The sequence below is a fragment of the Typopeltis vanoorti genome, chromosome 6 (genome assembly GCF_054136105.1).
Source record: "Typopeltis vanoorti isolate ZY-2024b chromosome 6, IOZ_Tvanoo_1.0, whole genome shotgun sequence".
Classification (NCBI taxonomy): domain Eukaryota; kingdom Metazoa; phylum Arthropoda; class Arachnida; order Uropygi; family Thelyphonidae; genus Typopeltis; species Typopeltis vanoorti.
This window is the reverse complement of record NC_143554.1, coordinates 128,392,008-128,460,462: the sequence shown is the minus strand read 5'-3', so window position 1 is coordinate 128,460,462 and position 68,455 is coordinate 128,392,008. Positions and strand designations below refer to the sequence as shown.

The window sequence follows — 68,455 nt, the reverse complement described above, 5'->3', positions numbered from 1 at the left end:
GTCTTTGACTCCATGGAGGTTTTTATAATAATAATAATAATAATAATAATAATAATAATAATTATGACCAGAAGCTCATCCAGATTTTATCTTAGGCTCCTTATGTTAACATGTAGCATATAGAAGTTAGAGTCAGTTTCAGATATAAAGGTTACCAGGTCCTACATTCCTCTAGTATCCCATTGAGATGCCGTCTATCTCCTCCATCAAAAGCTAATGTTACACGGATATTCTTCGGTCCTTATTCGGTGTATATTGATTGAGTTGTGTTTTGTAGAAATACTTTACCGTCTTTAATCCAGGCAAATTGAAAACCGTTCGCTATCTTGAACTGTTTTACAACATAAGATAATTCTTTAGCAGCCTTAGTTGTATGCTCCTTAATGTATATGTTAATATCTTTAAATGTATTATTAATATCTGAAACTCCGAGTTTCAGACATTAATAATATTCCTTAGCTTTTTTATCCTTTTTTATCCACCTGTTTCCAGTCTTGAAATTAAGAATAATCAGCTTGATTTTTTTTTTTATTACGAGTTCCCTATGAGCAGTCAAAAGTTTGCTCTTATCTTCAGTTTGTAGAATGCTGGAGATTTTATTCAGAATACTTTGTCGAACCAATTTATAAACGGTTGCAGAGAAACCATTTATAAATTGGTTCAAAGCAACAGGAGCGACAACTTCACACTGTTACCAATTTGTGCCCTCGTGCAGCCCATTCTATCAGTTTACTGGAGTAATATCCACATGACAACATTTTGAAATAATTACTGAATTCCATTTGTAATTTTCAAATGTCGGTTGACGATAAAAATTCAGAAAGCGTTTTCGAGACATAACTGTATTGAAAAAAGGAGCTTCAAGGCTTCATGGGATTAAGTCATCCATTTTATTTGCCTTTATGTTTCAATAAATGGGAAAAAAAAGTACTGCGAAGCCTTCTCATGAAGGCTTCCTGATACTGTCGTACAGAAATACACTCGCAATTGCCCTCACACGGCATCTACTTACTATAGGCTCTTCTGCGTTTCCTGTGTGGGATAAATAAATAATAATAATAAAATAAAACTGAGTGCCTAATGGCTTCAATGTGGCTGCAAGGGATGAAAAGAAAAAAAAAAAGAAAAGGAAGCAAACTACACATCATGTAGGATGCAAAACAAAGCATGTTGCAGAGATCTCAGCATTGATAATTACTGAAACATTATTGGCCAAATAAAGCTGAAATCAAATAAAGAAAATGCTTGGACGTCTTTCATTCATCAAAGACAACCATTTAGCCATAACTTGTGAAGACTCCAGAATAACCGACCTTAAGCAATCATAGATGGCTGTTCTATTGCCATCAGTGATTTTAATAGGCATCATGTGAGGAGAATACAATAGACCACTGCACCCATTGCGTACACCATAACCCAAACACTGTATATTAATATCTGAAACAGTGCGAGTTCTACGGTCCATTTTCTTGAGTAGCATAGTGAAAACCTTGAGTTTGCGTGAGGGAAATCCTAGTCTCCCTTTTCAGATATAAACAAAGACAAACGTTCTATCTAGTGACTGGCGTCGAACATGTAACGATCGTTCTTCTTTGAATGCGTGACGTGATTTTGAATGGATTTGGTGTCCAGAGTATGGAAAAAGTGTTGTTTGAACGAAGTGAAAGTGGATATGCTAAACTTGAGAAGCTAGAATTTAGGTCAGGGAGCTGTCGAGAGAATACACAGATACAAGTGAGGCAGCTGAGTGTAACAATGTACACCATCTACTAATAATTGTCTGGACACTTTAGCAATTTAGAATTGATACCAGCATTAGAAACCTAATATAGGGTATGTCCACCTTTGGATTTCATCACTTTCTGTACCCCTATGAGTGTACTTATATGTGTACTGCTTCTGTTCCGTGGAAACCTTGTAAATGTAGTTCTTTTCGTACAGTATTAGTGCTCACCATGGTGCTACTGGTGCTAATGAACCCATCAAGATGGTCTGTGCCGATTGTAGCCGGTTTTTGCGTGCCACCTTTTAACACCTCCTTTTAACACCACAGTCATTTTCTGCTGCCTTCATAGGTGTTTTCCCTCATTACTAATGCCAGAAAATTTCCATTTGGTGATCACATTGTCAACCAGCGGGTTTGGATGCTCCAGATGAGTGGCAATAGCATGTATGGACATGCCACCAATGTGACAGCCCACAATGACACCTCTCTAGAAGTAATTGAGTTCACGTTGTGTGTCATACCACTCGTATTCAACTGCTACGATGAAATACTGCTTCGTACTATCTGTACACCAGTTTTTATGTTATTAACAAACCTAGAATGTTCCATAACTTCAAATAACAGGGGTGTCCAGACAATTATTGGTAGATAGTGTACAGAGAATGCCTAAGCAGAATAGGACAATTGTATAAAGCGAAAGGACAGCTGTAGGACTAAGGGACTGTTGCATTTCATTAACACTAATGCTAGGTGCTTTGGAAGCAAAGGTGAGGAGTATTTGGAATTGACATTGATTAGTTAATCCTGGCCAAAGGTTATTGCCATCATTGAGTCATGGCTGCCAGATGATGATATTGTTAGTGGGATAGAATGTGAAGGATATTGTGTGTTCAGGGAGGATAGAGAGAAAAGAATACAGGGAGAGAGTATTACTGATGATAGACAATGAACTGCAACCAAAGAGAATAGGGTCCAACTGCAGGCAAGCTAAAATAGCACATTGGAGGACATCTGGTGTGAGATAGCTGCCAGCACAACAAAATATACAATGGGTCTATAGAACCAGGAAATATAAAGGAGGATGGGGAATAGCATGCCTTGGCAAACAAGCTCAATAAGTGGAGGACGGGTAATTATTATGGGGTGCTTCAACCATGTGAACATATATTGGAAGGAGGAAAGGACACGTGGGAAGAAGAAAATGGAATTTATGCAACTACTAAGGAATAATTATCTCGGTCAGCAAGTGATGGAATGTACTATCGGTCTGAGAATGCTAGATCTAGTAAGTCTTCTTTCTTCTTCTTCTTTTAACTCTTTTTATAATCACTTCTGGCTATAGATGCCCCAATTCTCTCCATCTGTTTTTATCCTAAGCTTATTGGTGGCAGGGAACATCAATTATTTTCCTCATATCATCTGACCATCTTCTTTCAGGTCTTCATATCGCTGCCACAGTAAAACGTTTGTCCATCTATTTTCCTTGAGTCTCACAATGTGTGCATTTTTGATTTTATCTTTTAGTCTTATGTTTAGTAGACACCTTTCCATTCTTCCTGTTTTTTGCATTTTATCTATAATTTTCTTTTTGATTGGACAAATTTGTGCTCCTTATGTCATAACAGGCAATGCACATTGGTTAAACAGTCTTGCTCTGTTCACAGGTTTTATTATGCTGTTTAAAAATCTCTTCAATTTTTAAAAAGCCAACCATTCTATTCCTATTCTTGTTTTCACTTCTTCCATGATTTCTTGTTTCTTCATTCTTAACAATTAAGTATCAGAGAATTTGTCTATAACCAATATGACCACATTGCCACCATTGTTGAGAGTGATCATTATGGTCTTTACCTGGAAGGTGGCTAAATGATAAGTAGGCCCCTCTTCACCCGGTTCCCGAGTTAGTCACTCTTTGGCACGGGCAAGCGGATTTCTTCTCCGAAAACTCGGATTTTTCATCCCGTAAACTCAAGAAAATCGACCATAGAACCCACATTATTTCAGACAGTAACATATCCTGTTAGGGTTAGGTACAAAGAGATGGCAGCACCTGTTTGCTCGTCTCTTCATCAGTGCGCCAACAATTAGTGATAGACATGAGCCAACTATCTCTGATTGGCTACCGGTGGAGATTGAACTGCACATTCAGTCTCCCAAAGCTAGATAGGGTTTAAAGGCCTCGCCTACTCCATATCAGGGAATAAAAGGCATTATCTTATTATTATTTTCTAATAATAATAATAATAATAATAATAATAATAATAATAATAATAATAATAATAATAATAATTGTGTGGAATTTTATGTTAAGACAAGGTATATGTGGAATTACAGGGCTAGTAAATATGACAAATTTAGGACATTGCTTGGATCACTGTCATGTTATGTGAAACTGCAAAGGCCAGATGTTGATAGTGCATTGTAAATGCGAAAGGAGGGTTCGAGGAAAGTAATAGCAAACTGCATAGCTAGTCAGGAGAATAAATGAAGTGGGAGTTTAACATATGAATACTATCATTTAAGTTTGATCAACAAAAAGGAATTCAAGGAGAAAAGTCACCAGCTTATAGTAAGAAAGGTAAAAGCAAACTATGAAAGGAAATGGGCAGTACAGGCCAAATATAATCCCAAAGAGCTCTTTCTATATGTTGGAAGTAAAAGGAAGAATGTGCATGGCAGAATGATTTTAATGAATGCCAATGGATATTCATTTGCCTGAGTCAGTTACATCTGAAAAATAGTAAAATAGGCAAAATAGTAAAATTACTACTGAACACTTTGAGTATATCATCCAGGTGGAGATATTGCATTAACTCATTAATGCAATATCTCTGCCTGGTTATCTTTGCCTCTCTGGTTAATTGCATTAACCAGAGAGGCAAAGGTCTATATGGAAATTAAGGTAAATGAACTGGAGGTGCATAGCATGAACTAGAATTGAACTTAGATCGCCATTCCTTAGATAGCCTAGCACCATTGATGTACACATTACTTCCAGCAAGCTACATGGGCTTCTAATAATTTATGGAAACTGTAGCTCAGTGGATGTGGCGTTTGCACACCACCGCGCTAGGCCGCACGAAGGAAGTCTTGGTTTCGAGTCTAGTCGGCGACTAGAGGAAATTTTTCTAAGCTTTTTTCGACCGGTTCCCGAGTTAGTCGATCTCTGGCACGGGCAAGCAGGTTTTTCCTCACGGAAACTCGGGTTTTTCGTCCTGTAAACTCAAGAAAATCGACCGTAGAACCCACATTATTTCAGACATTAAATATATTGTGTTAGGGTTAGAAACCACGAGATGGCGGCACATTTGAGCCGTCTCTCTTCACTGCGTACCGCTTAATTAGTGATAGCCTTGGGCCATCTGTCTCTGATTGGGTACCAGTGGAGATTGAACTGCCCACTCAGTCTCCAAAAGTTAGATAGGGCTAAATGGCCTCGCCTACTCCCGTATATACGGGAATAAAAAGGCGTTAGCTGATTTTTTTTTTTTTTTTTTTTAAATCAGAAAAAAATGACAATTCACAGAAGCTTCATAAAACTACTTGAGACATACTATTTCTCTATTGAAAAGACATTATAAGGGCTCCTCAAATTATAGAGACGTTATTAAAAAAATGAGAATATCATGTCTCTCCAAAGGAAAAGCAAATGTTGGGTGGTCTTCGCCATTATATGGAAGCACCTTCTTAGGAGAAAATTCTTATTCATCTGTACCAAAATTCCAGTTATAATAATTATTACTACGTGTGACGCCTCCATAAGGGTGTAAGACTTATACTGCACACTGCATAATCCGAAATCGACATCACAATCATCATAAGTCTGCCATTGCACTATATTATCCTCCGTATATGCGAAAAGCTGTCGCTTACTTGCCGTCAAAGTATATTTTGCTTGTTAATTGCCTATAGGCTCCTGCCGTTTGTTTGTATTCATAAAAAAATAAAAAATAAAAAAAATCAGCACACGCCTTTTTGTTCACATATAAGGAGTAGGCTAGGCCGTTTTAGCCCTATCTAACTTTTGGAGACTAAGTGGACAGTTCAATCTTCACTAGTAGCCAATCAGAGATTGCTGGCCCAAGGCTATCACTAATTATTCGGTATGCAGTAAAGAAGGGAGCTAACAAGTGCCGCCGTCTCACGGTCGCTAACCCTAACACAATATTTTTAATGGATATTCATTTAATGTCTAAAAATAATGTGGGTTCAACGGCTGATTTTCTTGAGTTTATGGGTCGATAAACCCGAGTTTCCGGGTGAAAAAACCCACTTGCCATGCCAGAGATCAACTAATTCAGAAACCTGTCGAAAAAAGACTTAGAAAAATGTTCCTCTAGTCGGCGACTAGATTTGAACCTAAGTCTTTCTTTGTGTGGTCAAGTGCCATAGAGTGCAAACGCCACTTCTACGTATTCGTTATTCGAGAAAACAAGTACAAAAAAAGGCTTAGAAAAAGTTCGGGTTGTATAATCGAAATTGATTATTTTTTCCACATCTAACTTAAAGGAAGTTACCATGAGCAGGCCCAACGAGATGGAGTCCTAGAACCTGGTATGTTGTGCAGTGAAATTTTTTAAATCTTTCGAATCCTCATGTCGTCAGCCATGAGGAGTCATTTACTGAGAAATTTCCATGTGAATTATAGTACAAAAGTGTCTACATTTTTTGTTACTGGATTTCTGAATATTCCTCCCAGAAACTCGGATTTTTCGTCCCCGTAAACTCAAGAAAATCGACTATAGAATCCACATTATTTCAGACAGTAACCTATCCTGTTATGGTTTGGTATGAAGAGATGGCAGCACTTGTTTTCTCGTCTCTTCACCAGTGTCGTATTTAAATAGTGATGGACATGGGCCAGCTATCTCTGATTTGCTACCCGTGGAGATTGAACTGCCCACTCAGTCTCCAAAAGCTAGATAAGGTTAAAAGGCATCGCCTACTCCCCATAAGGGAATAAAAGGTTAACTGATTTATATATATATATATTTTTATTTCATAATTGCTTTGGATTCTTCATTCTGATCGCTTTCAATATAACTCCTCTCATATTCCCCTCCAGTTCAGGACTATAACCACTGCTTTGTACATAACAAGTTGAGTTAAATAGTTATTAAACGGATAATAAATTATCTGTTTGATAACTATTTATCTCAACTTGGCGATATAAGGCAAGATAGTATTCATAAATTTTATTAATTTAGAATATTTATAAATTATTCTAAACTTTAACTCAACTTGTCAAGATAAGGTAAGATAATATCCATATGAGATTTCTGTAGTGAAATCTTCTGCAGTGAAACGATCAGACTTCTGCACTGAAAATAAAAAGAGGAGTTAGACAAGGTTGTATCCTTTCACCAAATCTATTTAATATCTATAGTGAGACAGTGATGAAAAAGATTGAAAATCAAAATATTGGAATTAGTATGAATGATATAAAATACAACAATCCTTGATATGCTGATGATACCATTCTAATAGCAGAAAACAGAAACAATTTAATCAAATCACTGCAGCTACTAATTGAAGAAGGTAAAGAATTTGGATTAGATATAAATGCAAAAAAGACCAAATTTATGAAAATCTCAAAAGAATGCAGATCTGAGCCAGAAATATTCATAAACAATATGAAAATTGAACATACAACAGAATACAAATATTTAGGCACCTACTTGGCTGCAGATGGAAATTTATTTATTATTCATTTATTAATTTATCAATTAATTTAATATTATTAATAAATAAAAATAAGAACAGCCATAGCTAAAGATGCATTCTGGAAAAATAAAGATCTGCTCAGAAGTTCTGTGAGTATCGAGACAAAGAAAAGAATGATAAGAACATTCGTGTGGCCAATTTGCACATATGGAAGTGAGACCTGGATATTCAAGAAGAGAGTAAGGCAAAAGATAATGACCTTTGAAATGTGGTGCTATAGGAGAGCTCTGCACCCATGGACAGAACATGTGCAAATACAGATGTCCTATAGAGAATTAAAGCACAGAGATCTTTATTACAGCAAATGTCCAGAGAAAGATGAGATTGGCAGGATATGTACTGAGAGGTTCAGCAGGACAGAGGATACTAACAGTTTTAGAAGGAAAAATTATAGGAAAAGGATCAAGAGGCAAAAAAAAGGGCATGGCTTGAAGATATAAGATCACGGACAGGATTACATGGTAATGCAGAAACAAAAGGGAAAGCCACCAACAGAGAGAACTGGAAGGACATGGTGCTGCAATCTCTCACTGAGGAAGCTACATGAAGAAGAAGAAGAATATTCATAAATTTCATTAATTTAGAACACTTCTAAATTATTAATAATTGTATTTAAATTACTAAAAAAAAATCAGCTAACGCATTTTTATTCCCGTATATATGGAATAGGCTAGGCCGTTTAGCCCTATCTATCTAACTGTATTTAAATTATTAAATAATTATAATTTTTAAGAATTATTATTTAAGTATCAATATTATATGAGATAAAATGATTAGCTGAAGTTAAAATAATTGCTAATTTTCTTTTGACTTATTAGCAATAAAAAATATATATATATTGAGACGTCATCGCCCTATGGAAAGTCACGTGTTTTCTGCTTTATATCACCGATTATCATTACTTAAATTAAGGGGATATTAAATCCCGCATAGTTTTAAAACCGAAGAAAACCGCAGAGTACATAAGTTCTTTTCGCTATACACTTTGGTATTATGTCTAGCTACTCACTGATGAAGCCTCAAAAAAGGCTGAAACCGGTCTGGGTAGTGACCTCCCTCCATAATGTAATAACAGCATACATTTCCTAGGAAATGTGTTTTTACATTATGGAAAATACCTAAGAATAGCGATCTGAACTTCCTCCACCTTTGCAACGAGTTGCCCGGTATTGTACTACGTACTAGGATCACTTGCATTAGCTAACGCTAGTGTCGCCGATACTTCATAGTTTACTATATTCGGCAAGAAACTCTCTGATTCCGCTCTTTGAGTTTCCTGTTCGGTTTTAAAACTATGCGGGATTTAATATCCCCTTAATTTAAGTAATGTTTTCATTGCCGAAATGAAGCTTATTAGCTCTTTATACTTAAGTAACCGATTATCATGTTATCAAACCCCCCTTCCCCCTCAAAAAAAAAACGAGGTGCAACATAAACTTACACAACCTCTGTTTCAATATTTACTAGAGATTATAACATTTATTAAACACTCCAAGCTACCGCATATCAGCAATATGTGAATTATTATATATTTTTGTATATCTCATGGAGGAGTTGGCGATCAGTGGATTTCGCGGCAATTTTCAATTGGCGCCAGACTTAAATTATCACTTGGCTGTTTGTTAAAGTGTAAGGTAATAAATAATTAAGTTATGTGTGAAACTGAAGAAAATATTAGTTTGCTTCATGAAGCTCCTAATAATCAAAATGTCTGTAATGGAAATACGCCACATTCTGCTTCAGTTTATTCTTTTCTGAAAGAAAATGAATTATCACAGAGGTATAACTGAATCTCAAATGAATATTTTATGACTTGAAATTATTATAATGAAAGCATGTAATAATCAGCATTGTACTTTAGTGGTGAGGTGGGGGGGGATTTGATTATTTTACTGTTTTTTTAATGCATTGTTTTAAAGAAAGAAACTCCAGATAAAAATTAACAACTAACAGTTAAGTGACAATTGACATTTATGACTTTAGGGGTGAAGCAAGATGCTTTTCATATTCCCCGCTATCTGTTGTGGTTACAGTGAAGGTAAAATTTATGAGCAGATTGCTCGCCCTGAAAGGGCATGGAGATTATGCATCACTAAAGGAGGCTAATATAGCTTTTGGTCTTCTATATTTGAATATGTCCGTTGGATCGTATGCTGCAGCTTGCTGAACCAAATCGTTGGGATGTGTGGACGTCTTTAGGAAAAACTTGGATGCTAAGGATTGTAGAAAAGAGAAAATATAGGGAATATTTGTGTCTCTGTGGAGTTGATTGTTTCTAACATACCACGGGGCGTTCAGAATCATTCCCAAGCACTCGTTCTGCACTCGCTGTATTTTGATAATGTTAGCATTAGAGGTGTGGCTCCAGGCCGGAGAGGCATAGGTGATTATAGGACGAATTTTCATCAGGTATAGTTGCAATTTGATTCTATTGCTGAGCTTGCTATTTCTATTAATTAGCGGATAGATCTGAGCTATGGCTTTAGATGCCTTTGTGCACGCAGACTTAGTGTGCTGATTGAAAGATAGCTTTTTGTTGAGAATCACACCCAGGTAATTTGTTTCTGTCTGCCAGGGAATTTTAGTATTGAATAGTAACACATCTCCTACAGGAGACATTGACCTTTTTGAGAAAAGAACGGCTGAGCTTTTCCAGGGGTTGACCTCCAATCTCCACTTAGAGAACCAACCCTCCAGCTTTAGAATGTTTTCTTGAAGCTTTCTGGTAATGAAATGGGGTTTGAGAGAGAGATCTGGTTAGTATTGCTGTATCGTCTGCATGCAGGGCCAAAATGGAAGTCATCAGATTGTGTGGGATGTCTGACATGTATATAGAGAACAGCAATGGAGCCAGTAGAGATCCCTGCGGCACTCCAGCAAAGATGTGGTGCTGGGAGGATGTAGAACCATTGATTTTTACTTGCATTGATCTATTCTGAAGATATGAATGGATTAAGTGAACCATTTTTAGTGAGGTACCGGCTGAGATAAGTTTGTGCAGGAGTCCAAAATGCCAGATTTTGTCAAATGCTTTGGATAAGTCTAGGAAAACAGTGCCTGTGCACTGGTGACAGTTGTAGCTGGTGGTGATGTATTCAACAATTCTGTGGATTTGCTGGGTAGTACTATGGTGTTGCCTGAAACCAAACTGTTCTTTAGGGAGGATGTTTAGGTCATTTACTGAGGTTTGGAGTCGTGAGAGGATGACCTTTTCTGCAACCTTACCCAGATTTGAGATAAGACTGATTGGACGATCATTTTGTGGGTCTTTGCCTGGCTTACGTATAGGAATTACGTCAGCCAGTTTCCAGGTGGAAGGAAAATAGTGAAATCTTAAAATTGCATTTATTATACTGGTCAGGCACACTACTGCTTTTTGGGGCAGAAGTTTAATCACCCGATTAGTAATGCCGTCTGGCCCAGGAGCTTTTTTGTTCTTTAATGTTTTAATAATGTTATATAACTCAGCAGGTGATGTTGGTGCAATATGGTCAGTGCTGGAGATAGGAAGTTTGAGTGAGTGTCTGACCTTGCTGTGAATCTTATATATGTGGTCAAAGTCACGGTTTCCATACGAATGCCTGCATTGCTCCTCTAAGTTGTGTGCTATAACTTCTGCTTTGTCTACATCTGTGTGAGCAAGGCCCTGGTCAGAGAATATTGGGGGAAGGGATCTGTCTTTGTTTTTGATATTTTTCAGTAGTCCCCAGATGGAGTGATCAGGAGGTGAAATGGAGGATAACTTTTCATCCCATACTTGGTCTCTATGGGCTTTCAGTGCATCTCTTACTGCCCCATTTAATCTGTTTAGATGTATTTTATCTTGTGGTGCACACGTGTTATGGTATCTTTTCCTAGCTCTGTTTTTGTCTCTGATCAAGTTCATGATGTCTTCAGGCAAACGATCTGGCTTGCGGGCAGATTTGTAGGAGGAAGCTACCTTTATAGCAGAATTAATTTGTTGTGTGAGATTTGTAACTGCAGTTTCTACTTCTTCTTTTGTACGTATGTGAGGAACAGGTCCAATATAATCCTTCAGTGCTGCTGACAGTCTTTCCCATGCTATGTAGGAGTGAGAAGGAGGAGACAGGTATTCTTGTTTTCCCAGCTGTAGTAGAATTGGGTTGTGATCAGATGATAGTTCATCCATAGATATGATGCTGAATTGAAGTTTAATATCCTGAAGGATAGCTATATCCAGGATGTCAGCAGTGCCGCACGTACTGAGATGAGTTGGTTCGGTGGGGCCTGCCACAACAGCATTGCTTGATCCTAAGTAATTGTAAAGGATGCAACCATTCTTGTTTGTGGTTGTACAGTTCCACGCAGGATGCTTGGAATTCAGATCCCCGGCAATAATGGTGGGCTCTCTGGTGCATAAGATGGCATTTAGATCAGAGTGAAGTAGAGATTTTTGGGGAGGATTGTAACCTGAGTAGATTTTCAGTTTGCCAGTGGAGCTGGTGACTACTTCCACTCCTGTGATCTCAAGGTTAGTGGTTAAGTACTGTGTATCCCGGTATATTGTATTGTTTTTATATTAACAATTGAGAGGTGTAGTATGTTATGGTAAACTTTTTATGGTATTGATTGCCTACCACGCACTCAAGTTAGTCCCCCTTTTTTATTTTTATTTTATTTTTTTAAATCCTGTTTATAAATCTAATAATCCTATTAACTGGATCACTGTTTTTTGAGAGAGAAAGAGTGGATGTGTGTTAATCCCCACATAAACATTCTGCAGCAACATGAGTATAAATAAAATTATTTTAAATTATGACAGCATTCCCACCTGTTATTTTTTATTATTTTGTACTTTTCTGTATAATATTATATTTTTTCTGTATAATATAATATATTTTCTATATATTATATTATAGTATATATAATATAATATAATAATAATTTCTGTATAATATAATATTATATTATACAGAAAAGATGTAATAAATATGAGTAATTAGTTGAGAATGCTAATAGAACTGATATCAATTTTTGTGCCTTGACTGCAGGGTTTTCATAACCCACTAAGTAAATACCTATGAGTGGCATGTATGTCGGGTAGTAGAAACCAGCAAAATAATATCTTAAATTTAAAAAAAATATTTTTTAATTTTACATATTTTCTTGAATTTAGGGATGGCAAAATAGTTCTTGCCTAAGGATGACATACCCTAGCAGGTTCTGCTTAACTATAGTTCAAAGTATAAAAATGGACTGTAATTTTTAATACAGATAATGATTTGTGATTTACTGGAATGATCTCGCATTCTAAAATCGTTTAAGTTTTGAAATTCAAAGCAATTTTAGCTCTAGTAGTAGTAGTTGGAAATTTTTTTTGGCAACTCGTATAGGTAAATATGACTTCTCCATTGCTTCCACCTTGGTATCACCACCTCTGGGTTTGGCTCCCACTGACGAGACCTCAATAAAGGTCGAAACCGGTCTGGGTAGTGGCCCTTCCCTTAATGCATAGCATTATACATCTCCGCAAGGAGATGTGCTTTGCGTTATGAGGGATACTAAGACAAGTAGTGATGAGAGTTTGGTCCACCTTTACTACGAGTTTCCTCAGTCCTGAAGATACTTCAGGCGCAAACTTTGTTTGCTTACACTTGGATAAAGGATTAAACTAAATTTATTATAGTAGTAGTAGTGTTTTGTATTTTAATTTTTATTTGATTTAGGCATGAAGAATATCAGTATCTTCAACAAGTTCAACATATTTTAGAACATGGACATAAAAAAGATGATCGTACAGGCACAGGAACTCTGTCCATCTTTGGGACCCAGTCGAGATATAGTCTTCGTGATGGTAAATATATGTAGAGTGAAATTATTTGAATGCATTGATATCGTAATTGATTTTTTTTTTGATTGAAATAGAAAACTTATTTAGGATTTTCTTCCTTTCTTAATTTGGACACTTGGACTTATGTAAGTACATTGTTGTACAGATTAAAATGAAGTTATGATTTCAGGTTTTCTCGTTGTGCAGTTCAGAAAATGTTTGTTTTGCACCATTCCATTATCATCATTCATATTGCTTCCACAACCTATTATTAATACAGACAAATCGGCCTTCCGAACACATGCAATTTACAACCAAAAAATACTGTTGTTGGTGATGATGGGCGATAGATGCGTTGATGATAGTAGTGTCATAGTTGGAGAATTAAGTAGTAGTGGAGAGGATGAGATGTATTTAGCAAAGTAGAGTAGTGTTCCTTCCCACAGTGAGTCCTTTGGTTGGACTCCCTGGAGGTGTCACTTAACAGTAATAATAATTATTCATGGGAACAGCAATACTACTGTTCATTATACTTGACAAGAAGTTATATTCATGTATACAAATTATATTCTTAATGGTCTGGTTGGCTGAGTGGTTAGTATATCAGCTCTCCAGCCAACAGGCATTTGGTTCAAATCCCACTGCAGACATAAATGTTTGTTATTGTTTTTAAGCAACAGATGAATTTCATTATCTGTGAGACCACTTCCCAGCTTATTGGAGGCATGAAAGTTTGAAAAAGTTCCATGTTTAGTCTCTAAGGCATGGTTTCTGGATTGTGTAAAAAATAAATGAAAATATAGCAAAGAAATGAAATTAATAAAAATAGAAAAAAATGTCATCTTATCCATGGTACCTAATACTATAGGTTTACAATCTTTTATGGGTGGGGGGAAGTCTTGGTAATTTTTTTTCCCTCAGGTATAAGCAAACAGAAGTTTGCACGTGAAGTATCTTCATGATTAGGGACTACTTATCCTATAGCACTGAATTCACATCAAATTGCTCTGCTATCCCATTATATATACAGCTAATTCCTTTTCAAGGGCTTGGTTGGCCGAGTAGTTAGTGAACCAACAGGTCATAGGTCCAAATCCTGCTGTGGGCATGGATTTTTTTGATTGTCTTACCTTGTGTACTGCTATAAACTTTGATATGGCACAGCATGACCTTTGCTGTTCTTGCACCATTAAAATCATAAATGATCATCACCTTCTCAAGACATGTATGATGCCATACTGATAATCAGTCCTATCAGTAAATCAAAAATATTTTTAGGGGAGAGAGCATAGAGTAGACAACTGCTGCTATCCTGACATTTGTATTGTCTTCTAACAGTGTGAGTTCTACAGTTGATTTCTTGAGATGTGGGGTTAAAATCCCAAATTTCCAGGAGGGAGAAATCCTATTTGTCCATGCCAAAGATCAACTGTTTTTGAGAACTGGTCAAAGAAAGGCTTATAAATGCTCCTATAGTCAGAACTAGAATTGCTCTTTCTTTGAGCGGCCTGGCACTGTAGGTGGAAACACCATTTCCACAGGGATGCATAAATTATCAAAGATTATACATTTAGCAGCTAAGCTGTTTGTTCTGCTCTTGGATTGAAAAATATAAAATTCCCTTTGTCATTGCTGAAAGATATACATGGTGTTGAAATAAATATTGGGATACTCCTGTTTTAGAATGAAACAAACCAATAAGTCTATTCCTTTAGAATGTCACTTAGCACATTCACTGCCACTCATTTATGACAGAATGACTTTGCACATCCACACAATTCGACTGTCCTGGAAGGACTGAGTTATGCAGCATAGAAATATGCGAGTCTTACGATGTTTAGAAGCAGCAATGGCACATATTCAAATACTAATTTGACAGTTTAAAGTACCCTTAGCACAGAATGTGTTAAGGGGGAAAGCTAAATAATAGGGAGGAGACCAAAAGAATGTGCAAACCATCTTGGACTTCTGACCCAACATTTAATCTTCACCTTGTCATATGAATACTGAACAAGTGAGGATAATCTGGCAATTTGGGACTCGGCCAACAAAATTTTATTTTGTATTGGTTTTACCACAAGCAAAATGCAATGCTACAATATAATCAAATATCATGCATAATAATTTTTCAGCTAATTAGCCACTATTTTTGTCAGGGCAATCAGACAAACAGCTGAAATTCAGCTACTGGAACAAACTCAACAGAATTGAGGACTGAATACTATTAACAAAAGATGCATCAGTGAAAAACAGGTTGAGGTAATAGATGATTTACACTGAACTTTGTTGACATAATTAATGTTAGTGAGAGAAGAATAAAATGTGAGATACCTCTAAATAACTGTGAAATCATATGTTCTGCCAACAGTGATCAAGGACACTACTATCACTCTAATGGTAGACAATCTTGAAATTGTCTACCATTAAAGTGATGTAGATAAATTTAATAATGGAAAATTGGACAGTGAGATCTCCGAGACCCATTTGTGCTTTCAACCTCATAGGAAGTTCTAGTAAGGAAAAAGTAGAGGAATCTTTCAAGTCATTAGATAGGCAGTTGACATCGTGAAAATGGAAAACATCAGTTCTGGTTCTGAAAACTGAAACACAGAATTGGAAAGGAATACCAGACAAAGAAGTGTTTTGAGAAAAGAGCAAAGCTGATAATGGTAAATACTTGGTAGATATTTGTTTAGAATGTTAGGTCTAGTTCAGTGGCAGCTCGTGGCTAGAAATCATTGGGGGGGGGGGGTTGCTGCAACTTTCGAAATATACATACACACTGTAAGTACAGTGCACACGTGTTTAAATAAAATATCAAAATTATGGTAAAAATTTTAAAAAACATAAACATGGAAAAATATTGTTTATTATCGATAAAATTATACAATTTGGTATAATTCAAAATTACCTAAAAATAAAATCAATCTTTTTGTTTTGTTCGGGTAAAGGACGGCCTCTTATTTTATTAGAAACTTTCTCAGTGAGAGTCAACTGTGAAAATTTAAGTTTTTGTAGTTCACTTACTGTCACAGAACTTATTTCTTGAGGTTGCATTTCTGAGGTCATAATTGTCAATAACCCCAATAATGTTCTAAAATAAAAACTAACAAATGTCTTTAATTGTAATGTCCAAATATTTAAAGAGACGGAGTAAACACAATAAGCACTACGAACACTCTACTACTGGTGCAAACTGCATATAAACAACAATGGAACTGTGCAACGGACAGTGCCACTTTATGCTAATAGCTCTCATCTCGCTATGACGTGCATATGCTTGCTCACGTAGCAATATGACACTGTGATAAACACAGTGCTGCTAGCGTCCTTCACCCTTCTAAGTGCTACAAGATGGATTTTTATTATTTTTTTTATACAAAATAAGAGAATTGTATAGGATTGTTGATGATAAAATTAAATATTATTATTATATACACCTCCAGGGAGTTCAATGACTCATCGAGGGAGGGTACTCTCCATCTCCACCAATGTTGTGATTCTGGAAATTAGTATTTCCAGAATCACAACAAATATCCATGCCCACGGCGGGATTCGAACCCACAGCCTTTTGGCTGGAGAGCGGACACGCTAACCACTTGGCCAGCCAGGCCGGCCAAGTGGTTAACGTGTCCACACAATCAAATATAAATAAATTAATAAATATATTTATGTATCAAGAAAAATTGGGGGTGCTGCATTTCCACAGTGCCTGTGCATGAGCTGCCCCTGTTCTAGTTGAGCTGGCTGGTTGGCCGAGCAGTTAGCATATTTGCTCTCCAACTAGCAGGTTGTAGGTTCGAATCCTGCAATAGGCATGGATTTTTGTGATTGTCTTTAGGTGGAAGATTAATTTTTTCATTTGGTATGTGTGTGACTACCTACCCCACTTATTGGAATCCTTTAAAAAAAAAAAGTTCCATGTTTGGGCTCTATAGCAGGGTTTCCAGACTGTAAAAAATACAAATATATCATCATCATCAAATTCCTGACATGTACCCTCAAGGGGAGTACAGGATATGACATGAAAAATTTACATCATTATTACAATTTACATCCTATCTACAATTTTCCTCCAAATCAGTCTGTTACTTGTCAAGACTCCAACATTATCAGATCTTATATTTCTATCGTCTAAGGCACTTTGTACCGTATCAATCCACCTATATCTTGGTCTTCCTCTGGGTCGTTTTCCTGCCAACCTGGTAGAGAACACGTTTCGCTAATCTTTCCTCGCCCATTCTGTTTAAGTGACCATACCACCTGAGATTAACTCTGCTAATACATTCCTGGATGCTGACAATGTCAAGTTCTTTCCTAATATCCTCGTTTTTTAATATGATATTGCCATTGATGCCATCTGTTCACGCCTCTAATCTTTCTCAGGACTCATCTCAAATATATATATATATAATCAATAAAAATAAGGAAAAAATCGTTAGCCTGCCCATGTTACAAATGTACTATAGATTTGCAAATAACTGTGGTGGGACTAACTTAAAAAAAAAAAAAAAGTTACTACTAACACCATGTTCCAACATAAAGGTGTGCATGAATTCATGTGAAGAGAACATGCAAGAAATAAAAATGTTAAAAAAGTCATGTTATGCTATTTTTAATAATGATACTTTTTAGACTGGTTCAGAACAGAAACAGGATATGTGTTTCTTGAACTGCCAGTGGTTGTAGTTTTGAAAAGATGCCTTCAAGGAGATTGAGTTGGTTGAAACCCTTTCTTTAGGCTTCCACCAAAAGACAATCACAGAAATTTGAAAAAATAAATAAAAATAAGTTTATGAAAACATGAACCAGTGGCAAAATCTGAAGAGATCATTGATTGATTTGGTCAATGCAGCATGTGGTACAGTTGCCTGAAAGAGAGAAATCAAAACATTGGAGTCGACATCGATAGTCATGTGGGCTGCAACAAGATAATAAATTTTATATTTAAATGTGTGCTGATATTGTCTAAATTGTAGATTAAGTGTTACTGTGAGATATTTGAGTGTGGATACATTTTTGGATAAATTTCTTACACAATATTATCATAAATTCATTGTTTTTGTTAGCACACTGATACAAAATGGCAGTGAAAGACAAATCATTTCATCAGTCGGCACAGAAGATGAATAAAATAAATGCTGTGGATTTCTTAAAAACAGTATGGTGCTGAATAATATATTTTGAATGCATGGGTTGATGTTGTGGATATTTATGTAGAGAGGCTGAATAAGAGAAATGAACAAGTATTCTTATGTAGGAAATGTGATATTCTGATGGACCATGAGAAGGTGGTGATGATAATGTTCTGGTGACTACTGTTGAAATGGAGGAGAGAATATGACAAAAGGAATCGAAGATCATAAAGGTGATGTGGAGTAATTAGTTTGATCAAGCAGGCTATATATATATGATGGTATTCCAATAGGTTTTAATATATAGATCAGAGAGATGGATTTGAGATAATCCTTTACTGAAAGACTGTCAACTATAACCATGAGAATTATGAGTAAAATTAGGGATGAAATGATGGCATTTAACACAAAAAAAGCTTAACATTTTTAATATATGAATGTGACAACATGCAGAGTTGGGGAGCAGTGCAGGAAGAGGCAGATAGACCGACTGTGAATGAGCATGAGGTATATATGAAAATGAGTAAACGAAGGAGCAGAAGGAAGACAGGATTGGTACCACTTCATAAGTTAGGAGGTGACAGAACTTAAGCATCAAATTATAGGCCAATCTATATCTCAGGTGATATGGTTAAAGTGTTGGAGAAGTTAGTCAGGACCAGGATCCATAATTGGTTTGAATACAGTGATATTATCTTTGATGGATAGCATCGGCTTACTAAAGGGAGATCTACTTACTTATTACAATAAGGTGATAGCTGCATTGGACAAGGAGATGGATATTATTTTTGATGGAAGTAAGCAGTGATGGAGCTTGCTCCGAGTTGCTCTAGTGTTGTACTACTAGGTGTTGACTTACGCTTGGACTCGCTGATAGTTCTTCGGCATGAAACTCTTAGATTTCGATCTCCGAGTTTCATATCTGGCTTTAAAATAATGAGGGATTTATTATCCCCTTAACTTAGTAGCATACTTTGATTTTGCAAAGGCTTTTGATAGATTACCACATGATAAGTTGACAGTCAAACTAGAGTGGATTGGGTTGGATATTAGATTAGTGCATTGGATTGGAGATTGGCTATCTGATATGTGTATGTGGGAGTAACATCCTGGAAGAGGAATATCACTAGTGGTGTCCCTCAGGAGTCTGGTTTAGGACGATTGCTTTTTAATCTATATGTTAATGATATTGGGGATGATTTGAAGAAGTGGTATATGGAGGAACAGAATCTAGGAGAAAGCAGGCAACTAGGGATATGCCACAAGGTTCTATCCTGGGAGCACTGTTCAATTTGTACATAAATGATATAGGAAATAATCTGAAGGGGAAATATTCAGTTGTTTGCAGATGATGCAAAGTTGGGAACGACTATTATTATTATTACTGTATGAGCACTTCCATGGGTGCAAAGACTCATCACAAGACCCAAACTACTATCCACACAGTGTCATACCTCTCCTTGAACCCATTCATTCACTACTCTAAAAGTGAAAAATTTTATCCTCACATCCCTGCTAATGACACTCTTGCTCATCTTTCAGGGATGACTTCTTGTTCTGTCCTCTCTAGCCAGGTGCTGAAACATTTGAATTGATCCCATATTAATCCCATAAATACTTTAAGTAACCTAAATGTTTATATCATATCCCCTCTTTTTTTGCATATCAACCAACTTCTGCAACCCACAAATCCTCAATCTATTCACATAAGGACCACTTATCTTTGTCACTCATCCCTAAATCCTCTTCACTTCTTCATCCTTGAGAAACCCAGGACACCAGACCTGAGCACAGTAATTCAGGTGTAGACATATCAAGGCCTTATAAAGAGGAATAACAACTTCCCTGTCTCTACTTGTTAGTGTGTTCTTCAATAGCTTCTTCAATTCTTTATCTGTTTCCTGGAGTGCAGTTCAATCAGTGGGGAACACAGCTTTTAATTAATTTATCCCCAAATGCATAACTTTACATTTATCCAAATTCAACTGATACCTATTATCTTTTGCTGATACTGACAGACTATTGAAATCATCCTGCAAAGTCTCTACACCAGACCTGAGCACAGTAATTCAGGTGTAGACATATGAAGGCCTTATAAAGAGGAATAACAACTTCCCTCTCTCTACTTGTTAGTGCGTTCTTCAATAGTAATCTTGTGTGAGCTACCTTGGTAACGTTAGCTATGTGCTCTCTAACTTCAACTCTATCCACTACTACCCCCAAAATCCTAAGCTTAATCTGTTTCCTGGAGTGCAGTTCTGTCAGTGTGGAACATAGGCCTTAATTAATTTATCCCAAAATGCATAACTTTACATTTATCCAAATTAAACTGATTCCTATTATTTTTTGCCAATACTGACAGACTGTTGTTGAAATCATCCTGCAAAGTCTCTACATCACCTTGATTAATGATTACTTTATCCAGTTTTGCATCATTAGCAAACAACTGAATATTTCCCTTCAGATTATTTCCTATATTATATACAAATTGAACAGTAGTGGTCTTAGGATAGAAACTTTGCGGCACATCACTAGTCACCTGCTTTCTCCTAGATTCTGCTTCTCCATATACCAGGTTTTGGCATCTGTCCATCAGCCATCCTCATATCCATATAACCAGTGTCATATCCATCCCATTTGTTCTAATTTCCATAACAGAGTCGCATGTAGTATTCTGTCAAATGCCTTTGCAAAATCCAGCAGATTCATCACGTAGCCATTCCTTTTATCCAATTTAGCTCTCACTATTATATAAAGTTAGAGCTGAGATCTAAATTAAAGAGCCTTGTCAGAGGCATTGACATTTCCCATGTACATTCTCATAAAACACAAACTGATATCCCATTTAATCCCACAGCTGTATTTACATGGAGATTCTGCAATATCTTAAGATGTGAGAACAGAGGTTCCCACATCAGTCTTTCTTATGTGACGTGTCACAGCAGTAACTTCATTTGGATAATATATCCTTACAAAGTGGTTACTCAGTAACGCAACTATTTATCTGTTTTTGTCACATTGTTGTCATCGGCACTCATTAAGGTTACCCTTCCGTAGTCATACTTTCTCTTACTTACCATGTAATGAAAGAATTCTTTGAGATTTCCTTTGGCCTGCTTGACTAATTTATTCTCATTCTGATTATTCCTTTCTTCATACTGGTCACCTATCTTTTTGTATACCTTCCACAACATTTTCTTATTTTGCAGCTCATGCTTAATGATACTACTCATCCATCTGACTCCTACACAATTAACCCTCTTGACCTTCGATATACAATTTGATATTGCTTTCTCCAGATGCCCCTTTACTATTGCCCATGCACTACTAATATCCTTTCTTTGCAGGTTTTTATGCCAAGACACAGCCTTCAAGCTTCTTCCTAAGCTTGTGGCACATCATATCACCTTCCTTGTAGTTCCACGTAAACCCCCTTCTTGATAGAATATTCCTCATGTTTTACAATCTCCTAAGTCAAGACTGCATGGTCACTCTGCCCAGTTGGAGGCAATGTTGGCCACCTTGGTTACGGATAGCTTTTCTGATCCTGTAACCAGGTCCAATACTCTCGCACTCAAAGTTCCCTCTATCACATGCTGTCACAAGTAATTATCTTAGTACATGTATAAATTCCGTTTCGATCCTGCCATGTGATCTTTTTCCTTGCAATCCATATCTCCATAGTTGAAGGCGCCATATAATAATTACATGACCTGCACTCATCGTACTAATCTACTGATGCATGTCTTTCAGATCATCTCTGGAATCCACTGGCCTATAGTAACAACCAATTGTATATTTTGTCTTATTAGCCTCGATCTCACCAGACTGCTTCAAATGAACAGCCATCCTCTCATGGGTCTCCTATTCTTTCTTACTACAATTCATCTGCTATCATCAGCAGTATACCCCTTTCCCCATTGTAACTTCTCTATCTTCCCTGAAAATACTAAACTCTTCATCTCTGTAACTACATCTTCTGTTAGTCAAGTCTCACTAATGCCTATAACTTTTGGTAAGGTTGCACTAACCGATGTGAAGATTCCTTCCTCTTGTTCCTGTTACTTCTGGCATTAGTATATAGAAACTGTATCATCCCTTTAGGCTGCCAACCCTCTTTACTTCCATCTGATTCCAAGTTTAAGGCCTTGATTGGTCACAGATGGACTGCTATGCATATATTTGGCCACTTGATTTTCAAACAGATGAAGGGATATTGGAATGGTCCAGAAGCGATTCACTAAAGCAGCATCTGGTCTCTAGAATGTTGAGTATAAAAAAAGATTGAGATGTAATTTACAGGGTTTAATGGATAGGAAGAGTGATATATCTCTCTCATATTACTGTATTATTCACCACTCTCCATACACTCTGTCAGTGTATGGAGAGTGGTGAGTGATTGGAATGCATTGTCTGAGAGCGGGGTGTCTGCAGAAAATTTGAATGTATTTTAAGGCACGGTATGATGAGCAGTGTGTATGACATAGGGACATTGACAATAAGTCTTTGACTCCATGAGGATCTGGAGATGATAATATTTAAGAATGTGTAAGCAGTACTCTCTAAGATGGTATGGTCATTTAAACAGAATAAGAGATGAAAGATTAACAAAATAAGTGTTTGAAGAAAAGTGGGAGGGAAAATATCCGTAGAAAGACCAAAATATACATTGCTAGGAAAGAAGTTAACAAACACTCCCATGGACAAGGTGCATTGTGCCATGTGACAAGTCATGTTTGTAGCCGTCATAAATTGGAGGAATATAATGCTTCCAAGTCTGCACAACTCTGGGTGAAACAGCTGTGAGAAAGGAACTGACAGAGTTTGAAACAGGCATTGTGATAGGATGCCATGTTGCAGGCCTATCTGTTCAACAAATTGTTGACAAATTGGGCCATCCCATGTCAACAATCAATACCATACTGAGATGGAAGCACAGGGAGTCACCTGCAAGTGCTACCCACAGTGAATGACCCACCACATTCACTGAACATGACTGTAGGGTGCTGTGAAAGATAATATGTAAAATTCACCATTCATTGGCCAGCACACATTGAGTGTGGAGTTACAGGCATCAACTGGAACATGAATCTGCAAAAAGCTTTTAGAACCATGGTTCACAACATGGGTTTCCATGGTAGGAGGGCAAGCTTGCAAAAACCCCCACATTACCCATTGCAACATTGTCTTACAGTGGGACGTGGAAGTATAGAAAACTGTGTTATGGATCTACAAATTATATTACACCCTCTACTGAGCAGATGGGCTAGTGTGCCAGATGCCTGGTGAAGTCTCTTATCAGAGTACATAACGCCAACTGTGAAATTTAGAAATGGCAGTGTGATGGTGTGGTTCTGTTTTTCCTGGTTTGACTCAGACCTCTGTAGTGCCATGAACATTGAACTCCGAGAGGTATCTGAACATTCTGGACAATGCAGTGCTTCCTACTTTTGTAGGATTTCTATGGAATGGACCATTGTCTGTTTCAGCAAGACAGTGCACCGTGTTATAATGCTACTACTGTAACTGTGTGGTTTGTGGACATGAATGTCACCACACTTGACTGGCCTCCACAGAACCCTGATCCCTATTGAACATCTCTGTGGTGAACTGGAGCATCAGGTGAGGTCAAGGGATGTCCATCCCACAACAGTCCAGGATCTCATTACATGCATACAGGAAGAATGGTCCAAAATTTTCAATGTTCGATATCGTACACTTGTGGAAAGTATGCCCATAGGATTGCACAGTCATCGCAATGAAAGGAGGTCCTACATCTTATTAAGGTGGGTGCTGTGACAATTTGTTCCTCACATTATGGTGTCCGTTGACTTCTTTCCAAGCAAGTGTAGATTGATTGATTCCATTACGAATGCTTTATACCAGTGTTTCCCAAACTTCCAGTACTCACATACCCCCTTTTAAAATTTTAATAAGGCAGTTTGGGAGAAGTTATAATAATATTTTTAACATGAATAATTGTAAAGGGATTTATTTTTATCATTAGAATAAATTAGAAACATGTGAAACAAGTTGTTTTAATTATTAAATGTATTTTTACTTATACGAATCTGATATATGGCAGAAATAAAAGTTATGGAATTTAAATTTTCTGTAATAAAAAAAAAGTTGAATGAAATATAGATTAAGCTCCACTTCTCCATCTGTATATTTGTCAGAAGGTGGTAAAACAATGAATGAGGACCATTACAATTTTAATATACGAATAAGTCCAAAATTTAGCTCAGTTTAGATGTGCTTTGAATCATGTGTTTGGAACATTCATGCTGTCAACTAGATGTAATCCTAATGGAGGTCAGTCAATACATGCCAAAGAGACACATTTTGTTTAAAACTTCCTTAAGATTTTTTAGTTATTGAAAAAAATTATAGAATAGGTGTGCATTTATCTATAGCAACAGAAATATAAAAGTAAAATAAAAAGTTGATCAAAATTTAAAAAAAATTCCTCATATCCCCATAATGACATTTTGCATAACCCTGTGGGTACACATACCACACTTTGGGAAACATTGCTTTAGATGATTGAAACCTAAGAACTGATCAGATCCAGAATGATAAATAATATCATGTTCTGATAACACAGTTTGAAGATGATATCGTGAAATACTGTATTTGACTATTCTAATATCTGATACATTCCTTGAGGTTGTGTATACACTCAAAGACAATTTTAACTGCTGAGATGATCCTTAACATGTGAATGGAAGTTCATTGTAATATGTTGCAGTTTGAATTTCATGGAGATGCTATAGTTTAATTCAGAAACAAAGTTTTTTTTTTTTCATGTTGACAATTACTGAAATAAAAACTATCTGGAAGTGAAATGAAAATAAATCTTTAATTTGGTCATATTATTAAATTAATTTTAATAATTAAATTATTTATAAATTATAAATCAAGTGGATATTAAATCCACTTGATTTTATTAAATTATTTATTTTCATTCCAGTTACATGTAGTTTTTTATTTCAGTAACTTCAACAGTAATTATTATATAGGCATACCCTGATCATAGCTACCACCAGCATATATCAATTTTTTTTTTGTAATGCAAGTCATTGCTTTTTCTTTCCCACTTGTACACACACACACAAAGAGAGAGAGAGAGAACAGAAGTAGACTCGGATGTAAACGAATGTGCTTGAAATCGCTCCTGGTTTTACCTTCATTTTGTGCGGTATTGAATAGAAAAACTGGATGTATCTAGTATCAAATGATAGCTCATACAGTGATCTATCTAACAGTGAATAATTTACTCTATAGTTTCATATTTCTAAGTGCGTATGAGTGAAATTTTATTCTATCTTTATGGACTGAATACTGCTGGTCAGACTATATATTGTTCATTAACCTCAAAGACAACGTGCCGGTCATAATAGGATTAGCTGCTACAGCAAGGGTAAACACCTGCCCCTCTCCCAATTGCTGCCTCTGGGAGGTACAAAGGTCACAAGAAACTGCCCTCTGAAGCCTAACTCAATGGAAACGTCACTTCTAGAAACAAGCAGAAAACTGTAAGTACATTATCTTAAACATTGTACCTTAGAAAACGTAGCAGTTCAATAGGAAAGCTATAACACCACAACTTTAAATAACTAAGATGCAGCATGGGACGAATTAGAGTTCGAAAAAGTGATTTGCTGCGTAACGTAGCCAAAGTAAGCTGCAATTTAAGGAACAATTTAGAAAAGGACATACTAACCACAGTGAGTGAATTAACGAAGGTTTTCAATAAAATGAAAAACAAAACTAAAGTATCAATAGAACTACAGACTGCTACAAGCAACCAGGAACAGGCTAACTTAGCTCAGCCTACTCAGCTATACTCGCATGTCGCTAAAAACAATGCTATAAACAAAGACTAATCTGTAAACAACCCATGCTATAAACTAATAGTGAAACCGATAGCTCAATTAAACAGCGAGGCAACTAAAAATATCATCAAAGAAAAAATCGACCCAAGGAAAATCAAAATCGGAATCACAAAAATGAAAGGAATTAATAACGGAGGAGTCTTAATTGAATCCAAAGAAAAAACCGACATAGATTTGCTACATAACGAAATCACGAAGGAATGCAGAGACATGTTAGTAGCAAATCCCAGTAGGAAATATCTTCCAAGACTAATTATATATGACATTCCCAGTGAAATTGATACGAACAATGCAATTGACTCAATCTGCATGCAGAATAAAAAAACTCTTCAGTACCAATATAAAGCTGACACAAAAATTCATCATGACAAATAAAAAAACGAACAAGAGAAACTTAATTGTTCAAGTCAATCCAATGGCAAGAACCAAATTGCTAAAAACTGGTGTCAAAATGCTGTGGAGAATTTGCCATTGTGCAGACTACATAAGCATTGTGAGATGCTTTAACTGCAATAAATTCCACCACGACACACGAGACTGCAGGGGCTGTCCATTCTGCTCAAAATCAGAGATGAACTGCATAAACTGCCAAAACCAAAAATGACTGCAAACACATGGCACTAAGCAAAGACTGCCCGACATACAACTACTATAGACAGCTCAAAATTCAAAACACAGATTATCGAAAGCAATAATAGAGCTAGCAAAAATAGCACTACTTCCCTGGCATGCCTTCAAATTAATCTTCAATGCTCCAAAAAGGCTGTAAATAACTTAACAGAACTCATAAATAGAAAAAACATAGGACTAGCATTAATACAAGAACCCTACAACACCAACAACAAAATATGCAGCTTTCCAAGTAATTATAAAATATTTTCCAAAGGATCAGAAAGAAAGAGAGCTGCAATGCTCATGGTAAACCCTGAAGTCGAGGCATCATTAATTACCCAGCACAGCAACGAGGACTCGGTACTTATTGAAATTACATACAGAGGAATTAAAACTTTGGCTGCGAGTATGTATCTTGACTGTCACACAGACATAAAACACGACTTAGAAAAAATGAGCAACATCGCGGATTTCACCACCATATGGTTTAACGAAAACACAAACAATAGAGGGAAAAATTTTGAAGCGTTCATTGCATCAAATTCCCTACACATACTAAACGATGAGTGTAACACTCCATCATTCAAAAATACCAGAGGAAGCAACTTCATTGATCTAACAGTGGCAAACAACGCTATTTTACCCCGGATTTCTGAATGGAAATACGAAGAAGAGGAAAGCTGTTCTGACCATCGCATGATAAGTTTCATTATCAGTAACAAAAAATTAAATGGAATAGACAACACAAACCATCACATTAACATCAGTTACTTCACCAATAAAACCAACCCAGAGAAATTTATAAAAGCATTAAAAAGAGAATTTTCACGCTTAATCTCAGAACATCACTTCAATGCGAACAGCGAAAAACAGCTCAGCTTAGACAAAAACCTAGCCATCTGGACATCAGCACAAACCGATATAAACTTCCTTGCTTCTGCACTTTCATCAGGTCTGATAAAATCCAGCGATGACCAAACACTCAGAACAACCAAGAAGCAAACATCAATGGAAGAAAATCAGTACCTTGGTGGAACGACAAACTAACAGGACTAGGAAAACGTGTCAATGCACTCAGACGACTACACCAAAGAACATACAATAACCAAGATTTAAGAGAGAACAGAAGACATAACTACTATAAAACCAAATACAGCTGTCAGTCCAAAATTACAAACTCTAAAACAGAATCATGGAAAAATTTTTGCACAGTTTCAACCATGTCGAATCCATGGAATTCCATATATAAATTAGCAGTAGGCAAGAACAAGAGAACACCTATACTATCAAGAAAACAGATGGCACCTACACTAAAATCTTAGCAGAAACTGCAGCTATTATGATAGAGAAGTTTATTTCCGATGACGATGAATCAACAGATGAAGAAATCCACAAAACTTACAGACAAAGAATGGAAACACATATAGACTTTCTACGACGACTCATTTGCAACTAATGAAATCGAGTCAGTATTAAGATCAATGTATCTAAGAGAAACTCCTGGAGAAGAAGGAATAAGCAGCAATATACTCCTAACAGCGTTTCTCGAATTCCACGAATTCATAACAACAGTTTACAACAAATGCCTAAAAAGAGAATGATTTCCTTCAGTATGGAAACACTCAAAAATTATACCTATAATCAAACCAGGAGAAGAAACATCTGACGAAATTAACAAATACAGAACAATCAGTCTCATAAACATTGCTGGTAAGGTACTAGAAAAACTTCTAATAAACCGAATAATGCACTATATCTACTCAAGAAACCTATTAAGCAGCAATCAATATGCATTCAGACCTCAGTCCAGCATAGTAGATGCAATTATGGAAGTTAAAGAGTTCGCAGAAGACAGTCTACAGCAAAAACAAGACATACTACCGATCTCACTCGATGTACAAGGAGCCTTCGATGCTGCGTGGTGGCCAGCCATAATCAATCAATTAATAGATTTAAAATGCCCTAAAAACATACTCTACCTTACAAAAAATTATTTTTCAGACAGAAGAGCAACTATGACATTAAAAACCACAACTGTAATGAAAAAAGTCAAACAAGGCTGTCCGCAAGGTTCCTGCTGTTGGCCAGATTTCTGGAACATCCAGTACGACTCGCTATTAAGATTTCCTTTCATTACTAAAACAAAAGTCATAGCCTTCGCCGATGATGCAATGATAATTATTCGGGGACGTGATGGCTTACAGTTAGAAGTAACGGTCAACAAAGAACTCTTTAAAATTGCAGGGTGGGCACGCAAGAAAAAAGTTACCTTCAATAGCACCAAGTCTAAAGTGCTTCATATCTCATGCAAAAAATCAAAACAACCTCTAACAGTCTTCCTAAACAGAGAAGTTGTCGAGGTAGCTAGTGAGTTAAAATACCTAGGATTGATAATAGATGAATAATTTACATTCAATAAGCACATCTCATATGTTGCCGAAAAAAGCTTACAAATAGTAAACCTCCTAGCTAAGTCGGCAAGGATTAAGTGGAGATTAGGCCAACGAGCGCTGAAAATAATATATACCGGTGCTATACTACCACTGATATCTTATGCTGCACCTGCCTGGAAACATACACTAAAATCAAAGATAAACCGACAAAAACTAAACATAGCCCAATACCTTATAGCCATACGTATAATTAAAGGATACAGGACAATATCTTTCAAGGCAGCTTGCGTTATTGCAGCTCTAACACCAATCTGCCTGAAAATACAAGAATTATCTCTTGTATATGATGTCACTTCCAGAAGATATAATGAAAGTTATAACCTCGATCCAAATTACTACGAATGCCCACTTCACTACAGTAGGTGGCATCACCCAGCAAAGAGAACATATATTAAGGAGAAGGAAATCTCCGAAAGCAACGATTTTCAAATATACACTGACAGAAGCAAAACCGAAGGGAACTTTGGTTGTTCTTTCATTGCATCCAACAGACAGTCCATTATACAAGAACGCTGCTCTAGACTGCATCCGCTTTCTCTGTTCCAACAACAACCAAGCAGAACAACTTGCTATAGTTCAGTCACTTACATATCTCCGGGAATTAGAACTCCACACCTCTCATCAAAAGACAGCAACAATTTACAGTGATAGTAAAAACACTATAGACGGTATAAACAACCATATAGCATTAATAGAACAGACAAGAAATCTGGTTTGGAATCTCACTCTAGAGGGATGGGAAATCAAGTTCTGCTGGGTGAACGTGCATACTGGGGTAGCAGGAAACGAGAGAGCGGATCAGCTGGCTAAAGAAGCAGCTAGAAACAAGTTACCAAAATTACTCAAAATCTGCTATGAAAACACTTCCAGAAGAGCCTAGACTTGTGGGAAGAAGAAGAATGAAAGACGTCAAAAAACGAATCAGCAACAAAAGAATTCTTGCCAAGCATCAGAAGCAGACTCTGGCTGAAAAGACACGCCATTTCTCCAGGTTTGATCACGTTGCTAACGGAACATGGAAAATTAAGACACAACCTACACAGATTCCATATCCTGGAATCGCCATCATGCACTTGTAGTTCACACCTTCAACAGACTGTTGACCACATACTCTACGACTGTCAGCTACTGGACTCCATCCAGATGCCCCTAATACAACGTCATCACTTCCGGAGACAAGTGGCCAGTATCAAAACAGAGACTTATCGAAAAGTATTACTTAGAATTAATTAATTTGCCAATAAGATCAACTTCCAATGCATGTAATCTAACATAAATTACTGATACTGTGTGAATTATATGGTGTTAATATATGGATATATCAAAATAGAAATGTTAATCAGTACTTGTAAGCTACATGTAATATAAGCATTGTATGCAATGGAGCATGTAGGAATAAATTACCTCCTGGTAGGGTTACTACTGGGAAGAAAATGCAAAACGAACACACACACACAGAGAGTATTTGTATAACTGACATAAAAAGCTTTTATTTATATCATTTATACAAATGAAAAAGTATTGAAAGAAAGGAACATGTTGATAGTTTGATCATCTATCCACACCATTAAAAGTTTTTGTTTCGGCAATAATGTTGTCACATATATGGATAACAAATATTTACCAGTGTAGCACTTTTCACTTCACTTACAACAGTAACAATAGTTTGAGGTAAGTTCAGTTTTCAACCTGTCTCAGTGTTTAATATACCATTATCACTAAATTTAGTCATTTTAATTTAAGTATCTAATGTAATAGGTTTACAGATCTTCTTTTCACTGGAATCAACAGAATCATTACTTTGAATTTTATATGCCATTTTTAACAAAAAAATCATTATAAAACAGTTTATAATTCACAGTAAAACACAGTGGATAATGAAAATTATCTGTTACCTAAAGCTTCTTACAAACATCCATGCAGTTTAGGTTGCAAAGCAATGATGATTAACCAGTCAGCCACCCAGGATGGTATATTTATTATGTAAGAAGCAAAAGAAACACATACCCAACACTAGATTAGAGAATGTTATTAGAAATTAGTTTTGGCTGGTGTAATCATTAAAACATCAGAATTATATCCTTTCACTTTCTTTGTTATGCTTGAAATAATGCACTTGTTTGCATATGCTGACAAGGACATAATTTCTGTTCTTTTAATTTTTAAAATAGTAAGTTTTATTTGTTAATAATCAAATAAAATTTATTGCATGTTATTTTACATAATTAAGGAACTTAAATGTTTAAAAGCCATTTATAACGAAGATATTGAGTGTTTATGTAATATATATAATATATTCGATCTACAGTTGTTGTTTTTTTAAGGTACTTTTCCCCTGTTAACTACTAAGCGTGTTTTCTGGAGAGCTGTTGTTGAGGAATTGCTTTGGTTTGTGCGTGGATCTACAAATGCCAAGGAATTACAGAACAAAGATATCCACATTTGGGATGCTAATGGTACTCGAGAATTTTTAGACAAACTTGGTCTGGCAGAAAGGGAAGAAGGTATGAACTTATTGGCTTGTTTTGGTAATAAGGATTTTAGTAATACACTGGCATTCAAAATTAATAAATATTTTGGGGATATAGCAAAAAAAAAAAAAAAAAAAAATTCAGTTACATTTTTCTGACTATAGGTTGGGTTCGAGCTTCCAGATAAAATTTTTGAAAACTTGTTCATTATCTTTCCAAATATTCATTTATTTTTAGAATATTATGTTATTTGCTGATTCTTTTTATAATTCTGGTTTTGTTATTTTTCCCCCCTCTTAGTGTTGATTTATTTTTTGTACCATTCTTCTTGGAAATAAAAAAAATTAACAGTTATCTTTATTATTTCCATAACTTTTAATTAAAGATGATATAAAAGCCATTAAAAAGCATTTGATTTCTATTAGGTGATTTGGGTCCTGTATATGGTTTTCAGTGGAGACATTTTGGTGCACACTATAAAGATATGTATACTGATTATAGTGGACAAGGTGTTGACCAACTTGCTGAGATAATTAAGACTATCAAGATCAATCCTGATGATAGAAGAATTATTCTGTGTGCTTGGAATCCAGCTGGTAGGTGTATTTTGTTTCATATACAGTAAAACCCCGAAGTTACAAAAAGTGTGTAAGTCGAATTCGTGTAACTCGGGTTATAATTTTGCATGTAATTTATATATACAAACATACAATTGGGACCAAAGGTTTACAAAAGCACCTATATTTTTTTAAGAAATATAATCATAATTGTATTAGGCGATTTGGGTCCCAAATCACCTAATACATAAAAAAAAAGTTATTTCGATGTTGATGGTTTCATAAAATCTAATAGATTCGCCTGACAGCATAATGTCTTTTTCTTGCCATGCAAAATTTCTTCATAGCAAGCTAATGATTTTTTTTATTCCTTGCCTTGTGAGAATTTTTTCTTGTTAGAATCTATGTCCTCCAAAATCTGTAAACCTTTCTTTTATGATTGTTCTTACTGTGGATTCCTGTAGATCGAACTTCTTTTGCTAGCTCACAGATTTTCATTCCGCCTTAAAAATCCTTAATAATGTTGAGTTTTGTTTCCAAAGTCAATGTTTTTTTTTTCTTGCTAGTAGTAGCAGAAGAATCGTACTTGCTTCTTTTGGATGACATTATTATTTTTTATGTGATAAAATTTTTATCAAGAACATAGCATTAAACAATCGCAAGGTTTGTAGACTATAAAAATCGTGTAGACCGTGCAAAACACGTCAGTGCTTATTCACAGCATGTGTGACACTGGCGAATGCGGCTGGCGCCTGAAAGATACAACTAGTGGTGAGGTGTGAAGCGGGACAGGAATACGTACATATAAGAAACCGTGTAAGTCGGGGTATGACTGTACTTCATATCTATATACAGCATAATTGCCCTGCCCTGCACAAAATGAATAAATCATTATCAATGATTATCAATCATACATAGCATAAGAAACATACAAGCACCACTTATTTTATATTTAATCTTAATAACTGCTATAATATATCTTTTTATACTATGGAATGGCAAGCAGGAATGTGTGTGTTCTTCCTTTGCTGTAATTATAGACTGCCATTCATTTGGTTCATGCTCTGTGTTCCACTTACTCTCTTTTACAACAAGAAATAAAACAAAATCTACCTTTTGAAAAGAATGGTGGAAGTAATAACTAGAGGAGCTGCTACACCAATCACTGAAGAAAGTATGGCCATTTCTTCTATCCAGGAATCTTGAGCATATAGCCAGAATACTTAAAACTTTTACCTTCATGCTGCATTGCATCGTGTCTTCAACCTTTTTCCTTTCTCCAGCTCAATAAAAAAAATAGGTTACCTCTACTAGCATTCCCAATCCTTTTCCTTGCACTTGTGAATTGTTTTAGGCTAATCAGTAGTTGCTGTGGTGTTTTGCCCATGAAGAGCATAAAAAGATATCCAGTATCAGGAGTCAGAATAATGCAGATTTGCAAACTGCAATCATTTGGATGCTCTGCAAATTAATTCATCATGCATTCTATTTCTTTAAGCTGAAATAATGTATATGATTTGCAGTGCCTAATGTGTATTTTAATCTTGTGAGCCTGAAATACAATTGGAATTGATGTTCAAGCACAGAAACTATATGATTCACTGTCTGCATTTCAAATCTACTGTGTGCATGATAATCTATGAACCACTATGTAGTGTTTCTGTCTGTTCACTGTTTGTGTTCTCTGGCTGATTTCTGTTTTGCAAGACATATAAAATCCAGTTTTCTGTGGGAGGGAAAAAAACATGACAAGAATTACACTTGGGTCTTTTCCAATTAAAGGGCTCATGTTTAGTTTTTCATTTACATTAGAGAGTCACCATATAAACTCCAGTTAATGTCAAGAAAGGATAATCTACATAATCAGTCGATCAAAACATCTATTCTTGGCTGGTTTTATCAGTTTTGCAGGAAGAAGAAACTGTATATTTCATCTCTCTCTCTCTCTCTCAATTTCAAGAAAACTTATGATAGTGCAGCCATGAAAAGTTATCAGTTTACTGATATGTATCCTTGAGGGGGGGGGGGGGGTGTACAGACTACTATGGTACTACATGATCAAGTTTACATTATAACAGTTTTCCTCCAAATTAGTTTATTACTTGTCAGCAGCCCAGTATTCTCGTATCTAATATTTTGGTCTTCTAAGGCACTTCTGAGCAACTCTACCCACCCAGGAGCAGTCTTCCAATAAGTCTCTTTGTTTTTTTTTTTCTGTCATCTTGGCATCAGAAAACCTGTTTTGCTAACCATTCCTCTCCCATTCTGTTTAAGTGACCATATACCACTTTAGATTATCCTACTCACATGTTCTTGAATGCTAACAATATCAAATTCCTTCCTAATATTTTCATTTTTAATGTGCCTCTGCCATTGATATTATCTGTTCACTCTCCTAATCTTTCTCAGGACTCATCTATGGTCTCTAGTCTCTTTGGTCAAGTGTTTTATTTCTAACCCAGCTCTCAGATCCATCAGTTAAACTTCGTTTGAACACTGTCTCGTATACAGCTAATTTCTCTCTTATTCCATATAAATTTATTCAATTGACTTCCTACTATAGCGGCTTTGTTGATTCTGTTGTCTATTTCCATATTTAATTTACCATCTTCATTTGCAAACCTGTAGTACATTTCATTGTATTTTTAATTTTTTTACATAGTCCAGAACCCTGCTCTAGAGACCAAACATTGAACTTTTTTAAGCCACTTCAGGCCTCTAATAAGTGGGGCAGTGGTTTCACTTTGCAAGATGAAATTCATCTCGTAACTAAAGACAATCGCAAACATCCATGGCAGAATGCAGATATGCGAACCACTCAGCCAACCAAGCTAGTTGCATTTTTTTTTTTTTTTTTTTTTTTTTTTCCCCAACCTGTCTTGACAGTTATTTGTCAGGCACTTAGGTTGGTGATAAGTGTAAATATACTTGTATATTTACACTTTCAAAAAAAAGGACATTGTTTAGAGAATCCATTGTTCCACTATCTTGATGAAGTAGGATTATACTAGAAGATGGCTCTTGGCAGTAAGGGATACATTCATTCTACAATGTCAGCGATATAAAACTTGATTTTAAAAGAAATGTATGTAATAATTGGTCCTTCTTAAATTGAATAATTTAAGGATGTAGCTGTCAGGGATTACAAGTTAGTGCTTTACAGCTAGATAAGAATGTGATAAATATTTTCAAAATATTTCTGTAAGCTGGGTGACTTACTGAAATCATGACACTATGTCCACAGATTTTTTTCAACTTAACTATCACATCCTAAACCCTAGGTGTTGGAATATAGTATACAGTATATATACCACAATCTTTGGAAGTTATGGTATATAAACTGTATCAGAGCAGAATATCAGTATGCTTTGCTTTTTTAATATCATTTGAGATATTTGATTTTCTGAACTAAATAACAATTTGTGACACAGAAACATTTCATCAATTTAAGATATAATTTTTTGTGTTTCTTGTCATATTAACATGATGACAAGAAAATCAAGAAAAGTTTAGTTTAATATTCTGCTTTATTGCTATCTGTACTTTATCCTAGCATAAACAAATTTTATGTTATACTTTAATATTAACCATGCTTAATCCTGCCATATACCAATCTTAAATATTTGCAATGATATATATGAAAAATCATTAATTTAAATCAGATTTATATATAAATGAATATTTTATGTATATAAAATATTCATAATAAGCTTTCTTTAGATTTTTTAAGATGTTGCTGTTATCTCTTTTTGATTTAGTCTTTTCATAAAAAAAAACTGCAGAAAATGAACTGTTTGTTTCTTGCTTCATAGGAATTTTCTTTAATTTCTTGTGTTTCAAACATTGTTTTAGTATATTAACTATATTTAAAAAAAAAAAAAAAGACATTTTTTTTAAAGTCCTCTAACAACTTATAATTCAGTTATACATGGATTCAGACCTGGTGTATTCTTATATCTCTAATTGTTCATATGATCCTTCTTATTAATTTGTAGGATGCTTGAATAATTAATCTGAGATCTTTTTCACTCTGAAGTTCTATACATGCTTTAAGTTATTTAATGTCTTTTTTTCAGATTTAAAACAAATGGCCCTACCACCTTGCCACTGTTTAGCTCAGTTCTATGTAAGCAAAAAGGAATTATCATGCCAGCTATACCAACGCTCTGCAGACATGGTAAGTTATTACTACAACGTAAAGTACAAGGAATTCTTGGTATTGCATTCAAAATCAGAGGGAATGAGAGAGAGTTATGTGAATGATAGAACCGGAGAGAATAGGATAAGTGTAAGAGAGGGAATGAGAGAGGTATGGGAATGATAGAAGAGGAGAGAATGGAAACAGGAGAGAGAGAATGGTAAGAGGTGTAATGTATGCGTGCAATGATCCGTGGTATGCAAGATAGGATGCATGAGGAGTGTTTGCCTGGAGGAACAAGTGTGGCTATGGCAATTAAGAGGGGTGAAAGGGTGGATGAGATGATTGTGATGGTAGGAACAAATGACTTGAGAGGTAATGTAAATTGGGCAGCGAGAGATATGAGATTCTTGCTCGAGGTAGTATGAAAAAAGATGCAGAGAGGAAAGATAGTGTGGGGGTTGCCTAGATATGATTGTGACGAGCTGAGCAGTAATATTGAATAACATAATAGCTAGAATGTGTCAGAAGAGAGGATTGGAATATGTGGCTGCTTGGAGAGCATTTGAGGAATTGTATGCGAGAGACCGCATGCATTTGAGGAAGGATGTAGGCATCTGGAGAGATTGCTGTTCTGAACGAGTCGGTGTATAAATGCAGGGAAACAGAATGCCCAGGGTGGATGGTAGAAAGGGATGGTCTCTTGTGGGAATTGGTACTTGGGAGAAGGGGGTAAAAGACCAGGCAGCGCTGAGCCCAGTGAAGTCTAGAGGTGGGATAATGCGGGGTATAGAAATAGTGGCATTTTTATGCTTTATACTAATGCCAGAAGTATCCGGAATAAAGGAGAGGAATTGGTGATGCTGATAACATCAGCCTAGCCAAAGATTATTGGGATCTTTAGATGTGGTTGACAGAAGAGCATATAATAACAGGAATAGAAGTAGCATGGTACAGTATTTTTCGGAAGGATAGAAAGGGAAAGCGTGGTGGTGGAGTACTGCTTATGATAAGTGACGACGTATGTCTTCTAAGAGTGGAGGCTTTGAAAGCATATGGTGAGGTAGAGTAGGCAAGACAGAATAGTTAGTGGGGTGTTGCTACAAACCGAGGAGCACAGAGGGTATGGACCAAGAGATGTTTAGACAGTTGAGCTTGGCAAGTGCAAGAAGAATGATTGTTATGGGAGATTTTAACTACAGCAGTATAAACTGGGGAGAGGAAGATGCATATAGCAATGAGGGGATGGAATTTCTAGAATTCTTGAGGAACAAATCTAAGGCAACATGTAATAGAGGGAACAAGAGTTTTGGATTTGGTCATAGCATCAGAAGAGCTGATAATAACTGAGATGACATCCCTCCCACCAGTTGGAGAGAGTGACCATGTGGTTGTGACTTGGAAGATGAATAGACATGCAGGAGTATCAAAGAGACAGGAACATATGTGGAATTATAAGGCAGGTGATTATAATAGTCTTAGACATCAACTTGGGGAAGTTTCATGGAGGAATTGGAAGGCCGGGATATCATTAGTGCTTGGGAAATTGTGAAGGAATATTTGTTAGCAGCAATAGTAAGCTGTATTCCATAACTGAAAAAGAGGACACAATTTGGTGTAAAGTGGATGACAAACAATATTAAACAAGAGTTGCATGTGAAAAAGAGGCTATGGAAGAGATATAAGGAGACAGGTGAAGAGCAGATACATGAAGAATATAAGACAAAGGCCAGGAGAGGCCCTAAGATCCAATGAAAATCCTAGGGAATTTTTTAGCTGTGTGGCCAGTAGGAGGAGAAATGATTGTGGAAGAATGACATTGTGGGATAAAAATGGGACTAGAGTGACTGATACAGAGGACATAGTGGAATTGTGAACGCTTTATTGGTGTATTTCATCCTGGAAGAGTAAATTTTAATACTAGAGGGATAGCGCAGTTTAGAGGTGCAGGAGGAGAACGTGTTCCAAATACTGAGTACTCTGGATGTCAGTAAAGCTGTGGGACTGGATGGTATTTCACCACGAGTTTTGAGAGAATGTGCTAAGGAACTGACAGCTGCTTTGACATGGCTTTTCAATGAAAGTCTAGCTATGGGAAAGGTACCAAGGGAATGGAAGGAAGATAAGATAGTGCCATTACATAAGGGTGGTAGTAGACTGGAAGTGTCTAATTATAGGCCAGTTTGTGTGTCATCAGCAGTTGTTATCTTGGAGAAATTAGTGAGGGACTGTATAAAACATTGGGCAGATAAGGGTAATGTTATTCGTGAGAGTCAACATGGTTTTGTTAGGGGGCGCTCTTGTTTTAGTAATATGCTAGTCTTTTATAATAAAGTTACAAGAGCAGTAGATGAGGGAAAGGCATATACTGCTATTTTCTTGGATTTAGTGAAGGCATTTGACAGGGTATCACATGATAAGCTGATATTTAAGTTGCAGCACATGGGTTTTGATGTCAGGTTGGTCAACTGGATTCAGGATTGGCTGTCCGATAGATATCAGAGAGTTGTGTATGGTGGGGCAGTTTCAAGGAGACAAAAGGTTACAAGTGGGATCCCACAGGGCTCAGTACTGAAACCTATATTGTTTACCAAGGAACACTCGTTAGGGAAATACGTCTGTAATTCTCACATTCAGTTTTATTTCCCTTTTTATATATGGGTGCTGTTAGAGCTCTACACCAATCATCAGGAATTTGTCCCTCTGTCCAGGCCTTCTGAAATATGCAGTGTAGCCACTGCAAGACTTTTATACCACCATACTTCAGCATTTCTGGTCAGATATCATCTACTCCAGCTGCCTTTCCACATTTCAAGCCTTTGATGGCTCTTTCTACTTCAAGTGGGGATATATATTCCTGACTGCATGCTTTTTTGAGTGTTTTTTACCAGTGTGCTATCACTGCTTGTTTCATTTAGCAATTTTTCGAAGTAGTTACTCCATACTTCAAGGATATCTTTTTCTCCCTTTTTATGTCACCTTTATCATCTCTAACTCCTTTTACAGCACTCTTTCCTCCATTTCTAAGCTTCTTCAACAACCTCCAGAATATCTTACCACCTTCTTGATATTTATTTTCTATGTTCTTGCCAAAGTCCTCCCATGACTTTTGTTTAGCTAGTTTTACACAATATTTAGCTTTCTTACATTTGTCTCTGTATCTCTAAGAGCACAAACTGACTTATTTGCCAGGAGTTTTTGATATGCTTTCTTCTTTTCCTTCACTCCCTCTTTAACTTCCTGTGTCCACAATGGAGTTCTGATTTTTCTATCCTTGCACACAACCTCACCACATGCCTCTCTGGCTGAATCGATCAGGGTTTTCCTCAAGGTTTGCCACTGAATCTCCAAGGTTTGGTTCTTGTTCTCAAACTCTTTCATTTTTTCTTCAATAATCTTGGTGTATTTAATCTACAGTTCACATCTGAGAGCTGCTCAACTTTTATTCGCTTTAAAACTTTCTTCCATGTCATTTTTTTTTTTTTTCAAAATGAAATTCAGTTTTATCCTGCTCAAGACTAAATTGTGATCGCTTCCAATTTCAAATCCTCTGTACAGTCTGGTGTCCAACACCAAGGAGAAAACATCACTATCAACAATAATAGTCAATGAGACTTTTCTTATTCATCGCCTCTTCTCTCCATGTGAATTTGTGCATATTTTTATGTTGGAACATGGTGTTAGTAATAACCAATTCATGTCCTGAGCAGAAATCCAACAGATATTTGCCATTATTATTAGCTTTGCTCTTTTCTCCAAATTTTCTCAAAATATTTTTGTATGTCTGACAATCACTTCCTACTCTGCTGTTTAGATCCCCAACAAGGACCAACTTTTCCTTTTTCATTGTGTCAGTTGCTGTCTCTAAAGTATCAAAAAATTCCTCCACTTCTACTTTAGTAGAACCTTCTGTGGTACCATAGGCACAAATAAGTCTCATTGTCCAATTCTCCATTCTGATATTTGCCCGCATCACTCTACTTGAGACTGCCTGCCATTCAAGAAGATTAGCCTCATATTTTGTGTTGAATACTATGGCTACTGTTTCTTTTCCTTGATTGTCATTTCCTGAATATAACATTTTGTATTTATTGCTCAGAAAGATTCATTTTTGTCTTTTTTGTTTCAGTCACCCTTATTATGTCGATCTGGTAATAAGACTAATTTTACTATCACGAAACCACTCATCACAATATTAATTTCTTTGGAATAAAGAAATGTTGCTGTCTGTATTAACAAAAGAGGTTGATAGATGGCGTATACGGGCTGATGTGCCAAAGTGTCACGTGACTAAACGCAAGCTTGTTTTGGAGCGCCTACGAGCAATTAAATTTTGTGTGCATTTGCAAAAATCGGCATTGGACAAGCTTAAGAAGTTGTCGCCTTCTTGTTCCAGTCTTTCTTTCCATTCTGTGCACACATCCACTCGATGCTGCATTTGCTCCCATGTCAAGAGTTTGGGAATCCATCGGGCACAAACAAGTTTCAATCCCAAATGAGTGAACACTTCCCACAGAAATATTTAGGACAACATGCAGCTGGCATACTGAAATTCTGCGATCATCCTTGATTATAATCGCTGCTGTGTTGATCATTGTCTCTGTGATGGATGTTGAAGGTCTTCCCTCACGTTCAAGATCTTCCACATGTTGCCTTCCTTCCTTAAAAGTTTTATGCCAGCGAAAAACACTTGCCCTCGACATTGCTTTATCTTGGAAAGCTTCGCGTATCGTGTTAAAAGTGTCCGATGCTGATTTTTGCAAATGCACACAAAATTTAATCACATAACGCTGTTCCAAGGACGTTTCCATTTCGACGACTGGTCGAGGTTTGTAGTCATGCCGAAACAAGCTTGTGTTTCGTCATGTGACACTCTGGCACATCAGCCCATATATGCCATCTATCAACCTCTTTTGTTAATACAGACAGCAACATTTCTTTATTCCAAAGAAATTAATATTGTGATGAATGGTTTTGCGACAGTAAAATTAGTCTTATTACTTATTGAACAGCCCTCGTAATTCCTCAGCTAGCTTTATTTCTTTGTCATTCAGGCTTCTTATGTTGATAGTACCGATCTTTAACTATGGTTATGTTGAGTTGGGGTGTGTTTTCAGATTTCTTTCAGTAGCTGACTTTTCGCTGTTCGTCCTGGTTCCCTGGCAAAAACCCAGGTCCTTGTTTAACCTGGTGACGCCCCAGCTTGCATGAAATTTTGTCATGTTGTACCATCATTATGTATTTTGGTTTAACCAATAAGTATACAATTTGATCGGCTAAATCCCAAATTGCCAGCCCATCCTCGTTCGTTCAGTATCTAGGTAGATACCCAATAGGGGTGCACCACGAGAAGGTGAGGATTGGACATTAGGTCAGAAGCCCTGGTTGGTTGTTCGCATTCCTTTAAAGGCTATGTGGAGGTCTCCTCTCAGTTATATAGCTTTGACCCTTAAGCACCCTTATTATGTTGTACAATAATGTATAATGCTATGCATTATGTACCCATACCGGTTTCAACCTTTATTGATGTCTCATCAGTGGCTGCCAAACCCAGAAGTGATACAAACGTTGAAGGATGTGAAGTCATTAGCCTCTATGTATGAGTTGCTCAGTCCTGAAATTACTTCAGAAGCAAACTTTGTTTGCCTACACTTGGATAAAGGATTAAACTAAGAATATAATTTCTTGGCATCTTTAATTTATGGTCTGTCTGATTTTGTCTTCCTCGCTATGGTTGCCACTCTTCTAACCTTTCTTGTACTGCTCCTGTGCATTTAGTTCAACATTTACTTTTTATGCAGCTGTTGCTTCTTTCAATCACTTCCCATGTCCTAGTTAATACTGCTATGCAATTTTTCATGCTAATGCACCTTCAAGCTGTCTTCTCAGTTCTTCATAAACACTTGCTCTCACATGATTTTCCACCTCAAGTTAAAACTATGTGATCATACCTCGAAATGGAGGAAAACAGCTACCTTATTTATATACAGATTTTCAGATGATACCAATATTAACTGTTCTGACAAGTTGGATTGATTGGACTTGTGGTTTGTCTTTTATCAAATTTGCAACGAAATTTCTGGATTAAACAATGTTATTGAATACTTGGCTCGCCCATCATAAGCTATTGAATACCAGTGAGTTTCTCTGTCTCTCTCTCTCTCTCTCTGTTTAAAAATAAAACTTTGTTACTATGGTTTTTTGGGAATTTGTTTGTTTTATTTAACTGTTAAATGGTAGACTATAACAGAATTGGAATATTATTCCACTTCCTGTTCAGACTAAAAAAAAATTTTTAGTAGTGTTATTTTTAATAAACTTCACATTATTACATTTTATTTCACTGATATTTTGTTTAACAACTTATTGTGGTCCTTTCACTTTTGTCTTGCTCCCATCAAAAAACATATTCATTACTGATATTTGTGATTAAAAAAATAAATAAATAAAATGCACTTTTATCCTTCCAGATCAAGCATTACTCTGAAATGAAATGAAACATGCATCAAGTAATAGTAGCAAGTCTTTTATTTAAAACGTTACTATATAATTTATATGCTCTATTTAATAAGCTAATACCTCTATAACTTTAGCATAAACTTCTGTCCCCCTTCTTAAAAACTGATATTATTTTAGCCTTTTTCCATTCTTGGGGTATACTGCAGGTAATTTGCAGTATACCTGAGTGCATTTAATGTGCAGTTTATCAGCTGTTGTTCTGCTGTTCTTAGCATCAGAATGATGCAAAAGGGTAGCACAATGCATTATATAAAACAGCATTGTACAGTACGTCAGTATTGTGCAAAGAAAGTCCATGTGGAAGAGAAGTTAATATATGACAAGTAAGAATTTTGCTATGATGCATATCTTAGAAAAAATATTTCCTGGAAGTAAGTAAATAGTTAACATTCTTACAGTTGTTTCTATTGGATTCAGATATTGAGATGGAAGCCTAACTCAGTACTACGCAAACAGCCTAGTTTGAAATGCATCAGAATCCAATCCCCACACAACATATGCTGTCTGTTTAAGGCTGTTCTACAGAATGAAGAAGGTAAGGATCAGAGTATACTGTAAGTCAGTATATCTGATAACCTGTTTTCTTCCAGTCATAGTATTTTGGACAAAATATATGATTTAGGTTGGATAAAGCTATAATTTCTTTAATGCTACCCACAATATCAGTGATGTTTATGGGCTATATTTGGGGTACGAATCATAACTATTGTTCTCAAACTATCATAAGTTTTTTCAAGAAGTGTGTGTAGAAAAATGTGCACATACCTATTAGTCCTGATTAAGCAATTCATATTCTCCTGGCTGGTCAGTTTTTCATTGCAACTGTTTGTAATCCTATCAAAATGTGTTGGAACACCACAGCTGAATATTTTACGCAGGGTAAACACGTGTAGAAATAATATAATATTCTGTTGGAAACTGCTTTTAAGAAATAAATATTTTCTTTGTGTTGATAAATACAAATTTCTTCATTTCATTTAAGTTTATTTTATAATTTCAGGGGTTGGGTGTACCTTTTAACATCGCTAGTTATTCACTGCTGACATATATGATAGCTCACGTAACAGGACTAACACCTGGTGATTTTGTACATACTTTAGGAGATGCACACGTGTATATCACTCATGTTGATGCTTTAAAGGAACAGGTATATATTTCTTCCCTTAATGTCAGTGGATATTCATTTTAAAGTTTCACTTGACATATATTTAAATATATTTTGATTTTTTTTTTTTAATCATGAATATAAAAATAGTAATATTTAATATAAAAAGAGTTGTATGGGTAAATGAACAGTGAAACTTATTTGTGCCTGTGGTTCCAGAAAAGGTTCTCCTGTAGAAGAAAGTCATCCTTGTTACAATAGTTGGATACATCGGCCTTTGCATAACCCTTTTGCAAAGAGATTGTCATACATTCTCTCCACTCCTGTGGCATCATCCCTGTTCTGAGACAAACCCATTAGTCCCTATTGCTGAATGCTCATTTGAAATTCACAAGTTTGTGCAACAGCTCTAGTACCTCCATCTCATACACCTTGAGTTTCTTTCATCTAATGAAGCGGTAACATTGAGCTTAATGTTGCATACACCAGATTGATAGCTTTTAGCAAAATGGGCACTCATTAGTTGAACAATCTCTTTCTTCATCTGTCACCTGCATTCAGTAGTTATTCATTCTTTCTTTTACTTGCAGCATAACAAGAATTCTATTGGATTGTCTTTAGGTTGCAGAGCATGTCCTTTCTTACTCAGACTTAACTTTCCATACAACTGTTGTAACTCTTTTGGCCTGCTCCTTCTACATGTTGCAACTCTTCTGTCGTTAAAGATTATGGGATTTGTGTCTAGACTGCTAATAAGAAATGAGGCTAACCTAACCAAATGAGTGTTGAGATAGAGGAAAGTTAGCTGGCATCAGCTGTTGAGCCAATTTGTATGCATGCAAATCAGTACTGTGCATGGAAATATTCCTCAGGATTACCTGAGGAATATTTTCAGTCTGTGGATTTTCGGCAAGTTCAAGATAGCTGCATATGGTAAGGTCTTTTGAGGATCCCACATGTTGACTAATTTAGTTAGCTAATATGCTTGGCTGTTTGTTAGAAATCACTTTACTCATTCATTAACAGGATCTTTTGGTAGTGCTGCCATTTTCTAGTTTTAACCATCTCTATTGCTATCACTGTAACTGTAGCTTCTCTTCTAGTGACTATTAGATCTTTCCTGTTCTAATGGATGTTAGATCTACAAATGCTCATACAACGATACTTTCAACACATTTAAATGTTGGAATTTCAGTGAGCACTAAGTTTTTATATTGATCCCATGCATGACAGGTAAGAGACCTATAAGCACATCATTGCCACCTGTGAGGTGCAGTTGAGGGCTCGGTTGGAAGTCTATTTATTTATTTTATTTTTTGAAGAGTTGCAGGTTGTGGTTGCTCAGGAATGCTTCATGAAGAAGTCTATTCCAGATGACAGGCAGATGGAATAAAAGAGGAATAATAGAAGCAGGTTTGGTATGTTCTCAGTTGCACGGCAAGGGGATGATGGATAGCTGGTGCTCTTGTATTCTCAGGTGCAACAGTCAATGAAGGAATGACAGTTGCCAATTCACTGGAGCAGTGACCATGGAAATACCTGTAGAATAGACAGTGCTTAAACACTGTACCTATGTTGAAGCGAATCTGCAAGGGAAGGATCATCTGTGAACCTAATTGCTCACCTCTGAACAACGTTAAGGATTTTAAGGGAAGTTTTAGGTGCACCCACGAAAACATGTGAGCAGTATTCTAATCATTGGTGGATTTAGATTAGTTGACTGGGTGTAAAATAAGCTCTTGAACAAAAGAGAATGCTAAGTTTCTTGGATACAAAGAGGCTACAGTGATCTGATGTGTTTATGCCACAAAAAACTGGAGGTAAACATTAGTCCAAGCAAGATCTGATTGATCTTGTCTGGGTAGTAAGTCGATAGTAAGGGTAGGAGAGCTAGGATCTCTTTTGCACAAGAAAAGAGCAAGACTGTTTTGGTGGCATTGAACATGACAAGGTTTTCCTTGCCACATTGAAGGATAATTTGTAGATCAATGTTTAAGGCACTAGCTGTAGATGATCTTTGTAGCCTGGGATGTCAGAGTACTGTAAAGCTGCAGATAGGATTAGTCATTATTGTCAGTAGGTCATTTATGTACATGAGAAAGAGAACAGATGAAAGGACAGGGCCTTGATGCACTCCAGCATTGAAGAGAGGGAGTTATCTGCCATGACTTACAGAGAGAGAGAGAGAGAGCTGCCTGCCTAATTACAGAGGGCAGGCAGGGCTGTACCTGTGCACGAGGTTGTGGGGCCCAGAAATTAGCCCCCCCCCCACACACACACACATAATGAGTGAGGAACCGGGAGCACTCTAGTCCTCGCGGGTGTCTGAAAAGTTCTCTGCCTCGACAATAGATGACAGGCAACACTATCAGCAAAAAAAAAATTTTTTTTTCTAAGTTGGTACACCTGGCAAAAGCATCCATGTGAAATTGCAAGTCATTCTATCAAGTGGTTTGTTTTATACAGCTGATATAGAGTTAAATGGTTTTAATCTGTTGGTAACTTCTACAGGCCAAGAAGTGACTTTCTTAAGGAGCCTGTGAAGTTTTCTAATTTGTGAGTTGGTGAGATTGTAATTGATAGGGAGGTAAGTAGCCCGATCTAATAGAAGAGCATTCAGCTTACCTTTGTAGTCCTTCTGGTTAAGTAGTACAGTTGCATTTCCTTTATCCGCTTTGGTGATAACTGGCTCTGAAACACTCCTCTCCTTCCTTACACACTTAAACAACCAACACGCCAGAATCAAGTTCACCCTGGAAAAAGAGGAAAACAACTGCCTCCCTTTCCTAGACACACTAGTCACCCGCCAGCTTGATGGAACTTTAGTTTTCTCAGTTTACAGAAAACCCACCCATACAGGCAGATACATCTACCAACAACCCCCCCCCCCCCTCACAACAATATGGAGTGGTAAAAACACTATACAACAGGGCTAAACTAATCTGTTCTAATGACATAGTCCTTAACACTGAACTAAATCACATCCTCAACACTTTCTCAGCCAGTGGCTACCCTCCTCCCCCCCCAAAAAAAATCCAAAAAATATTAAAACCTACAAACCACAGCCCCCCCTCCACAAAAAAGATTACTCTAAATCCATCGCCATTCCCTACATCCGACACCTCAGAAAAAATTACCAAAATTCTAAAAAAACATGACCTCACCTCCTGTTACAGGCCTTACAGAAAATTGGCATCCCTTATCCACTCTACCAAAGACCAACCACTTCCCCTAGACCTACCTGGTGTATACCAGGTCCCTTGCAGTTGTAAACTGTCGTACTTTGGCCAAACAGGCAGGACAGCGAATATCAGAATTTCTGAGCACAAGGACTACATCCGGTTTTACAAGTATAGCCATTCTGGTCTTGCAGACCATGCTCTGGATACTCGCCACAGAATATGGTGGAAGAAAGCAACAATAATACACCGGAGCAAATAGAAATTCGAAAGATTATTTATGGAATCAGCCTCTGCCCTAAGAAACTCTCCAAACCTCAACAAATTTGGTTGTATGCGACTGCCCCAAATTTGGGAGGCATACATCAGCAGACCTTCAGCCCAACGGCCAAGAATGCCTACTTAGCCCAATAGAGGGCACCATCAGGACTTCTAGGAGAACGATAGCTTCATATCTTCATTCTCAGTTACTGTATTGTTAGTGCCTGTGTGCACCTGCCTTTTTGTAAGTTCCTTTAGAAGTGTTATAACAAGTTTTAAGAAACTAGCAATATGTTTACATGATTTCTATGAACTCTGGATGACCATTTCTCTGATACAGTAAATTTTCAGTATAGTGAACTTGCCCACTATAACAAATTATTGAAAAGTCCTTATAACTCCTAGTGGCACATTGTCATGCTAAAAGAAATTCACCAACAAAGCCAACTATAATAAACTATTTTTGTGGACCATGTAGTGAGAGTTGACTGTAAGGTGGTTGGACAGAAAAGATAAACTTTCTGGTCACTTCATGGTTATAACATTACAAACTTATATTTTCTATGAAGTTACACTAGAATGGAGTGTACACACCAAAAATGACTTCACTCTTGAGGGTGAAGACAGTTTTAGAGATGTTCAGACATTGTTACTCAAGAAATGTTAGAATGCTTATAGAAATAATTAGAAAAGCATTGTCACTCAAGAAATGTTGGAATGTTTAACTGCCATATCTTAATTTTTTTCAATAAACATTTTCATTTAAAATGTTGATATTCTTTGACTGGACTGTAGATTCTTTAAAAAAGTTTTTTTTAAAGATTTGAAACACTTTTTTCTAGAAAAGAGTACAGAGGCTCATTCTCTCTCTCTTTGTGACAGCATTTTTATTCAGAACCAGTGGTTTTCCACATTTGTTTACTCTGTCATGACAAACACCTGATCCTTTACATACAGTAAAGAAATCGGGCGTTGATGAAGGCTACCAAAAAGACCTGTGGTCTTCGTGAAAGACTGCAAAAAATTATTTTCAAATACAAGGTATGTTTCCTCTTATTTCTTCTTGAGCACAACATGAACGTCAATGATCATTTTTGTAATAATGCACATGCTTATGTTCCTTGGAAGTTTCAAGTCAGAAAACAAATGCTCAAAACTAAGTATTTTCTCCCAGAAGAGAAGGTACTTAGAATAAAAGCTAGATAACTGGAAAAAGATAAGATCTCTACATAAGGAAGGTGGATAATTAACCATTGCTTCTAATTCAGTGTCTAGTCCTAACCTATTGGTGCAACCTGTATTAGTATCCACCTGGATACAGAACCACAAAGACAAGTTGACAATTTGGGACTTTAGCCAACGAGATTGTACAGACAGTTCTCAACCTATGATGGGGTTCTGTTCTGACAATCCCATTGTGAGTTGGGAATCACTATATGAACCATAAGGATACATTAACAGTTAATGTCTGAATGCTAAAATGGATGTCTAGGTTTTTTTGTTGTTGTTTTTTTAAATCTAATTTTATGATTTTTGTAATGAAGTAAAACAGTGTACAATTTATAACAAAATTTCTGTATATAGTACATACCATAATAAATACTGAAACATTAATGTACATTTCTCTGTTCATCAGTAAAATATTCAGATTAAAACACAGGAAGCAAGGGTAATTCTTCAGAGCTACTGCCTTAAACAATTTGTCAGAAGAGGCAAAGCAGGCTAGATAATCAACAAAAAATTCTTCAGTAGAAACTGCAATAAAGCATTCTGAGGATTGCTTTGGCAGATGTATAATGTAAGGCTCACTAAGCAGGAATGGGTTTATTTAAAAATGTATACATCACATCCAACTTAGTCAAGTTTTCTTTTCTATATAAATTTCTCTGTAGCAAGCATCATAGCTTGCATCATTCTGTCTGCTTTGCTAAATCTCTCCATGTTGGGATCTATTTTCTCAAACAACTAAATGCCTCTGCCAATTTTTTTGGGATTTGGCTTCCTCTTCTTGTTCTTTTGCTTTTTCCTCTTTTTTTGTTCTTCTGCAACTTTCTGTGCATCTAGTTTATAGAGTTTATAGATCTTTGTTTGTGAGCTCTTCTTCCACAGCATCCAACAAGTGCTCTACATTGTCAACCTCCAGCTCTTTAGCTAGTAGCATTATCTTGTCACCAATCTCTTGTAAGGCTCTGTCTTTATCCAGTCCTGTGAATTATATATGCCCATATTTTCAGTAGCAGCTTCTAAATATGATTCATATGCTGTCATGTTCCATGTGCGAGATATTATATTCCTTCCAAAAGTCTTTGTGAATTTTCTCACCTCAGTAGTAGTAGTCTGAGCAAAAAGGATTTCTTATAATATGCTTTTAAGATGGCAATAACATCCTGGTCCCTGTATTGTAGGAGTGAGATGGTATTTGGTAAAAGTATTAATGGGATGTCTGTCACTCAAAACAAAAATGTTGGTATAACACAATATAATGTCATGCTAGCTTTTGCTTTACCCAGTTAAACAAGGTCCCTCGATGCCTTCAAGGAACAGTGGAAAACACTGAAAAATCAGATGCTGGAACAAACTGAAATTCGATGTCAGCAGAATTGTGGCAAACAAAGATGAAGAAAAACGGGTGAGATTACTACTAAATAACTATAGGGGACTATATTCAGGCAGCATCGACCATGAAAAGGAAAGAGTTCTAGTTTTCAACACTAAAACAAAGATGAATTTCTTGAATGGAAGACAGCTTCAATGAGAGTGATGTCTTCAGATTCAAAATGGGAAATTAACAGTGAGACTTATTAGTTGTATTTTTCATAGTTCAGTTCTGCTTCTTCCTTAACCAAACTGAAGGTTCTGCTAAGGAAGAAGTGGAGGAATTTTTCGAGTCATGCAAGAGGGCTGTTCCTTACTATATTATTCTCTTGTCTGAAGAATTTGATATGCTACTCCCTCATATAGTGGGTCTTACCATACTATTAATCTACAAACACCAGATTTAGAATATAGCTTTCTGTTATCATTCTTAAACATTATAATAGTTTCTTTGGGTCCTTTCCTAGCTTTTTTCTCATGTGGTGTCTGATTAATATAGTATAGCAGGTAATGCTCCTCTTCTTTCTTAAAGATAATGCAGTATTGGTGTAAGAAAAAAGAAGAAAAACAGTACTGAATAACTAAAATATATGTTATGGAGTTTATTAACAAAGAAATGTGTGTTTACACCTGATATGTACATCCACCACAATCAGTGGAATCTTGGTCGAATAAACTATTAATGATGGTAAATTACATTCTCAAAATGGGCACCTTGTCTTTCAACGCAGGTTTCATATTGCATGTGAAGGTTCTCTGTCATCTTCGAGAACAAGGATCGGGACATATGCTGGACATATCATCATGTAATTTTATTCTTAGTTCCTCAAGGTTTGAAGGCAGGTCATGGTGGAATATCCATTCCTTCATTATACTCCAAACGAAGGCATAAAGCGATGTGAGATCAGGAGAACGTGAACAGAGATTCTGTGAACCTTGAAATGAGCCTCTCAGGGTTCTGATAAATAGGCTCTAGAATCACGTGATGTGTGTGTCAAGTTGTTCCATCCTGTTGGAATACCTGTGCACGAAGTGGAATGTTTTTTGCATGACACATACTATGCAAGTCCTGATTATCAATGTGTCTTTCAATGTTCAAGGTCACAGTCACATCATCCTCTTCAATGAAGTAAGGCCCAGTTATGCCATGCCAGAAACTGCACACCATGCAGTGACCTTCTCACTGTGAAGAGGTTTCTCTTGGACAAATTCAGGTCTTGAGAAACCAAGAAACCTGTAGGCTCATCTGTTTGCATGATCGCTTAGATGGAAATGTGCTTTGTATGAGAACCAAACATTATTGATGAAGGATGAATCTTCATAGACATTGGCCAACATGTGTGCACAGTATTCCTGCCCTGCAGCATAATCCATTGCTGTTAACACTGACCCACCTGAATGACATACGAAAAGGCACCTAGCTCTTTAAGGATTCTCTCTAGTGACCACCTTGGTATCCCAAATTTTACCACTGTTTGGCATTGACTGCGTTTTGGAGATTTTAACACTTGCTCCAGCACATGCCAGTGATTCTCATTTGTGTTAACGGTTCATGGTCTCCCCCAAATGCATTGCAGCATAACCCTTCTGAACCTCTCAATTAAGGCAATTGATGATTCTATTGCTTGTGGCACACTTACGGAAACGATGATCAGACTGCTCACAAACGTGCCATAGTCTTGGACCATTTGCTCTACCAGCTCTGTTATGAATGAAAATAATGCTGTCTTTTCTTTCAACATCAGTACCATTGCTACATTTAAATGTAAAGGCATAGACTCTACATGTGCTCTTCTATTAATGTGCATGCAGTTGAATGGTATATCCCATACTGCGTGTACTGAAGGGGAATGTCAAAGTTCAGTTTCTTTTACACTATACCATATTAAAAATGGTTTAAGCAGATTCTGACAACCATAATCTGCAGTGACTGTTTTCTTGACATGCAGAAAAGTGACTGTCAGTCTTGGTTTGCAGATGATGATGCTGTAAGGTTTTTATGGTTATGTAGGTTCTAACAACTATAAACCATAGCAACCAAAGTTTCAAGTTTATTTTTATCATTATGGTTTATATAAAGCTACAGATATCATACTGATGTACTTCCACTTCTAAATCAAGCATGCCTTCATTTTGGAAATCTTGCTTGTTTCAATAGTTGAAGTACCTCAGTATAGCATCTATCCCTTTATTTAAATCACATGATAAAAGTAAACCTAAAACTTTCTGTTATTAAAAGTACTACAGAATCACTTTTTGTGCATGAAAAATAAAGCAATTGCTGTGGATTATAATTGTCAGAATGCACTTAACCATAAAAAAAAAGACCTGAAAAAAAATCTTGTAGCATCATCATCATCACAGAAGAACTGTAAAACCAAAATTTTATTGCTTTCATGGTCATGCATAATAAAAAATAGTGACTATCATTCTTGGAATTTCTAGCAGAATGTCTAGCAGTCACATTGCAAGCTTTCATGTTTAATTTTTTTTTCTTTATTCATTTACCTGAAGGATCAAATTCTGCATTGCTAGGGTATTTTGGTGAAAAACAGTGTTTTATTTTTTTTTTATTCTTAGCAGCTGATAACTGATCCATGATTTCGATTGTTTTCAGTCACATATATCTGTTGATACATGGGACCTGAAAAGTCACTTCTATCACCTTTTATAATTCCTTTGTGACAGATTACATTCATTCTTGAAATTCACACACACACACCTGCTGCTGAAAATGGCATGGCCTATTGTTTTAATTGTTTAAATTTAATTGTTTTAATAAGATAAATATTATATGTTTGAAGATTATATGTTAATAAACATATTATTATATATATATTTTAAGTTATGATTTGTTCACATGAGCTCAGTACAATTAAGAATTTTTTTTGTGGTATCTATCCTGTACATCATGCCAATGCAAATAGATCTTACTTTTTAAATTTTTCAGTAATTCTAACTTTTCTTTTAACTTAAACATTATAAAAAGTTCTAGTGATTTGAAATAGTTAACCATTTTACTATTTTTTTTTGTGATCTGTTGATTAGTTGAAGAGAACTCCACGCCCATTTCCAAAATTAAAAATTTTGAGAGAAATTCAGAACATAGAAGAATTTCATATATCAGATTTTGAACTCACCGGATATAATCCTTATTCTAAAATTAAAATGACAATGGCTGTGTGATATGTTCGTGCTCTTTTGTTTTAGCAAAGCTTACTATCATTAATTTTTAGCATGAAATTCAAGTGGTCATCACATGACACAATATGGATAGGATTTATGGCTTATTTAATGAGTGTATATATATAAAGAATGCTATTTAAATAAAGAAGCACTTTGATTATGGATTGCATTGTTTCTTTCTTATTACTGGGATATTATCAAGAAAGAGGTGCATAATTTCAAAAGAACATATCTGCAACATAAAGGCTATTTTATGCATACTGTGAGAAGACATTATGCTGATGTTTCCATCCAGAAGTGAATTTCTTATTGCAAGAGTGCCATCTAAATTTCTGCAATACAAATATACTCATTCTCATCTGATGTTTGGCACTTATGTGCTGCTTTAATAATTCTTTATATATTCTTTCAAATCTTATACTGGTTTCTTTCCAAAGAACTTCGTGGTTATTCTTGATTACATAGTCTGTTCAAATAATCATAATATTCAGGCTTGAATATTCATACCATTCAGATAATGTGTGTAAATGTTTCGATTTATCTGAATGTTATGCATAAATAATAATTTATTATTAATATCAGATCTTCATGGAGTCAGAGACTCATCGTGGGAGGTGCACACTATCACACACAAAGCTCCAGGAATGGCCTCTTGCTCTACTCCCTCCCTCCCTCCCTCCCATTTTGTGAAAAATCTCTTCCATGTCAACCTGATAACAACCCCTGACTAACTTATATGTCTCGATCATATTCTCCTCCTATTCACGGGGCTCTGCAATTTATATTCTCTCAATCTGTCTTTGTACTCCACATTCCAAAGACCACTGACCACCTTTGTGAATCTTCTCTGGACCTTTCCAACAAATCCTTGTCACTACGAAAATCTGGTGACCAAATCGGTGCATGCACGATAATCTATATGAGACCTGATCAAGGCCTTATTACCTCGATGGACCTATGTTTCACTCAGGATTTCTCCATGAGTGCAGGTCACAAAGATGCCTCCAATGATCTCGATCTTGAGCCTCTCTCTTCCATGTTATACCCATAGATTTCACTAGTGGATTTTCCCATCTTGTAGGTGGTCTTCCTGCTTTTCTCTTTGTGAATTTGGTTGAGTATTCTATATGTCTATTTGTTATCCCTGATTCTGGCTATGTGACCTGCCCATCTTATCTTGCTTTCATATACTGCAGTTACCATATCTTTTATGCCTGACCAATTTCTTAGTTCTGTGTTTCTAACATGTTCCATTTTGCTGATGTTACAAATTCTGCGTTCTATTGCACACTGAGTTATTCTGAGAGTTTCTTCTTTTCTTGTCATGTTTCTGATCCATATGTGAGTGATGGAAGAATGTCACTATTAAAAAGTTTTGTCTTTGCAGAGATGTCAAGATTTGGATCAGTAAGTGTTTCTTTTAGTCTGTTGAATGATAGCCATGCAGCTTTCTTTCTTTTTGCTAGTTCTTCAGATAAATCATTATTCATTTTTATTGTTTGTCCTAGGTAATTGTAGGAGCCAACCAACTTGTTCTATAGGGATGTTATCAATACATAGGTGACTGTCACTTGTGTAGATGTTTTTGATACATTTTGTTTTTTCTAGATTCATTTCTAAGCCTATTTTACTGCTGTTTGTGTATATTTTTTCACCCATTTCTTCTGGGTCTTTTGGGTTGTGGGATATCAGTACTAGATCATTGGCAAACATAATGATTTGTAGTTTATCACCATCTATGCTTATTCCTCCGTTTAGGTCTATTTTTCTTTTCAGAATGTATTCTAAAGTGCTGGTAAATAGATTTGGGAAGATCACATCGCCTTGATGGACCCCTCTCTTTATATCTATATTTATAGGTTGATCAAATAGGGTTATTTGTGTGGTCTGATTTTTGTTAATTTCTTTTATCATGTGGATATAAGTAGGATCCACATTTATTTCCAGTAAGGCACTGATGACTGCATTGTGTTTTATGGTATCAAATGCTTTTTTTAAAATCAATAAAGAGGAAACATAGAGGGATTCGGTATTCTCTGCATTTTTCTGTTTGTTGCGATATTTCCACTTACCTACCCATTCATGCAGTCTTTTCAAGCCCATAATTTCTGTTTGACTCTGCATTGCTCTCCTCAGTTTTGCATTAAGTCTAGTTAAACCCATCCCATTATCATTAATATACAAATTGAACAATGGTTCCAAAACTGACCCCTGCAGCACACCACTAGTGACCTTCCTCTTTCAGGATACTGCACCTTCATATACAACTTTGTGATACCTATCTGACAGCTAGTCACTTATCCAACTCAGAAGTCTTATCCAATCCCATCCATTTCAATTTATTTAACAGCTTGTCATGTGGCAGTCTATCAAAAGCCTTTGCAAAATAGAAGTACACCACTGTACACGCATCTTCCCTGTCCAAGGTATTTCTCACCTTGTTATAGTACATGAGTAAGTTAGTAAAACATGATCTCCCTTTAACAAACCCATGCTGATAACCACTGAGTACTGCTGTATTCAATCCATTTCTGCATCCTACTTCTCACCAATCTCTAATACCTTCAAAACTCCAGATATACAAATTAGCCTATAATTTTTAGTCACAGCCTTGTCACCACCTTTATGCAGTGGAACAATTTTACCTTCTTTCCACTTCCTTGGAACAAGTACTGTTGTAAGACTTATTAAACAGGCATTCCAGTTTTACTATAAAATGGCAATTGTTTCAGTAATATTCAAAAAACGAATGCAAATCACTGTAACTGATAGAAAGGATAGAAAGATGGTGATGTGAAGTAGCACGTAGGAATCTGCTTGTGTGTGTGTTTATGGTAAAATGAACACAAAAGAGGTGTTTGCCCTCTGGTTTCAGTGTTATCTGCAGCTGACACCCTTCATTACACTTGCCAATACCCGGCATCATCTGGAATGATGTCTGCATGGTTAGCCTAGTGGATTTGCGCTTCGCAACCATATGCCTGGGGAAGGAGTGTCCTGGGTTCGATTCCCGTTGCTGACGTGAGGAGCTTAAGGATCTTCCTCAGCCATAGTCAAGTTAGCCGGTCTTGGGTGTGGACAGCAGAGTTTTTTCCCCCAGTTTATCTGGGGTTTTTCATCCCGCAAGCAGGCAAACCGGCCCCGTGAACACAGATCTACAGCCAAAAATACTTAACCTCCCATGAGGGGGCTCAACTCGCCCCAATAGGGACAGGGGAGGAAACTCCATATGAATAAATAAATAAATCTGGAATGATGCGGACAACACCGTCATTGGACTGGATCAATGGTAGAGGGTTCTGTGGAGCGATGAATTGCGGTACATGATCTAGAAACCCAATGGATGTGTCTGAACCTTGCGGACACCTGGTAGAGACAAGGAATTATCATTATGAAAGGTTCAAGTTAACAGTATTTATGGCTGGACTAGGTTGTCTGGGAACCTGCTCTAATGACCAAATGCAAAACTTTTTCAAGCCATTCCAACATCCAGATGTGTTGGGGTGGTGGTCTTTCACTAGATAATGAAATTTGTCTTCCACCTAGACTCACAAACGCCCATACCATACTTGGTGCAAGATTCAAACTGTTAGCTGTTGGAGAGTGGATATTAACATACCGTTTTTTTTTTTTTTTTATTTCTCTCTCTCTAATAATCATACATGGAAATTAATGAATGCACCAATTATTTTAAAAATGAGATTTACCTTTCAGCTCCAGTTATCATTCCTGTTATTTAGGAAGCCTCTTCCTCTGTTGGTATCAATCTATATTTCAAGAAGTGAGTTAAAAGTGATTAGTTTAATGGCCCAAAGAAGGTACAGAGTTTGTTATGTTATATAGGAAGTAAAAAGAATAAGGAGAGTACAGTAACCCTCTCCCCGACTTACGTAATATAAATCTCGAAAATTACAACTACTAGTGCATATGAACATGTTTGCATCTTTGACATCCATTGCAGTACGCAATGACATAATGTTAACTAGACCCAGCATTCACTGCAAATGTAACGAATAGTGACAGGTTACTGGTAAATGTCGAGAGCAGCAGAGGGCAAGTGCGCAAAAGCCGTAACATTCAAACTGAAACTTACCAATTAGAAATAAGTACTGTAAACAATTCCTCCTTCCTACCCGTCACTAGACCATTCCTTGTGCATTTAGTTTAGTCACTTGTTTATCACCGTTAGTGTTCGTTGTTTATTTACTCTTAAAGTGGATTCGAAACGCAAAACCGAATGCGCTGGTAATCTAAAAAAGAGGTCTGCAATTACTTTAGAAGAAAAGTTGAAAATAATTCGTATGTATGAAGATGGGGAAAATTATATCAACAATAGTTCGGGATATAAATCGACCTATTTTGACAGTGAATACGATAGTGAAGGATAAAGATTGCATTGTTGAAAGCATGAAAAGTGTGGGAACGTCGAAGGGCACAATCATTACCAAGAAGATGCTGGGCCCGATTTCAGATATGGAGAAATTGTCTCTGGATTGAGGTGAGACAATAAGCGGATACTGTTGTGTTTTCTGATTATCCAGGAGAAGGCTAGGTCTTTACATAAAGATTTACAAGAGAAGGCCGGCATCGCGGACACGGAGAGTGCATTTCAAGCTAGTGCTAGATGGTTCGAACGATTCAAGAAGCGTACAAATCTACATCAAAGTCACGGGTGAGGCAGCAAGTGCAGATACAGATGTGGCAAGTAAATTTTCCGAACTTCTGGCAGAAATAATTGAGGAATATTTGCCTGAGCAAATATTTAATGTTGAGCAAACGGCTCTGTTTTGGAAGAGGATGCCAACACGGACATTTATTGCAAAAGAGGAAAAATCTGCCTGGATTCAAGGTCGCAAAAGATCAGATCACTGTTATGATTGGCGACAACACTTCAGGGGACTTGAAACTTAAACCACTTACAGCGTACTATTCCCAGAGACAGCTGATCTTTAAGAACATTGACCTGAATAGGCTGCCCATAATCTGGAAATTCAATACCAATTCTTGGGTTGCACGTGTGCTGTTCACAGACTGATTCAATAACCACTTCTTTCCCCAGGTGAAGGAATGTTGTGCCAAGAAAGGAATCCTGTTTAAAGTGCTTCTCCTCCTGGTCAATGCCACCTGGAAGAGTTGGATGACTCATTCTGAAGTAAAAGTTGTTTACCTGCCTCCTAGAACCACCACACTATTGCAACTATGGATCAAGGCGTTATTGCGACTTTCAAATTTCGGGAAGAATTATAATATCCTTGACGCTATCAAAAACATCGGGGGGTGGCATGGGATGAAGTCAAGCGGACAACAATGAACGCTGTGTGGAAGAAACTGCCCAGAAATGGTGCAAAATCGTTTAAAGGAAGGAGAACAGAGAATGACTGATACAGTAGTTGAGTTGACATGAGAATTACAGCAAGCGATGGAGATGTGTGCAACTTGCAGAGCAATTAGAGCTGGAAGTGGGTAATGACGTTAACGAGCTTTTGAGTCATGATAAAGAGCTTTCTAATGATGACCCTATTCAGTTGGAGGCATTCTGAAGAAAATACTATGCCGATTGAACCGCCAACTCCAAACATTAAGAAATTTACAACAAAGGGACTAGCCGAGGCTTAACCTGATAGACATGGTGCTGGCCAAATTAGAATCGGTGGATCCGAACACCGAGCGGTTCTAGAATGTTAGCTGCCGTATCCATTCCGATATGTCTAGCTACAAGGCCATCTACGATGACAAAAAGCGTGTTACCACACAATCTACTCTAGACATGCTTGTGAGATGCTGCTCACAACAACGTCAAGAAGACGACCCCGACTACGCTCAGCCTTCAACATCGAGAGGGGTAGAAGTTGCCAGAGAACAGCATTCCTCTTCACAACCATCCACCACCAGTGCCGACTCTCCCACTACAGAGCTAAATTAGCTGTCACAAGACTTTTTTTATTTGAAAAGTATTATTTCAGTTTGTTTTTATATTATTTTATATATTTTTCATAATTTTATAGTTTATATTCAAGTAAATACTGCTACATGATGTTCCATTTATAAAATAACACTGTAAATAATATACTGTACATATCTGTATATATACATATAATAATAAATATTGCAGTTTCTTACGAAGTTACACTTAAGCAATTTACAAATTCAAGTTACGTAAAGGTTTACGGAAAGTTTACCATTACTTACGTAACTCGCGGTGTACTGTATATTTAATAAATGCAGATGGTAGTATGAAGGTGAGAGAACCAAAAGAAATAGTTGAATTACTGAGTGATCATTTTGCAAGGGTATATCATCTTAGAAATGTGGCAGTAACTGATATCATTACAGGAACTGATCTGGTAATTGAGATATAAAAGCTGAAGTGCTTTTATATAAAATCTTAATGGGAATACTGCAATGGAATATTGACGTGTTTTACGAGGGTGGTCTGAAAAATTCTCGACCTCTACCATAGATAGCAACGCTATCGGCAAGCTTTTTTTTTTTCTAATTTGGCACATAATGTAATTGTCATAAGCATCCATGTGAAATTGTAAGTCATTCTATCAAGTAGTTTTATACAGTGAAGCAAAAGTGTTGTCTGTATCCCTTGAAATGGATAAAATTGAGTATTGTGCAGCTATAAAATTCTTTGTAAAAGGTTTAACGCCAGAAGAAATTCATTCGAAGTTCATACAAGTTTATGGGCACTCTTAACGTCTACCAGCCTTGAAGATGATCCATGTGAAGGACGTCCAAAAAAGTGTAACAACCCCAGAAATCATTGATCAACTGCACGATATGGTATTGGATGACCGGCGAATCAAATTGCTGAGACTAGGCATTTTTCAAAAGAATGTGTAGGATATATTTTGCATGAAGAATTGCAAATGAAAAAGCTTTGCGCAAGATGGATGCTGTGCTTCCTCACAGCAGATCAAAAGCGCACTAGCATGAAAATCTGAACAGTGATTGGAGTGTTTTAACAAGAAAAACTGATATTGTGTGTCGATTTATTACTATGGATGAGACTTGGATTCCCCATTACACACACCAAAATCCAAACAGTGGGCAGAAGCCAGTTTTTCAGTGCCAAAAAAGAAAAAGTCTGTTCCATCAGCAGGAAGGGTCATGGCATCGCCATTTTGTTTATATTATCTTCAAAAGGGTAAAACAATAACCGGGGAATATTATTTCGATCTTTTAACCAGACAAAAAAAATTCGTGAGAAAAGACCCGGTTTGCAGAAGAAGAAAAAAATCTTTCATCAGGACAATGCACCTGCCCACAAAGATGTTTTGGCAATGGGAAAATTAAGGGATCTGCACTACGAATTGTTGGAACAACCACCCTATTCCCCAGATTTGGCTCCCTCTGACTTCTGTCTCTTCCCAAAACTAAAACTCTTCCTAGCTGGTCAACGTTTTTCTTCGAATCAAGAGGTGATTGCAGTTGTAGAGGGGTATTTTGCAGATCTTACTGAGAACCACTACAGGGATGGGATAATGGTGCTGGAATAAATGTATTCGTCTTAAGGGAGATTATGTTGAAAAATAATTTTGAAATTATAAATTCGTTTTTCCATTGTTAGGCCAAGAACTTTTCAGACCACCCTCATAGACATAGGTTCAGCAGAAATGTCAATTCCCTAACTAGCGCTGTGGGAAAGTTTTTCTTTTATAAATAAATAAATCAGCTAATGCCTTTTATTTCCTTATAGGGAGTAGGCGAGGCCTTTATACCGCTATCTAGCTTTTGGAGACTGAGTGAGCAGTTCAATCTCCACCAGTAGCCAATCAGAGATAGGTGGTCCAAGTCTATCACTAATTATAGCAGCCACCGATGAAGAGGCTGGCAAACAAGTGCTGCCATCTCTTGGTACCTAACCCTAACAAGATATGTCACTCTGAAATTATGCGAGTACTATAGTCGATTTTCTTGAGTTTACAGGATGAAAAACCCGAGTTTCCGGGAAGAAAAACCTGCTTGCCTGAAGTGTTATAAATCTAATATATGAAGAATAAAATTAGGAGAAATTTTGGACATACCTTTTGGAATGGATCGACTAACTCGAGAACCGGTCGAAGAAAGGCTTAGAAAAAGTTCCTCCAGTCGGCGACTAGACTTGATCTTAAGTTAAGCGCAGAGGACTCAAGTACCACTTCCACTGAGCTACATGGGCCTCATTTTTGTTTTTCTTTTATTTATTTATTTTTTTTTTTTTTAGTCAGAGAAAATTGTGGTGTTAGGAGCTCTATTTTGGATGTTGTTTTCTGTCTCCTTATTCCAACGGTGTGCGTTCATATGCTATTAAAGTAAGGGGATTTTTTGTGGGAATTATTTGAAAGAACCCAGGTTTTTTAATATGTATAAATATTAAGGGTGGGTTTTGGGAGGTGGAGGTTGTGAGAGAAGGATCTGAAGATAGAAATTTGGAGGGGGGGAAGAGGAGGGATTTAAGGGAAAAAGTCAGGGGTGTGAGTGATGGGGCATGAGCCGTTTCGACAACCGTCGTCTTCCCTGGTTTCTTGTTATAATCATTACCAAATTAGGAAAATTGGCTAGAAGAAATTAAATTAACATAATACATTTGTGGTATAGTCTTACTAGCTTTTGCTATGTAATTCTGACTCCTCATTTTAAAATTATTTTAATTTTTTGATAATTTTTTACAGCTGTGGTGGTGGTGTGGAACTGCATATGCTATTTTAGTTCATTAATGTAATCTCAATTTTTGTGCAGTCCTCAGGAAATGGCACCTGCTTCCATACCACCCGAAGAAAGATTGTTATACGTTTGACTCTTGCCATCTTGGTACCAGTTCCCCTCTGACTACAGACCTTTTTCTGTCTTTCTTCAGGTGGGGCCCGAGTGTTAGTCGATCATGGGAATGATCAAATAGGATTTTTCCCCCCTAAAAAAGTTAGATATTTAACCTCACATCTTAAAAAAATCGACCACAAAATGCACGCTGTTATGGATAATGAGATGAGTGACGATTCCATGATTTGTCTGTCATAGTCTCTCTCACACCTGCAAATTTGTGTCATTGGTACATTTTGTTCAGTATCAGTGAAGGCTAAAGCATGAACACTGGCTTTGCCACCTGTATTGAGTAAGTTAAAGATGAAAGGCTGAAGGAGTACTGCTTATTCCTATTCCCTTTGGGAAATAAAAGGTGAGAAAGGAGGAGGAAGATACAATTTTATCTTAGACATAAGGTATGAGTCAGTTGTATTTCTGTTCTAACTTTTTTGTTTTGCTATCCAAATTTAACTTCACTGAGGTAGTGTTATGATACCTATTGTATACTTTAAATCTACTTGTATGGTGCTTGAGGTTTAAGCAAGAAATGCAATTCGTGGTTATTTTGCAATTTGAATATTAATGTTACTTTCATCTTCATACGAAATCATACATTATAAACTTATTCCAAAACGTTATTTAGTGGTCGTGTTATAATGCACACACACACTAGTAATGACGATGTGTATGTAAATCGGAGATTAAGAACTTTAGGTTCTGTGGAATGTCCTCCAGCACATTATTGTGGACGTAATAATAATAATAATTTCTGCTTTATCTAGCACTGTAGAAATGGCATCTGAATCCATAGTACCAAGCCTCTAATTTCTTCCACTAGTTCTCCAGTTAATCGATTTATGGCACTAAGGCAGTATGGATTTTTTCTGACAGGAACTCGAGTTTTGAAACTGCAACTCCAAAATATAGAAATTCACATTATTACAATTAGGCGCTTGTTAGGATTTAGTTCCACGACATCATGGAAGTTTTCTGTCATACGGTTTCTCCTGAAAAGCTTTGATATATTGATAGCTTGGACTCACAATTAGTGAAGGCTTGAAGGATGAAGAGTGGATGTGTCCTGTTTTTTTTTTTTTAAACGTTAGAGCCAAAGGAGCTCAGCTTACTCGCTTTGGGAAATAAAAGGCATTAAAGGATTTTATTTGTATTTCTGTTTTACTGCTAGAATGTCCTCGACCTTTAAAAGCCACATTTCCCCCTTTATTTTTTTATGTTTTTTTGACATTATCGTTCCGTAATCTTTGGCTGACTTTATTAGATTTAATTCTAAGTTTATCTTCAGAATCAGTAATTATCGCTTGGACATTTGAGAAATTTTACGTTCGATAGAGAGGGATATTAATTTTAATATATTAAATTACAATCAAAATGCTGTCTGTTCATGAGTGAGTTCATTGCTTGCATTAGAAGGATTTCCCCCTGAATCTTCAAGATTTAAATAATGGAATTTATTTGCTCACTGAAAATACGAGTAATATGGGAAAGAAAAAAAAAAGAATAGAATTTTAGAACTTTGTTTATCTGAGAACTCGCATTTTCCCTATTAACTTTGGGTGGGGGATGCAAGAATTTCTATGATGAATAAAAGTGACTATGTCGCAATGAGACATGCAGACCGACATAGAAAAATTAGAAACCACCTAGAATACCCATTAGCAACAGAATCCTGGACTGTCCTAATCGTCAACTCCTACCATCAAGATGCGCAGTCTCTCTCTCTATCTATATATACAGTCGGGTCTATTTTTATGCGGTAGATAAAAATATTTTTATCTACCGCATAAAAATATAAAAATATTTCGTTCCACAGAAAACCGCATATAAAAAAATCGCACAAAAAAAATCTAACTTACATTGGAAAATTAGGGATACGTTCCATAATTTTCTAAAACCGCATAAAACCGAAGCCATGAATTAAAATAAACGAGCCTGTGTAGCTCAGTGGATGTGGCGTTTGTTCACCACGGTGCTTGACCGCACGAAGGAAGACTTCTTGGTTTCGAATCTAATCGGCGACTAGAAGAAATTTTTCGGAGCCTTTTTTCTACCGGTTCCCGAGTTAGTCGATCTCGGGCATAGGCAAGTGGGTTTTTGCTCCCGGAAACTCAAGAAAATCGACCGTAGAACCCACATTATTTCAGACATTAAATACGAGTGTTAGGGATAGGAACCACGAGGTGGCGGTACTTGTTGAGCCTTCTCTCTTCAATGTGATGCAATGTTTATGCTTCGAAAAGTGTCCTCTTAATGAAACATTAGTATATTGTGTTTAATCCAATTGCGCTACAGAGAGAAGCGCCTCCGTAGCGCAATTGGAAGAACGACGGTACATTGCGCCCTTCGATTGGAATAGGCCTAAGTTCGATTCTCGTCGCGACGGGAGGAATCTTTATCTGGTCGATTTCAATCGATGGTGAGTTAACCGATCTCATACGGAGGTAGCAGGGTTTTTTCTCCCGGAAACTCGGGTTTTTCATCCCGCATACATACAAATCGGCCCTTCAGAACACACACAAATTACAGACAAAAATTACTAGTTGTGGTGGTGTTGGAGGTGGGCAGTAGATGGCGTTGATTGGTAGTAGAGGTAAGGTGTAGAGACATTTGAAGATGTCCTCCCGCGATGAGTCTTCGGACTCCTTGGAGGTATCAGGAATAATAATAATAATAATAATAATAATAATTTTAGAAATCACGCGAAGCTAGGAAATAGAAAAATCTTTAACAGAACTAAATGCGAAAATCGCATTAAAAAAAAAAAAATATATATATATATATATATATATATATATATATATATATACTTCCCTGTGTGGGATATATATATAATATTCATCAAAGCTTGATTTGCTTCCTCAGTCTTAAGAAAAGGCTGGTTATATTACACTAATTCGGGCCCTACCCAAGGGTCTATGAGTTGTGGAAATACTTTCTGAAAGTTGTGCCGAACAAAGCGGCCTTTTGCAGCTGCCCAATTTTTAATCCATCTAATTCGAGTGCTTCTATATGTTTTTTCAATGTTTTAGGGATGGCGCCTAAAGCACCTATTATTATGGGAACAACTTTCATTTTCTTTTGCCAGATTCGTTCAACTTCGATTTGCAAATCGCGATATTTTGTAATTTTTTCATTTTCTTTGTTGTCAATCCGACTATCTCCTGGTACTGATATTTCGATAAACGTAACACCCTTGTTTTCACTTTTTTCAACCAATATCGGGTGTGTTACATTCCAAGCTTTTGTCAGTCTGGATTTTGAAATCCCAGAGTATTTTAGCTTTTTCATTCTCAACCACTTTCTGGTGAACTTTATGCTTCCAATAGTCTTTATACTTGAAACCCATACTTTTTACATAAATGCCAGTGGATTATCTTAGCTACGTTATCATGCCTTTTACGGTACTCAATTTGTGCGATTTTGCTGCATCCACTTATAATATGGTCTACCGTTTCTTCCTTTTCTTTACACAATCTACATTTGCTGTCTTCTTGAATTTTTTGTATTTTTGCCTTCATAACATTGGTTTTAATGGCCTGTTCTTGTGCTGCAAAAATTACCGATTCTGTTTCTTTCTTTAGTGCTCCATTTCTCAACCATTGCCAGGTCAAGTTGCTCTCAACGCTGTCCTCTATGCTGCGAAGGTATTTTCCATGCAATGCCTTATTTTTCCATCTTTCGGTTCTCACTTTTACTTGGTGGGTTTTGTATTCCAATTTTGTCTCCATGGGTTTAAATAAACCCTCTTTCCTTACCTCAATTAGAAATTTTTCCGTTGTTTGCTGCAGATAATCATTTAAATTTCGTTTTTCTTCTTCAATAACTTGCTTCACTTGTAATAATCCTCTACCTCCTTTTTTGCATGATAGATAGAGCCTATCAATGTCACTGCGAGGATTGAGGGCATGGTGCATTGTCATTAATTTTCGAGTTTTTCGATCTAAATCTTTCATCTCTAGCTGGGTCCATTCAACAATGCCTGCTGAATATCTCAGAACAGGTATGGCCCAGGTATTAATTGCTTTTATCAAATTTCCAGCAATAAGCATTGATTTAAGGAGTTTTCTTAATCGTCTTATGTATTCTGCTCTAGTTATTTCTTTGATCTTATTGTGCAGAATTTGTTATATATATATATATATATGAAGTGACGCTTGCGTCCTCTGCGCTTGGCTGCTTGAAGTTAGACCTAGGTTCTAGTCTAGTCTGACTGGAGGAACTTTATCTAAGCCTATCTTCGACCGGTTCCCGAGTTAGTCTATCTCTGCCACAGGCAAGCGGGTTTTTGCTCCCGGAAACTCGGGTTTTTCGTCCCGTAAACTCAAGAAAATCGACCGTAGTACCCACATTATTTCAGACAGCGACATATCTTGTTAGGGTTAGGTACCAAGAGATGGCAGCACTTGTTTGCCAGCCTCTTCATCGGTGGCTACTATAATTAGTGATTGACATGGGCCAGCTGTCTCTGATTGACTACTACCGGTGGAGATTAAACTGCCCACTCAGTTTCCAAAAGCTGGATAGGGTATAAAGGCCTCGCCTACTTCTATTAAGGAATAAAAGGCGTTAGTTGATTTGATATATATATATATATATATATATATATATATATATATATATATTTTCTTGAAGATCGTAGTCCTTTGGAAATGCTTCATGAGAGAGACTGTTCCCTAGAATTGACACCGAAGGAATTAAAGATGACTGGAAGTAGCGGGTTCGGTGAACCAGTAGTACAAGTTCCTGTTGATCTGGCAGAAATATCAGGTATAATGGAGGCTAGTTCTTCTGAGAAATGGTCATGGAAATATCTCCAGAAGAGACAAAATGTGGAAACTGATCTCTAGGAAAGTCACTAAAGAGAGTGTGTAAGACAAGTGCCATTTATCAACTTAACTGCCCATTCTTGAATAGCGCTTCAAGAATTTTCAGGAAGGTTCCCATACATTACAGTAGTATTTCAGTGTTGGTCGAATTTGGAATTTACACAAGGTAACTATTTAGCAGAGGTACTCTCTTAACCGGAAAAGAATGTCACGTTTTTTGGAAGCTGTTGATACTACAGAAGCGACATGATTGTGTCAGGAGAAGCTTGGAGTAAGTGTCTGTCCAAGAAGAGGGATTGGGTCTTGATTGTTGAGCTGAGTATTCTGAAACGTAAGTTGAGATCCGAGACCTTTGTTACGGAAAAACAAAACTGCGTTCTTGAATCATTGAAGTTGACTAGGCTGCTTTTATCCCATTGATGCATCAGATGTTTGAACCCTCAAAGGCCTGTTATATGGGTAGGATGAGTAAAGTGTGCTATAATCAGTACACTTTACTCAACTATGAATAGGGTTTCAGTCAACGAGAGCAGGTCGTTTATATAAATCAGAAAGTGTGTGTGTGTGTGTGTGAAATGACAGAGCACAGAAAGACACCGGCATTAACAGGAATGTCTGAGGGGAGATGACCATCAACCATTACACGTATGAAACGATTTGAGAGAAAACTAGCAATCCATTTATCCAGGGACAAAGGCAATCGAAATTATAATAGCTTGTTGAAAACTCGATATCAGACCCTATAAAAAGCATGGGAGATGTCAAGAGGAAGATCACAGACTTTTCCAAGCCTTTTCATGGAATTAACCTAATTGTGAATGATGTAGGCTAGGAGATCTGTGAATCTGGAGTGGCAAAATCCATCTACTAATTAGATAGCAGTTCTCAAGGTGTTGGAAAAGTAGACTTAATAATTTTTTCCATTACTTTAGAGAAAACTGATGTAAAAGCAATAAGAGTCATTAGATTGATTGTAAACATTCATCTCCTTTTTTGGAAACGAGATGTATATGAGCTTTCTTCCATACTGAAGGATGGATGCCATACAGTTTAGTGAATAAAAAAAAGAGAATATGTGAACAGGAGCACATCTGTTGGGCACAATGAGTGGAATTCCACCAGAATTGGGGTCTATTGTAGTATTCAAGATTTTTCTGACGTCCCTCTAGGAGGTACGAAATGCACTGTTCCAGGAAAGAGGAAGGTAATTTGTAATCGTCATCTATGTAGGAATTGGAAGAGAAGAATGAAGTTACGACTCAGTCTTGTCTTTAGGTGCTGTTATAATGTGTAGGGCGATATAAGAGAAGGAAGCACAGATGGACAAATGTTCCACCTGATGGCTCTGGCAAGGGACCAGAAGGCACAAGCAGCAAGTTTTCTACATTTATTATTTCTACATAGCAGCTCTGAATGAAGGTGAAGTTATGAACTTACGCCAGTCGTGAAAGGTAGTTTGCTCTTCCTGTGT

General features: G+C 36.7%; 1 protein-coding gene across 1 annotated transcript; it reads left to right on the top strand.

Moving 5' to 3' along the window:
- The first annotated feature begins 9,061 nt into the window (after positions 1 to 9,061).
- On the top strand, positions 9,062 to 53,514 carry LOC150105930 (thymidylate synthase-like). Its single transcript, XM_090393694.1, has 7 exons — positions 9,062 to 9,230; positions 13,138 to 13,265; positions 31,664 to 31,843; positions 32,236 to 32,406; positions 36,444 to 36,544; positions 44,025 to 44,171; positions 53,213 to 53,514. The coding sequence occupies exons 1-7, from the start codon at positions 9,103 to 9,105 to the stop codon at positions 53,348 to 53,350; spliced, it is 993 nt and encodes a 330-aa protein (XP_090249820.1). The 5' UTR covers positions 9,062 to 9,102; the 3' UTR covers positions 53,351 to 53,514.
- Positions 53,515 to 68,455: the final 14,941 nt, after the last annotated feature.

Coding starts and splice junctions, on each gene's coding strand:
- LOC150105930 (XM_090393694.1), top strand. CDS start 9,103: ATGTGTGAAACTGAAGAAAATATTAGTTTGCTTCATGAAGCTCCTAAT. Junction 9,231..13,137: donor GAAAATGAATTATCACAGAG/GTATAACTGAAT, acceptor TATTTGATTTAG/GCATGAAGAATATCAGTATC. Junction 44,172..53,212: donor TTGATGCTTTAAAGGAACAG/GTATATATTTCT, acceptor TCTGTTGATTAG/TTGAAGAGAACTCCACGCCC.